The following is a 72,089-nucleotide window of genomic DNA, read 5'->3' as shown; positions in this document are numbered from 1 at the left end:
TCCCACTTCCTAAACCATTTTGACTGACAAAATTGACTGCGGAACTCGAAAGCTGACTAATAACATCACGAGCACGAGTCTCACTTTCAATTTGAATGTGAGTACGAAATTGTTCCACAGTCATTTTATCCATAGAATGTAGGATTTTCTTTCTATAGTCATTCCAAGAGGAAGGCAATTTCGAAAGAATAGCACCTATTTGAAGTGCATCAGGAATTTTAACTTCAAGATCACTTAGTTTTGATACTAAGATTTGCAGTTCATGAATCTGATCCATTATAGGCCTAGTATCAAATATTTTAAATTCAAAGTACTGCAGAGCCAGGAATTTGTCAATACCTCATTTTTCATTCTGGTATGCAGTTTGTAGAGCAGTCCAAATCTCTCTTGGCGACTTCAGATTGCAGTAAAGATCATAGAGTCGATCTGTCAAAGTATTCAGAATATGGCCGCGACACAACAGTTCATCATGTTCTCGTTTCTTCCTTTCTTCCTTGACTACGTCAGAATCTTCTGTTGTGGGCTCAGGCATCGGAGGCAAGGCAGAATCAAGAACATAGTAGATATTGAGAGCGGACAACAAGAATATCATCTTGTCTCTCCAACGGGTAAAGTTCGTTCCATCAAAGCGATCAAGTTTGATGAACTCCTTCGGATTCTCAACAACAGACATCAATTTCTCCATAGCAGAATAACTCTTTAAGATTGTTAGAAAATAACAATAAACAAAATTGGCTTTGAGGCGTGAAAATCGACTGTCCTTAAAGAGTTATCGTCTGTATTCTAATTTAGGGAAAATACAAAAAGATTTTCTTCAGGATACAACAAAGCCTGCAGTAACATTTGTGATTTTCTATATCCACTTCATTGGAATTTTTGTGTATTTATAGGCAACCAATAGACCCTTTCAGAAAAGATGTCTTGTTTCACAAACAGACACGACTATTTATTCGAATTTTGAATTTAAAATTCAAATAAATATTTAACTCTAGGATCTCGTGTCTGTTGAGTTAATCTCGTGCCTGTTGAGTCAGTCTCGTGCCTGTTGAGACAATCTCGTGCCTGTTGAGTCAGTCTCATGCCTGTTGAGACAATCTCGTGCCTGTTGAGTCAGTCTCGTGCCTGTTGAGTCAGTCTCGTACCTGTTGAGTCAGTCTCGTACCTGTTGAGACAAACTCGTGCCTGTTATGTGCTATTTCATAATGATCAGTTTCGAGACTAACATGCACGGTACGAGTAAGGTCGGTCCCGGGAGTGTTTCATATGACAGGAACGAAACTTCTTTCTTCCGATGTGGGAAGAATCCCACTTCCAACTTGCTAATAACAAACTATCTTACAATAGGTGATACGGAGACAATTTTATCGTGCTCCAAGGCTCCCTTTCAATAACGAAAAATGTTACTCCCTCCGTTTCAAATCAGTGAACCTATTTAATTGGGCACGAAGTTTTAAAAAAAAAAGAGATGACTTTTTAACTTGTGGTGTAAAATGAGACATATATATATATATATATATATATATATATATATGTATGGGTATAAATTATTGCATAAACGAAAATTATTTTCAAATATGAAAATGGATCATTCTTTTTGATACGGAATAAAAAAAATATTCGCATAATTGAAACGAAAGGAGTATTTTGCGTGCAACTTTCAATAACATAGAGGATTCTTGATCAAATAATACTAAAATTAGGTTTAAATTTTATGGCGTCTTTCCTCAATGTCACTCATTTTTTCTTCTTCGTCCCTTCGTTCTATTCACACCGGATCCACAAAAAAAGATGCTTAAAAGGAAAAAAAAAAAGAAAAAAAAATGAATTTAAAATATAAAATGTCACAAGATTTCAAGCTTGTGGCTCATCCTAAAATCACAACTTTAAATAGTTAGAAAAGAAGAGAAAATAAAGAAAGGGGAAACAAAAATTTGACCACTTTTTTTCGTTTATGTCACAAATCTTTATACAGCAAAATACGACATCTTCCATTCACTTAAAGGCATTCTTGTCACACCTTTTTTGTGTATATTATGCACTATAATTCATGACCTAATTGTTGCATTAATGAAACGTCAACTTGTAGACTTCAACATTTGTTGTGGCTGAAATACACACATAACATACTAACATACTATTTGTAGCTCGTGGCTGAAACTATTTATATCTGGTAGCCGTATATATATATATATATATATATATATATATATATATATAATACACACATATTTTTTTAATTATTATTTTAAAAACGATCATACAGTGTCATTTTTTCCGTCCTTTTCTACTTTCAAATCTGACAATTCAACTCAAAAGCCTGAAGACCATTCAATTCCCAGTAATATAAATTTGGTGTTGAAATGTGATATTGACAAATCAAATCAATCAACGTTTACTACTACCTTTTTTCTTTTTAAATTGTTATATGGAAAGTGAAAAAATACAATTGGATCGCAGTGGTTGAAAGTCTAGGTGGATTCAGGATCTGAATATAATGGTTTCGAGTTCGGAGTGATATACCATAACATCTTTTATTTATTAGGTTCGAAGTTTATTTTTGAAATTTAATGAATCTTTTAAATATATAAGGTTCGAGTTAACATTATTGAGTTCATATGAACCGATATATCTTTAACTACATTCCATGTTAAAAGATCGCTAAAATTAGTACCCATAATACTAATTATTGAGCAAGATACATTTTTAATATGGTATCAACATCAAACATATCCCTATTTTTTTTATTCGATGTTGACATCCTATATTATGTTATTCACGCTTTAGATTTTTAATCTTGGACGTGCAAAAAGGAGGAAAAATGTTAAGGGTCTCACGTTTAGTTGAAGGAATTAATAATTTAGGTTCAAGTTTCATCTTCTTTACAAACTATTAGGGGTGGCAAAATGGTTTAAAGAAAATAGTTATCCACCCATATTATCCATTAAAAAATGGGTTGGATAATGAACTATTTAAAAACGGGTAAAATATGGATAAGAACCATATTATTCATTTAGAAAATGGATAACCAATGGGTAACCAATGGATAACCAATGAGTGTAACTTTTATATTTGTAAAGCCTCAAATTGGGGGTTCCTCAAGTTAGGGAGACTAAGAATTCTCCAAAATGTAATCATATGCAAGAAGTCATGGATGATATGGTTACCCATATTATCCGTCGGTTAACCCATTTTTTATCCGTATTAAATATGAGTCGGGTCGGATAGTTTACCCATTTTTTCATTATCTATTTTCGACCCGAACCATATTCGATCCGACCCACCCGTTTGCCATTCCTACAAACTATCAATGACATCAAGATTGCAAACCTTACCTTATGTGGGAGAAGGGCATAGTTAGCCACTAATTAGAGCTGTATTTACTCTTAAGTCATTGTTTAAAATGTATTCACTTTTTAGCTAGTGTTTTAATAAGTTTTTACTCTCTCGGACGAAATACCCCTGTGCTAGATATGATGTCCTTAACTTCATGAGTGTTGTGTAAATATTAAGGACAAAGTGTCCTGAATTAGCACATTCCGTTAAACTTTAGGATATCATGTTCTTAACTTCATATGTGCAGTGTAAATGTTAAGGACACGGTGTTTTTAACTTCATGTGTACAATGTAAATATTAAGGACATAATGTCCTTAATTTCATGAGTGCTGTGTAAATATTAAGGACATGGTGTCCTTAACTTCATGAATATTGTGTAAATATTAAGGACAAAGTGTCCTATTTTTGCACCTTCTGTTGTTAAACTTTAGGACAACATGTTCTTAACTTCACGAGTGTTGTGTAAATATTAAGGACAAAATGTCCTTAATATTTATACAACACTCATGAAAAAGGATATACCCGTCTTTTCGTATTAATTTTAATAAAGCAATGACTATTTTTGTTCAGCATTAAAAATGCTAGATAAAAACTAAATACCACATTAAAAAATGACTATCTCACGGCATTTTTACACCCTATGTTTGGCAAAATAGGATAAAGGGACTTTCATGTAAGAATATCAATCCTTCTATGTCCAAATTAGCCAATAAAAAAGAAAGAAAAAAATCCAGTTAGGAGTACATCATGTCATTTAACAAGTTGATACTTGAAACCATAAAAGACTATACTAGGATCTTCAATTAATGTCCATTTGAACACTGTACTTTGATGTTTTTATCTGTTTTGCATCTATAGCCACTAGTTGGTTACTTTAGAATAGGGCCATTTGTGTTAGTTATGATGTTACACATAATAATGCTTGACTTTAAATGGCCATTTTATAATTTTGATTGTGACAACTCTTAGAAGTATGGACAATGGTATTGGTTGATGAGAGATTGATTTGTCATTTTCTACTTATTTGATCAAGACAAAAAAAATGCCTCGTCTAAATAAGGCTGAATTTAGTTATGCAATTTCTAATAATTTCAAAGGATTTTATTTCTTGGCACTACGAAGAAGTTTTCGAAATCGAAATATATAAATAAAAAAATCTCGAATAATATCTCCAAAATCTAATCAATTCAAAAGTGGACACGAAAAGATTCAAAATTAATTGGAGCATACAATTGCTTCAGCAGAAGCTACTATCGATATTAAGAGTATTTTTAATTTCTAAATTCTCTCCTTAAAATAAATTTCATTGGAAAAATTATTTGCTTTAACCGAAAATATTGTCTTGTTTTCCTGACGACTTTCTTAATCCCTTTGTCTTTTAAAAAAAGAAGAAATTTTATGGAAAATTTGGATGACAGCCTTTTTTGAGGTCCTTTTCTAAATTATGTTTCAATTTTTCATATTGAAAAGTTTACCCAGAGAACTAATTTCCTTTTTCAATTTTTTTTTGACTTAAAAATGTCCGGCTGGATTAACTATTTACTTTCTCTCTCTATATATATAGATCTACTTTTTCAACACGTTAAAACTTAACTTAATTAAGGGTTTTTTTCCTAGTACTACTATAATAAAGACTTTATTACCAATTTTCTCTAGGTTTAGTAGTTTTTTCCAAATACCCTACTTTCTTTTACAATTTTTATACAATTAGTATATTAACTTCCTAAGTCCGTACGTTTTTAATACTACCGTAACAAACGGGAGAAATTCAAAAATAGCCAAATTTACAACTGGTCGTTCATAAATAGCCCAATTTTAAAAGTAATCGAAATTTAGCCACTTTTCATGAAAGATAAATCTGAGCGAAAACACTGTTTAAAACTCGAAAAATACGCCACTATATTATGCTGGAGTTCCAACATAAGTATACTTGAACTCCAGCATATTATACTAGAGTTCCAGGATAAGTATGTTGGAACTCCAGCATAATATGATGGAGTTCCAGCATAAGTACACTAGAACTCCAGCATAATATACTGGAGTTCTAGCAAGTATACCGGTCCAACATAATATACTGGAGTTTCGAACACATGTGCTCCAGTCTCCAGTATATTATACTGAAACTAGCAATGTATACCGGTCCAGCATAATATGCTAGAGTTCATACACAAGTGCACCGAACTCCAGTATGTTATGCTGGACCGGTCTCCGTTGCAGCCAAATAGTGGCTATTTTTCATTGACTTGGTAAATGCTGGCTATTTTTGAATGACCAGTCCGAAAACTTGCTATACCGTGCTATTTTGGGTAAGTTTACGTACAATAGGCCCGTGTGGTCCGGCCCTTCCCCGGTCTCCGCGCATAACGGGAGTTTAGTGCACCGGGTTACTTTTTTTAATTATATGGGCCGAAATTTATATGTCTTTTTGTATTTGGCCCAATATATTGGATAGGAAGGCCTGGTAATTCTACCCACTGTAGAATTGAGCCCATACTTCAAACCCGAAATTCAACTGAGAATCCCACAAATCAAATTACGTTCGAATCTGAAAGGATTTTTGCATTTTGTCACAAAGCAGTGTCCGTCTTCTTGCTGCCCGCCAGTGATTTGAATTTCAGGTTTGACAAATTTGGAAAAACCATTAAGCTTTTTGATATTTTGTTATATCTTGTGATTTAGGAATTGTTTCACTGGCTATTAGGCAAATATTGGGTCGGGTTTTATTTATTTAGTTGTTAATCTGGAAAACTGCATTGGGTAGTAGAGAATTCTACTCCTAGCTTAGATGGATGAAAAGAAATCACTTAAATTTTTTGTCTTTTCTGCTATTTGAATCTTGTTTCTTATGGTATTTATAGTAAACTTTTATGATGTTAGTCACACACTTGGTGCCAGAGGCGGAACCACGATTTCAATCTTATGAATTTTGAATTTTAGAATGATAACTTCAAGTATTAATGACTCGGTTCTAAATTTTATATTCGTACATATTTAATGAATTCTAAACACCAAATACACTATTTGAGCAAAAGCTACTGGATTCGGCCGAATCCATAGCTTGGTTTGTGCCTCCACCCCTGCTTGGTGCTCTTATGGTATTTGTTGTAAATTTAAGTTTGTTAATTTGATAGGTAGTGTTCGTTTGGTTAATAGTATTGACATAATTAATCTCTGCGAAAAATCCCACATAAGATAATGCAGTATTTGGTTGGTTACAGAAGAAAAAAATAATTGATGCATAACAAATGCAGCCTTCGGTTGGTTGCATAAGAATAAATAATAACTGCATTTTGAATGCAGAATTTGGTTGGCGGTATTAAATAAATCTGCATTAAGTATAAGGGGTTTTACCTCATGATTTGGTAGATAAGTAATTCTTGTATAACAAACACTACATTATAATCTCCGCATAATTGGTATGTGAACCAAAAGACCCCTTAGCATACTGCCAACTCCCTTTTCTTGAGTTGGTGCTCTCAAGTTGATTATGTCTCTGGGTTTCAAAAGAGAGTTTGCGTTTTGAAATGAAATGTTACATGTTGCTCTGTTGCAGCTGCCTCTGGAGAGGTAAAACAATGGTTCTTTGATGCTATATTAGTTGCAAAATTTGATTCCCCTCTTAGATAGGAAAAAGCCAAATACTTTTAGGTGTTAGATCTGGTGGATATCTTATTGTAAAAGGGCAGCCTGGTGCACTAAGCTCCCACTATGTGCGGGGTTCGGGGAAGGGCCGGACAAGGACAAGGGTCTATTGTACGCAGCCTTATCCTGTATTTCTGCAAGAGGCTGTTTCCACAACTCGAGCCCGTGACCTTCTAGTTACATGGCATCAACTTTATTGTGGCTTAATCAAAAGAATGGTGAAGTTTATTTGCTTGGAATTATTCACTTGTTGCAAAAAATATGCACAAATCAAACGGCTTCTAAGCCATGCTAGTTTTACAAAGATTACCCACAAATACAGGTCTCATATATTAGAGAATAGTTTCTAGCTTCAGGGGTTTACTTTGGTGCTTAAAATTAATTAGTTTAATTCTATTTTCTCTTCAAAATGGCAGCTACTTCTTCCTTTTTATTGATGTTAAATTTACTGTTTAAAGTTTTAATGTCTTGCTTTAATCGTGTAGCCATTTTAGTTTGCGATGGTAATATAGGAACTGCACCATTTTTTCCTTATATAGATGTTCGATTTAATTTTTCTTTTGGGGTTTGCTTTATATTTGAGATGCATTTGACTCTCAACTTAAAATCAGAAATTCCAAAACTGAGGACTTTTAATATTATTACTATTTTCAAAATAAGACTGGTTACGCTAACGATGTATATGACTTAAACTCTTTAAAAACATAAACATCATGTACTTATTGGTATGGTAAAAATACTCCATCTCTTAACCATTCTTTTTGTCTCTCTATTTGTCCTTTTGCAGAGAAACCACTTTTGGTGCATTGCAAGAAGACACACAGGTATCCTTATCCGAAAGAGGCATGGTCGAAGGAGATGAGAAGGTTGGTATGCTCATGAAGTTGGAAAAGAAATCCAAGAAAAGGAAAAAAAGTGCTTGTTCCAATGGTTTAGGAGTGACAAAGGGTGATGTCGAAGCTGTTGCGTGTGATTTAAGTTTCAAGGAAGAGAATCTCTCTTTTATAAGGACCAGGAAAGAAAAGGATAAGGCAAAGATGGAAACTAAAGCACCCGTAGAAAGTGAAAATCGCGACGTCAAGAGAAAGAAAGAAAGAGGCTGCGGGAAATCCAGTAAAGACAGTTGCAAGGATGCTGTTAAAAATGTTGTGAAAAAGAAAAATAAGTGGAAGAATGAGCGAGAGACATTGACAATGCATGATGCGAGTTTTGACACCAAAGCAATTGCTCATGAAAGTGCGAGCGAAACACAGGAAACCATGGCGGTTGAGACGCTCAACGAGGGCTCTGATGTAAATGTTATAGACGAGGTGAAGAGTAAGAAAAGGAAAAAGGAAAAGAGGAAAAAAAAGGAAGGACAGATAGATGTCTTGGCTGGTGTCAGTCAAGATGATATTACAGCTACAGAAGGGGTAACAGATAGCAAAATAGATGAAGCTAATATCAGAAAGAGGAAAAAGACAAAGTTAGGACCCAATTCTAAAGATCTTACACATGAAAAGAGTAAAAAAAGAGTGAGATTTTCTGATCATGTACAGTTTTTCCCTCCTAACAGTGATCCAAGTGATGAGAAGCATGAAGATAAGGACGAAAAATTACTGTTTGGCAAACAATTCACACAAGAAGAAGATGAAATTGTCAAAGACGCTGTTTATAGATACATAGAGGTACATAACTTGGGCGAAGAAGGGTTGCAAAAGGTTATAAACTCTATATCTAATCCTGAAGTAAGGGGTTGCTGGAAAGAAATAGGGAAGGCTATACCGTACAGACCTTATAGAGCAGTTTATTCTCGTGCACAGCGTTTGTTTCGAAGGGGTGAGAAACGTAAATGGACTGAAGAGGAGTATGAGATGGTACGGAAGTTCCATGGAAAACATGGGCACAAGTGGACCGTCTTGGCTGATGAACTTGGGAAACATCCGGTTCATGTAGGGAATGCATGGCATAGGATAAAACTAGCCAATCGGAAGAAAGGAAATTGGGATCAGGAGGAAATTCAGACTTTGTTTGATTTGGTAAACGCGGATCTGCAACTGAAGCTCTGTGAAGAGAAGAAATCTAAGCATGGGATGTTACGGGATAATATTTGCTGGAATGCAATTAGTGACAATCTGTCCACCAGGATTTCTCAACATTGCTGCAATAAATGGTACAGACAATTAACTTCATCGATGGTGGCCACAGGTGAATGGGCAGACACTGATGACTATCGCCTAATTGATGCCCTTTTTGAACTGGATGCAAGTTGCATAGAGGACGTGGATTGGGACAATCTTCTTGACCACAGGGATGGAGAGTTGTGTCGAAAAAGATGGAAACAGATGGTTCGTCAAATAAGTCAACATGAAAACAAGTCATTTGCTGCACAAGTAGAAGTGTTAGCTAAGAGATACCGTCCTGATTTGGTTGGAGCAAGGGAGGCCTGGGATAGAAAACCACTTGTTCCATGAAGTGTCAGCACGGACGATTCTATAGAGAGAGATGCTCAAGGAACATGTATTCTAAGGCGGATCCAGGTTTTTAAATTGGTAGGTAGTATCCTGTACCCTTTATTTTCCAGTCAGTTTGGACATAGCGTCAATATATAATTTTTTAAAGATTATCCAATTGTAAATAGGTCAAATCGAAGGCATTGAGTGCAGGCGGTACCTACACTAAATGCGTCACTGGATGTACTAAATACGTCCTATTCCTATATTCTAATGCATCGTCATCAACTTGAGTATTAGTTTGACATATTTGGAATAAGTACTTATCTTATTTTAAGACTTGGGAGTAGTGTGGGGAAAAGTAATGATGCGTTGCTTTGGGCTGAGTTTTAGATAAAAAGAACTCCAAAAAGATTGATCTAGTGCAAAGGGGGCTTGTATGTCCAGGAAATATCGTAATAACTGCATTTGTTTGTTTCATTTTTATACAGGAAATGTATCTGGTCATTTCGCATGGCATGATGCAAAGATTATAGCGTTGCTAATTGGAGCGAAGGAACTAGCTCGTATAGCTATCAAACACTGATCTCAGAATGTCAACTCAAAAGCCCGAAGACCATTTCATTCCCTGTACATAACGTTGGTGATGAAACGTAATGTTGACAAATCAATCAATTATAAGATTCATTCTTGTAATGCTAGTCATTTGTAGGAGTCGAACTGTAGTCTCTTAATTACTAGGTTTTCTCCTGTATGTTAAGGTGGCCAGCTAAACTTGCTATGCTCTAGTCTTATGTTACTAGGTTTTCTCCTCTATGCTAAAGAGTCCAGCTAAACTTGCTCTGATTTAGTGTGTATTTGCTCCTGTTCGGGTTCACACAGAAAGCTAGCTTTTTTGAATGTGGAGGAGTGGAGCATTTTCTTGTTACTGTTTCAATGTTCAGATGGACGAATGTTGCTAGTAGAGTGCTTAATAAACCAACTGAAGATTGACTTAGAGCCGGAGAAGCTTTAAAGATAAATTCAAAGCTTACGACAGGCTGAATGAGAGCTTCGATCAAGAAGAAGAAAATTGTGTACTAGACCTATCCTCATGGGAGAACCAAGAATGGGATGGCTTTAGTTGTCTAATAGTAGATTCTATAGGAGGTTTATAATTGTCAGAGTACCATATGTTTGTAATTGTTTTTGGTTCTTTATCTTGTGCTTTGAAGTAGGGGTGGGCATAGCTTGCCCAAATCCGAAATCCAAACCGACATTCGAATTTTTTGGAATTTTTGTTTGGATTTTCAGATTACGAATTGGATTTTGGATTTAATTTTTAAATTTTTTGGATTTCGGATTGGATATTGGATTTGGTACTTCGGATTTTTGGATATCGAAAGTCCGAAATTTTTATACTTTATATTTAGTCCATTATCCATATGCCAATAGTAATAAGTTAAATACCCTACACATTAGATATTATCTCATATATTCAATATTAATTCCTAAGTTACTGTCATAGTATTTTCTATTTGGACATGATTTTACTATTGCTATTTCTTATTGGTCATATTGATGTCTCTGTTGTTTTTTTATAAATAAATTCATTATTTGAATACTTTATTTGGATGATTGCGGAAAGAATGAGGAACTTTTCAGGCAATTTAACATGAGTACTTCATTTGGATATTCATTTTTGTAAAAAGTAGAAACATTTCAACTTATACGTTCAAAACCAAAAATCCATAATATCCAAATCGATTAATCCGAATCCGAACATAAAAAATGATCCAATTTGAACTTATTTGGATTGGATTTTATTGTTATTTTTTCAATCCGAAAATCGAAAATCCAAACCGAAATTTTCATATCCAATCCGAACTGCCCGAACGCCCACCCCTACTTTTAAGGTCTTCAATTTGATGTGCAAAATTTTCAGATAACCAATTATAAAGTTTAAGTCAACATTAGTAACTTCAGTACATGTTTCTTGATGTTACTGAAATTGAAAAACAAATGCTCTTGTACAAAGTAAAAAACTAGATTTTTTCAATTCTAAAAGAGCAATACATATTCCTATGACTCCACATTGTAAATAGGCTGCCAATGTTTGAAAGCTACAAAAATTGAAATATCATTCATGACCAATTGGGGTAGAAAAAGATAAGGGATAGAACATAGAGTAAGCTTGGCATTGCATTCTGTCCAGAAGATATTGTTTCTAATAGATCCTCGGCCGAAGAAAAGATGAAAAGAATCACCAGAAACAAATAGTAACAACAAGGTATTAAGAAAAACCAAAACGAAAGATAGCAGTCAAACAATAGGTAGTAATAACAATTTAAATAGGCGAGTACTATTTGAAATTTAATTAAAAAATAATATTTAAAATTTGAAATTATGTTTGGAGATACGTTTCACTTTAAAAATTCTCCTAGTTTTGGAGGTCTTATGCGTACCAATTTCTCTTGGGACTGGTCCCACAAAAGAAAGTCAAAGTTAAGGATAATTCCATAAAAAAAAAAAAAAGTTTATCACCAACATATTTGGTGCACAACATATGTTCCTAGAGAAACTTCCACGAAAAAAGTACTTTTTTGGGCCAAAAATATTTTTAGCCAAAAATTGAGGTGTTTGGCCAAGTTTCTAAAAGTAAAAAAGTGCTTTTGAGGAGAAGCAGAATCAGTTTTGGAAAAGCAGAAAAAAGTAGCTCTCTCCAAAAGCACTTTTTTGAGAAGCACTTTTGAGAAAAATACACTTAAAAGCAATTTTTTAAAGCTTGACCAAACACTAATTGCTGCTTAGAAGTGCTTTTCAAACTAATTAACCAAACACAAACTGCTTCTCACCAAAAGTACTTTTGAGAAAAGCACTTTTGAAAAAAAACACTTCTCAAAATAAGCTAATTTTTGCAGCTTGGCCAAACGGCTATAAGTCGGTCACAAAAATTAGTCATGAAATTATAATTTAGTTTGCATACCACACGGATCCAATCTCTCTCTAATTTTCTTCTATAATTGCTTGCTTTATTATTGCAATTTCGTGAAAAATTGTGAAGTTGATGAATTGAAGTATTCAAGTCTTCAAGTCTTCAACGATATTCAATTTTCAAGAAGTTGTTCGTCAATTCGGTAAACTCGTTCCAACTCTTAAGTTTTAACATTATAGTTTTGTTTGTTTTATTCAGTATAATTATAATTAATATGGACTTTTCTTTGAAAAAAATATTTGGTGGTAAGGGAAAATCTAAAATTGGTGAATCTAGTCGCCAAGCTACTATTCTTCCCCCGGCTCTCCGACCCAAACACGTTACCCGTCCTCCTCCACCTATTATTCTTGATAGTGATAACCCTTGTTTTCAATTTTTCGATAGTCAATTTTGCCATGATGTTGCACCAGGTCAACAATTAAATGAATAAGTTATGAATGTTATTTATCCTAATCAAACGATCTTTGAAAATGATGAGGAAAATGATGATTTAGATGAAACGCAACCGGCTTTAGATGATACACCTACTAGCCCTGTTAATAATCCAACTGATGCCCCGCCTGACCCTCATGTAGTAACCCCTACTTAGGGGTGGCAAATGGGCGGGTTGGGCTGAATTTGGGCGGGTCAAGATGGGTTAGGTCAATAAATGGGGCATTGCCCAACCTAGCCCAAAGTGTATTTGGGTTAAGATGAGCTGGGTCAAGATGGGCTAAACAATGGGTCATAACCCAATCCGCCCAACTTGACTCATGTTTTAGAACCATGCTCATCTTGAATAAAAAAAAACCTTTTACCCTAAAATATGTGAGTTGACAAATATTTTATGGGTGAGGAAGGGGGGTTGGGGTGGGTGGATGGTGTCACACCTCCTTTTTCCGTCCCCGCAAGGGGTGAAGGAGTTTTTTCCAATTAAAGGACAATCGAAACGGGATTTATTTGTTTATTTCAGAGTCTCCACTTGGGAGATTTAAGGTGTCCCAAGTCACCAATTTAATCCCGGATCGAGGAAAAGAATGACTCCATATTACAGTCCGCGAACCAGAAATCCGGATAAGGAATTCTGTTAACCCGGGAGAAGGTGTTAGGCATTCCCAAGTTCCGTGGTTCTAGCACGATCGCTTAACTGTCATATTAGGCTTGTTTATTTGATTTTATACAATTATGAGCTCATGTGCAAATTTTAACTCTTTACCGCTTTTATTATATTTTTAAAGGAATGTGAACATCGTTTAAAAAACATGTCTTTGGATTGCGTCACATAAAATGCACCCGCAATCCGGAACATATTTTATTCAATGTTTTGGGATTTAGATTTGGGTCGCATGAAATGCACACCCGAGTTTAAGAAGGTAAGATTATTAAAATGCGCCTAAAGAGTCTAACACGTTATTATCTTTGGGGAAGGCAGTGAAATTCACTAAACAGTCCATCCCGAATTCTAAATATTCAATTAAACATTTATTGAGGGCCCCACAATTGGTGCGTTTTATTGGGCGAGGCTCATCTCATTTATTTTTAAAGGACAATCCTAAAATGCCTACATTTTTCTCTATTAAATTTGTCTCTACAAAATGAAAGAGAAAATGTCTTAATTTATTTACATGCTTGAGTTATTATAGTTGGGTTTCGAATATGATTCATAAAATCTGAAAATGATGCAAACAGGACAGTCCGTTGCCAATGCGAGCCCAGACCCAACGTGTATGGCATAAACTAGACGTGGGTCATCTTATTCACATGTTACTACCTAATTACATTATACTAGGCATGTTCACAGTTTGTCAAATTAAAAAAAAAACTTAGCAATCTAATTTTAATTCTAAACCATTTACATGCTGAAATTAACCAATAGTATTTAACTAAACAACATTCCTACAAGTTCCAAAATGGTCTATTCGCTTGATGAACTGACGTACTTTTTGAGACATGGTAATCATCTAACAATAACGAATTAACTAGACGAAGTTACTACACCATTTATTTACTTTTAGGCAATATATAGATAGTTCGTCCGTTAAGCTATCGTCAGATGTTTATATATTAAACAACTACATGATTCTGATTAGAGTAAGCTAAATAATTTATATATACAAATAAAATTTAGAATATAATTAAAATAAATTCAGAACTTTCAACTCTTCATTTCGTATTCATGCTTCATGTTTCAGTTTACACTAACCAACGTGTCAGTTGTCTACCTGATATTGGAAGCAAAAGAAAAGGGAGATCGACAGAAATTCAGTAGCATGCAACAACAGCAACACCCAGCAACGAGAAACCAGTGACAGATTTTAAAATCAAGATAAAAATCTAGAAACACTGACAATAATTAACGGACAGAAGCCAAGGGAATCTTTTCAGATTTGAAAGACTAATTTATGTTCAACCCTTAATTTCTGAAACCGTATATCAGAATATTTAAATGGTATATCAGGTGTATATTACTCACTCTTTTAATTTCCAGAATGTTTTTATTGGTATTTTTGGAAGTCTTAATATTTTCGGAATTTTCTCTCTCTTAAAATTCAGCTCCCTTTTTTTCTCTCTCTATTCTTTTTTCTGTTCCCCCTTCTCTGTCCCTTTTCCCAAAATCTGATCAAGTCTCTCTATTTATCTCTCATCCCAAACCCTTTAATCAATTAATCAAATAATAAAACTACCACTTTCTCTTACCAAACCCACTACTACATAACAAATACAATTATTATTTATTTAAACAACTTTTCTTGAGCCTCGCAATCCCACTATGTCTTGTTCCCCATTTTTTATTAAACAAGTACATTATTCCCCACCATTATGTGTTGTCCCCCCATTATTGATTATTTTAATATTATTTTAATCTTAATGGACAGAGCACTCAAAATAAATAATTGTTCAGAATTTTAATTTTAAAAATACCCCTCTGACCTTACTGAAATTACCATTTTGACCCTGAAAACATTGTAATTTACCAATCTACCCAGTCAGCTATAACAAGTTCAACTAATCAATTCTAACCAAAATATAGCAGCTATAACCAATTCCTAATCAGATTTTATGAACAAACCCAAACTATATGATGAACAACAAAGAAACAACTGAAATTGTTTTGATTGAACAATCTTTTTAAATAACAAATCTATTTTCAGATTCACCAACAATAACTAACAAATATATTCAAAGCATGAGCTCAAATTCAAATTAAACTTAAACAAAAATAAACAGATTCAAATCACTAAACTCAAATAATCAATTGATCTTCAAATTAAATCCAACAAAATTACAACAAAGATACATGATTCAAACTAAATTAAAAACCAAAACATAAACTCACATTAAATCACTGGATTAAAACAAACTTCAAAATAAAAAAATGAACACGAATTAAATCTAAATTAAACAATAAAGAACGGATTCAAGCGATTTAAACTAACACTCTTCTATATTAAAACTAAATCCTTTTGAATTAATAAAACAAACTGAAAAATAATTAATTGAATCTTCAACTTAAATCTAACAACATTATAATTAAACTAATCAATTTCTTCCTAAAAATAAACAAGAAAAATGAATGAAACAAACTGAAGAAAGATTTAAAAAAAACGATGAACATGAAATTAATATCAAACATATTTGATTTCAAATCCGAAAAATATCAAACAAATTACGGACAGAAACGAAACTTAAACCAACTAACTGGATCGGAACGACGAAGAACTTGAATGAAAACAAATCTGTCCGGAAGCGATTATCGCACCAAAACAATTCGACGCCGAAGACGACCACGAACGGACCATCAAAGAAGATGGTCGTTTGGTATCTGTCGAAGCTGGACGAAGCAGAATCATCGAGCAGCAGCAACTCGCCAGCAGCCATGGCAGAAGGAAAAGAAGCAGCAGCATCGGATTCCAGTAAAGAAGGAAGAAGCAGAAGAAGCAGCAGCGTGCGACGGGGGGGCTGGACGCGGAGCAGCTGCTCGACGAGCTTGAAGACGCAGCCATGGCAGCGAGGTTCTCGTCCATGGCTGGACGTAGCAGGAGTAGTCAGTGGTGAGGGCTGTTTGGAGTGAACGTTTGAGGACAATGAAGAAGAAGAAATAGCAGCCATGGACGGGCTGCTGCGTGTGTGTGTGTGTGTTTTGTTGTGTATGTGTGTGTGTGTGTGTTGTGTGTTGCGTGAGTGTGTGTGTGTGTGTGAGGGGGTGGTTGTGAGGGGGTGGTCGTGGGGATGAGGGGGAAGGGCAGCAGCCATGGGAAGCCATGGGAGGGGAACTTGGGGTGTTTTTTGGAGAAGAAGAAGATGATGAGGGGGGGATGGTTAGGGTTTTTAGGCTAGGGAAATGAAAAATGAGAAAATGAAGAAAAGGGGTTGGGCGGATAGTTTAGTTATGGGGCGGACCGGGTCGACCCATGTTGAAATGGACCGGGTCATGGGAAAGGTTGGGTATTTTTTGGGCCTGTGGTTTGAAATTTGGAGAAGAGGCCCAATTCCGATTTTCTTTATATTTTTTGCTCTATTTTCTTATACTTTCTAATTAATAAAACTAAAATTCTAAATTAAGTTATAAACTAAATTAACTTATCAACAATACTAACTAATTCCTAGCAACATTTATCATACATAATTAAACACCCATTAAAACAAAATTGCACAATTTGACATTGAATGCTAAAAATGCAAACGATGCATATTTTTTGTAATTTTCATTCTGGTAAAACAAACTTAATTATTCCTAATTGTAGGATTAAATCCTAAATGCAAAATGTGATATATTTTTTTGTGTTTTTTATTAATTTTAACAAATAAACATGCGTGGACAAAAATACCAATAATTATCCAAAAATGCCATGAAAATTCAAAAATTGCACACCAAGGAAAATCGTTTTATTTTGAATTTTTTTGAGTAATTCTTTCATAGGGCAAAAATCACGTGCTTACAGCTGCCCCTCTTTGCCCGAAGACATGAAGGGTTTTCGTGCAAAGACAAAGTGAGCGATTTTTGCCCATCCGAGTACTCCGTATGAAGCATTTTTTGAAAAAGATTTAACCGAACCTTTGCTTAAAAGGTTTCCTACATATCCCTGGCTAGAAGGGAATCAGGTTAATGTAGTTCGGGAATTTTTGGTAGCTGGGACTTCCATGGGACTGCAATGTTACTGCTGTTGCCTGCTACTTTTACTTGTTTGCTGACCTCCTTATTACACCATGCTTAAAAGAAAAATCAAGAAGTTAGGCTAGACTACGGATTACAAGATCTCATCTATCTTCCATTTGTTCTTGATGCCTTGCTTTCTTGTCGGCTTGCGTCGATTCCGGTGCTTCTTTCTTCCGAGAACTGACGGGGCTGACACCGACCTTTAGCTACTTTGAATACCAATTCTCACTGTCTGGTTCGGTCCGCTGGGGATATGGCTTTCTTCATTAAGCTTTGTTATGCTGGGCATAATTCAATGTTCACAGGCCGCTTCTTTCAAGATGCGTCTTTTCTTCCTTTTGACTCATGCGCTTGAGTTTGCGCTGGGATTTCTTGTTGCAACCTTCCGCTTTCCGGTGCTGGGGATTTTTATTGTTTCCCGCTGGGGATTCCTGTTGGATTCTTCTGCTTTACTGACTTGCAATGTATTCCTCTATTATATGTGTGGGCTCCCAACTTCAACCAACAACTTTGAAAATAAATTCGCCATTCTTCTTTTCAGGCGGGCTCCTAACTTCATCAACAACTTTGAAAAATAAAACGCCTTTCCTTTCTTCAGGCGGGCTCCTGACCTCAACAACAACTTTGAAAAATAAAGCGCCTTTCCTTTCTTCAGGCGGGCTCCTGACTTCAACAACAACTTTGAAAATAAAATGCCATTCCTTTCTTTAGGCTGGCGAGATTTCTAAAATAAAACGCCTTTCCTCTCTTTAGACGGGCTCCTGACTTCAACAACAACTTTTGAAAATAAAATGCCATTCCTTTCTTTAGGCTGGCGAGATTTCAACAACTTTTAAAAATAAAACGCCTTTCCTTTCTTCAGGTGGGCACCTGACCTCAACAACAACTTCGAAAATAAAATGTCATTCCTCTCTTCAGGCGGGCTCCTGACTTCAACAACAACTTTGAAAATAAAATGTCATTCCTTTCTTTAGGCTGGCGAGATTTCAAAAATAAAACGTCTTTCCTCTCTTCAGGCGGGCTCCTGACTTCAACAACAACTTTGAAAATAAAATGCCATTCCTTTCTTTTGGCTGGCGAGATTTCAACAACTTTTAAAAATAAAACGCCTTTCCTTTCTTCAAGCGGGCTCCTGACCTCAACAACAACTTCGAAAATAAAATGTCATTCCACTCTTCAGGCGGGCTCCTGACTTCAACAACTTTGAAAATAAAATGCCATTGCTTTCTTTAGGATGACGAGATTTCAACAACTTTGAAAATAAAATACCATTGTACAGGTGGGCTCCTGACCTCAACAACAACTTTGAAAATAAAATGTCATTCCTTTCTTCAGGCGGGCTCCTGACTTCAACAACAATTTCTTAAATTTTAAAACCTCCATTCTCCAGGCGGGCTCCTGACTTCAACAACTTTGAAAATAAAATGTCATTCCTTTCTTTAGGCTGACGAGATTTCAACAACTTTGAAAATAAAATGCCATTGTACAGGTGGGCTCCTGACTTCAACAACAACTTTGAAAATAAAATGTCATTCCTTTCTTCAGGCGGGCTCCTGACTTCAACAACAACTTTGAAAATAAAATGCCTTTGGCAATGATTTATGAAACATATATTTTGGCAATGTTCTTACAAGCAGGACCACTCGGGTCAAAATAAATCAAAACGTCCTTTGGAGAAAGGATTAAATTCAATATCCTATTTGAGGGCGGACGAACCCAAAATATCCTATTTGAGGCCGGACGAACCCAAAATATCATATTTGAGGGCGGACGAACCCAATTTCTTCAACTTAAATGAAAAGACTGAAATATATTCCTCTGTTATATGGGAGGGCTCCCAACTTCAAAACTTGAAATTTAAATCGCCATTCTGTTCTTCAGGGGGGATCCTGACCTCAACAACTTTCTTAAATATTAACACCTCCATTCTCCAGGCGGGCTTCTGACTTTAACAATTTCTTAAATTTTAACACCTCCATTCTCCAGGCGGGCTCCTGACTTCAACTCTAATACTTTAAAATAAATCAAGCTCCTTTCGAGCTTTAGAGAAAGATTCATCAAACTAAGATTTGATATCTCAGGAGAAAATTTCATCGGACTAGGACTTTTATCCTAGGAGGAAAATGTAAAGATCAAAGGTTTGAGAAACTTACCTTGGTAATTTCTTCTTTTCTTTTCTTTTTCCTTTGCGCTGCTTTGTTCCAGTTTCAACTCTCAAGCAAAGAAAATTTTATCAGTTTTTTTTTTTAAAAAAAATGGTGGCCGATTTGTGGCCTTGCTGGGGATGATTTTCTCCTTTAAAAGCTCGTGTTGTCTTTCCCCGAGATTGCTGGGGATAACACTGCTGGGGAATTATTTTCTTGCCTGTTGGGGAATAATATTACTGGGGAGTCTCCTTTCTTCCCCCTTTTCTCCAAAGCTACTTCCTTCAAAACTTTTCTCTTCAACATTGCTGGGGATAAAATGTTATCAGCCGGGAATAACGCTGTTGAGGATAACACTGCTGGGAGATTTTGATTCCTTCAAAACTAGTGCTTTATTCTTCTGAAGGCTGCTGGGAATGATACTGGCCTTTTGCTTTTTCCGAGCACAAGTTTCATCCTTTTGTTCTGTCCGATGGGGAACAACTTCCTTTATTAAAACTTGTTATGCTGGGGGTAAAACTGGTTCAAAGACCACTTCCCTTGAGACTGGTGCTATCTTTATTCTTCCCCGAATGGGTATCTGACTTCCAGAAAATTTTCTGCCCTAGTTTGACAATCTCCCTTATGGCATGCCTTTCCGCCATCAATGTCATTTCCTTTTAAGATTCGACTGTGGTGGTTGGTTGTGATACTCCTACTGGGGATGGCTTTTCCCTTTCTCCTTCCCTGCTCTGCGTTCCAAAAACTTGTTGGGGATGATATTATTTGCTGGGAATGATCCCTTTCTGCTGGGGATATCCCTCTTCTTTTGTGGCATAGTTCGGAAACTGTCATTTCCCCGACCTTTAGTCTCGTATGAATTTCCCAAATCATGCCTATTGCTCTTCTTGATTTGTCCACGGGCCTTGGCCTTGAGGTTTATAACCTTTGATTTCGGCAAGGATATCCCTCTTGACACTCGTCAATCCTTCTGTCAATTCCCTTTTGCTGGGGATATCTTTCTTGACACTGGCCTCGCGCTTGTTCCTTGCTGACTATACCACTTGGATGTACTAGTCAGATCTCATCTTGCATAATTGGAAAGCTGATGGCATATTTTGAAGTCATTTCTCACTTGTTCTGACCAAACAGACTCTATTGGGGAATTTTCTATGAAAGGAGAAAGATAAAAAGGAACAGAATAAAAGACAAAGGAAAAAGATGACTCTTTAACAAGAGAAACTGTAAATAAAAACCTATCAAACGCAGATACCGACTTTAATGGTCATGACATGCACATGTGGTCTATCATCCGCCGTCAATCGTCTTTCAAGATCTTCATTTGGCGATTTTCCATCTGATTCTCAATCTTATTCGACTTGTAGTGCCCGAAGGGTTTTCACTTTCAAGCCTCTCTCATTTCATTTTTCTCTCAGCTTTCATCGCCTTATGGTGTCCGTGAAGATTTCACCGATAAGACTCTCTCATTTGTATCACTTTCCAGCTGGGGATTTGTAGTATTGCCGATACGACTCTCTCTGCTGGGGATTAGAGTCCTTTCTGCTGTGGATTAGAGTGTTATGTTCACCGGTAAGACTCTCATTTGTCTGACTTGGCATCTTTTGAAGACTGATCAGAAGGTCTTTCTTTGGACCGTAATGTGGGTTTTTGGATAGGCTAGAAAGAAAGGGTATTAAAGGCTCAAAAACAAATCAATTTGAGGTTCAAAATTACAACCTTCAGAACCATATTTGTTTACAACAAGCGCAACCCTTGCCCCAGTTTCTTGCTTGGGGATTTTTTAATTTTTATTACACTATGACCGAGCCGTGAGGCGCCTACGTATCCTCTTTGAGGAATCAGGTCGAACGTAGTTCACAATTCCTCCGTTTTCTTCTGACTTTTTTTTTTGTTATCATTTTTTTTTCTCTTTTTTTGTTTGTTGTTTTTGTTTTTTCTTTCTCTTTTTCTCTTCTTATCTTTTTACGTTTGTGTTTCCACTCTTTGCTACTGATTCCGAACGAGGGGTATGAAAGGAAATAAATAAGGCCTTCGTCATTCCAGTCTTCAAAACACACCAAGCATAAACAACACCATTAAATATTCGCCACATCTTCTGATTGTGCCGGACTTGATAACCATATGCATACATTTGCTTTTTTCTTTTGTCATTTTTAAAGCACCGTTGGGCAATACTCTCACTTGATTTTATGATTTTTCTTTATGTTTTATTTGCCCCAATTCCACATGACTTGAGCTCCGAATAATCTCAAACCGTCTTTATTCCTTTTAAATGTTCCGATCACCTCCCAATGGTTTTATGATTATCTTTTAAGATCAGGCCCAAACTGTGTGCGCACGTCATGTCACCAGAATCAGCGCTGAACAAAATGACAAAAGAACTAAACAAAAGACGACTGGAAATAATAAAAGACCGGATTTTGCATTAGACTAACGGTAAAATGGCTTGAATAACAAGACAAACAAAACAAACCAGAATACAATCTCGAAACAAATCTGGACAAAACTAAACAAACCGCTATGATAAAAAATGGAAAGATAGGAAGGTTTGACACAAGGCAATATCCGAATTACAACCCTAAGAATAATCTGGAGAACAGAAATGCCAACAAAATAAGCCACCAAAAGCTTCTCTCTTGCTAACCAAGGAACAGAGTGTCCTACCAATAATCGAACCTGGCATCTTAGCCACTGAGCTTCGCATCAATATTGCCAAGACCATTACCAACTTTAATATCATCAATCTCAGTCAACAAGTTCCCAATAGGATTCGAGTGCTCCATGTCACTGTCATCGATCACAATCCTCCCTTTTTGGATCATTCTTTCTACTTCCCTTTTCAAATTACGACAGCTCTCAATGTTGTGCCCTCTGACATTGGAGTGGTATGCGTATCGTGCAGCAGGATCAGATCTTTTTGCACGTGAATATGGAGTATATGCGGGGAGCGGCTCAATCAAGCCAGCATGCCTTAGCCTTTCAAACAGACTTGCATAAGATACTCCGATAGGGGTGAGAGCCTTTCCTCGTTTCAGCAACCTCTCGTTCCTAAATGCTTGATTGAGCCGGAAACCTGATCCAGGGGGCTTCCGGTAGGCTTGTGAGGGTGGATAGGCCTTTTGTGGAGCTGGGTATTTGGAAAGTGAAGCATGTCTTTGGGAGTCTCGTGGAGAGAAGTAGTGTTGAGGAGGGGAGTAGCGTTGACGAGTGATGGAGCTACTCGGGTAGCTGGGAAAGATACTATAAGTGGGTTGGGAGGGAGAGTATGGGGGATCATCCGTTATGGTGTTGGGTGCTTGGGTAAGGACAGAGTTCAAGAAGCTTGGCGGTGGCGGGGGTGGTGCTTTCCCAGTCATCCATGCCTGATATATGTCTGCCACATGCTGTCTCAGCATTTTCACTTCTTCTACCAACCCGTTGTTCCGTTCGACCAGTTGTTGTCGGTCATCAGTACCGACCCACTTGGTTTTGCGGTTCTGTGTCATTGTCCTTTGACTTTGCTTTGCAGGGAGGAGTCACCACAACCAACCACTTTTTTATATATGAACACAGCAAAGTGAAGCCATCACATTAGTGTTAGGGCATTTGACAGGTAATCATATATCATAGATACAATGCCCCTAAGCAGTTAGACCGTTCTTTCACACATTCACTTCAGTTACGTGCATCGTTCCGGCTTCTTGTAATTGTGCCCCTTTGAAAATCTCCCATACTTTCCTTTATTTACTTATTTTTTTACTTTTTTTTCGTTTTTTTTTTCTTTCAATGGTGGTCGAATCTTATGGAGATTGCCTACGTATCATGACCCCGCATGAATCAGACCTTGCGTAGTTCGGACCAATAAAAGATAAATAATAATAAAACATTTTTTTTTGGAATTTTCAATTTTCATATTAAAACAAACTTGATTACAAAGTTTAAAAACTGACCATACTAACAGACTTTGACAAAAGACAACAAACGGCCTCGAAAAATCAAATAGCCTGCATACTCTAATCAAAGAATTACAAACTCAAAAACAAACGGCCAGTTCCTTTCCCCGTTTGACAAATGCAACCAAACGGTTATTTTTACAAATGTGGCTCCTTTCCGATTTCATATGAATTTTGAGGCCGGTAAGGATTATTTTACAACCTTTCATAAACTTGTTCGTTCTTTTACGAAAATAGCCCATCGACAATCGAAAGATACTCTAAGGCTATCTCGGCAAGAACGGTTTAAGACATCACCAAAACCGGGCCGGATTATTTTAATTAAAAACCAAACGGTATTCACTTGACCACTGGCTTATTTTTTCTTGTTTTTCAAATAATAAAAGACATGGTTTTGCAAACACGACCTTTCATCACTTCGGAGACGAAGATTTTAAGGTTGTGCGGGATAACTGGTCGCAACCCAAAAGAATGACCAAAGATGGTCGTTTATGCAAAATCAGCCTTCCGGCGTCCCTTTCGAGAACATTCGGCTATTTTTGACAAAACAGCGTGACCCAAATTTTTTATGACTTTTTTCTTGTTTTTTTTTTAAAATTAGAATAAAAGACACGGTATTGCAAACACGACCTTTCAGCGCCTCTAGGACGAAGATTTTTAAGGCTGTATGGGTCAACTGGACCAAATCTAAAAAAAAATGACCCAAAGGTGGTTGTTTATGCAAAGTTAGCCTTCCGGTGTTCCTTTCGGGAACATTCAGCTATGTTTTGACAAAACAGTGTCACCTGACTTCTTTATGATGAAATTAAAATTTGATATTTTTTTTGGCTATTTTAGCAAAAGGGGAGGTTGGACCCGATTAGGGCTGCCTACGTATCTCACATCCGGTGAGAATCAAACCAGCGTAGTTCGCCCAATTAATTGAACTATTTTAAAAAAAAAATCATTCATTTTTCATGGCAAGACAAACTATTTTCCTTTTCTATTTTTTGAAAACAAGACAGAACAACGACTCTTTTTTTTCTATTTTTCCTTTGCTTTTAGTAAAACAAATTAATACAATATTTTTTTTATTTTCTCAAAATTTCGGCAGAGTTCGACGGTATTTGGGCATTGTGTTTTTCAAAAATAAACAATTAACTCCCTAACCGCTATTTTTTTTTATTTTCAATTTCACAATATTCTTAATATTCAAAAACCGGTCAGCATGCGGGCGCGAGACAAATAAATGCACGGAAAACAAATAGGATGCATCAGGATGGTCTTTTCATATCAGGTTGCTAGTCCTAGACGGACCCAACCCTTGTGTTGAGTCCCCTAAGTCAAATGCAACGTGATGCAAATAAGCGTTCCTACTAGGGATCCGGCATGAAGTCACGTTATTCTATGTTCAAAACCTGGGTCGGTGTTCTAGACAGTGTACCCGAGCGGACAACTCGAGTTGAGGAAGGAGCTCCTTTCCGGGAACCAAAAGGCCAGCCGACTTAGAAACTTTCCGAGCCTCTTTTATTTCAGGGTATGACACTAACAGAATAGGGAGTCTCAACCAGTAAGCACATCCCCGGAGGTAAGAAGAGAAGGTTTCGACACAGTTTATATGTACAGTTCAAATAATATCAAAGTAGTAAAAAGCATCATTTTGCATATTAAGCACATATCATATGAGAATATCAGATAATAAAGCCAAAATACAACAATTTATCAAGCTTGAATTTCTAACACTGAACCGGTGGTTCTGGGTGAAAATTTTGTCCCCAGCAGAGTCGCCAGAGCTGTCACACCTCCTTTTTCCGTCCCCGCAAGGGGTGAAGGAGTTTTTTCCAATTAAAGGACAATCGAAACGGGATTTGTTTGTTTATTTCAGAGTCACCACTTGGGAGATTTAGGGTGTCCCAAGTCACTAATTTAATCCCGAATCGAGGAAAAGAATGACTTCATATTACAGTCCGCGAACCAGAAATCTGGATAAGGAATTCTGTTAACCCGGGAGAAGGTGTTAGGCATTCCCAAGTTACGTGGTTCTAGCACGGTCGCTCAACTGTCATATTAGGCTTGTTTATCTGATTTTATACAATTATGAGCTCATGTGCAAATTTTAACTCTTTACCATTTTTATTATATTTTAAAAGGAATGTGAACATCGTTTAAAAACATGTCTTTGGATTGCGTCACATGAAATGAACCCGCAATGTTTTGGGATTTGGATTTGGGTCGCATGAAATGCACACCCGAGTTTAAGAAGGTAAGATTATTAAAATGCGCCTAAAGAGTCTAACGCGTTATTATCTTTGGGGAAGGTATTGAAATTCACTAAACAGTCCATCCCGAATTCTAAATATTCAATTAAACATTTATTGAGGGACCCGCAATTGGTGCGTTTTATTGGGCGAGGCTCATCTCATTTATTTTTAAAGGACAATCCTAAAATGCCTACATTTTTCTCTATTAAATTTGTCTCTACAAAATGAAAGAGAAAATGTCTTAATTTATTTACATGCTTGAGTTATTATAGTTGGGTTTCGAATATGATTCATAAAATCTGAAAATGATGCAAACAGGACAGTCCGTTGCCAATGCGAGCCCAGACCCAACGTGTATGGCATAAACTAGACCTGGGCCATCTTATTCACATGTTACTACCTAATTACATTATACTAGGCATGTTCACAGTTTGTCAAATTAAAAAAAACTTAGCAATCTAATTTTAATTCTAAACCATTTACATGCTGAAATTAACCAATAGTATTTAACTAAACAACATTCCTACAAGTTCCAAAATGGTCTATTCGCTTGATGAACTGACGTACTTTTTGAGACATGGTAATCATCTAACAATAACGAATTAACTAGACGAAGTTACTACACCATTTATTTACTTTTAGGCAATATATAGATAGTTCGTCCGTTAAGCTATCGTCAGATGTTTATATATTAAACAACTACATGATTCTGATTAGAGTAAGCTAAATAATTTATATATACAAATAAAATTTAGAATATAATTAAAATAAATTCAGAACTTTCAACTCTTCATTTCGTATTCATGCTTCATGTTTCAGTTTACACTAACCAACGTGTCAGTTGTCTACCTGATATTGGAAGCAAAAGAAAAGGGAGATCGGCAGAAATTCAGTAGCATGCAACAACAGCAACACCCAGCAACGAGAAACCAGTGACAGATTTTAAAATCAAGATAAAAATCCAGAAACACTGACAATAATCAACGGACAGAAGCCAAGGGAATCTTTTCAGATTTGAAAGACTAATTTATGTTCAACCCTTAATTTCTGAAACCGTATATCAGAATATTTAAATGGTATATCAGGTGTATATTACTCACTCTTTTAATTTCCAGAATATTTTTATTGGTATTTTTGGAAGTCTTAATATTTTCGGAATTTTCTCTCTCTTAAAATTCAGCTCCCTTTTTTTCTCTCTCTATTCTTTTTTCTGTTCCCCCTTCTCTGTCCCTTTTCCCAAAATCCGATCAAGTCTCTCTATTTATCTCTCATCCCAAACCCTTTAATCAATTAATCAAATAATAAAACTACCACTTTCTCTTACCAAATCCACTACTACATAACAAATACAATTATTATTTATTTAAACAACTTTTCTTGAGCCTCGCAATCCCACTATGTCTTGTTCCTCATTTTTTATTAAACAAGTACATTATTCCCCACCATTATGTCTTGTCCCCCCATTATTGATTATTTTAATATTATTTTAATCTTAATGGACAGAGCACCCAAAATAAATAATTGTTCAGAATTTTAATTTCAAAAATACCCCTCTGACCTTACTGAAATTACCATTTTGACCCTGAAAACATTGTAATTTACCAATCTACCCAGTCAGCTATAACAAGTTCAACTAATCAATTCTAACCAAAATATAGCAGCTATAACCAATTCCTAATCAGATTTTATGAACAAACTCAAACTATATGATGAACAACAAAGAAACAACTGAAATTGTTTTGATTGAACAATCTTTTTAAATAACAAATCTATTTTCAGATTCACCAACAATAACTAACAAATATATTCAAAGCATGAGCTCAAATTCAAATTAAACTTAAACAAAAATAAACAGATTCAAATCACTAAACTCAAATAATCAATTGATCTTCAAATTAAATCCAACAAAATTACAACAAAGATACATGATTCAAACTAAATTAAAAACCAAAACATAAACTCACATTAAATCACTGGATTAAAACGAACTTCAAAATAAAAAAATGAACACGAATTAAATCTAAATTAAACAACAAAGAACGGATTCAAGCGATTTAAACTAACACTCTTCTATATTAAAACTAAATCCTCTTAAATTAATAAAACAAACTGAAAAATAATTAATTGAATCTTCAACTTAAATCTAACAACATTATAATTAAACTAATCAATTTCTTCCTAAAAATAAACAAGAAAAATGAATGAAACAAACTGAAGAAAGATTTTAAAAAAACGATGAACATGAAATTAATATCAAACATATTTGATTTCAAATCCGAAAAATATCAAACAAATTACGGACAGAAACGAAACTTAAACCAACTAACTGGATCGGAACGACGAAGAACTTGAATGAAAACAAATCTGTCCGGAAGCGATTATCGCACCAAAACAATTCGACGCCGAAGACGACCACGAACGGACCATCGAAGAAGATGGTCGTTTGGTATCCGTCGAAGCTGGACGAAGCAGAATCATCGAGCAACAGCAACTCGCCAGCAGCCATGGCAGAAGGAAGAAAAGCAACAACATCAGATTCCTGTGAAGAAGGAAGAAGCAGAAGAAGCATCAGCGACGGAGGAGAAGTAGCAGCGTGCGACGGGGGGGGGGGGGAGGGGGAGGGGGCTGGACGCGAAGAAGCTGCTCGACGAGCTTGAAGACGCAGCCATGGCAGCGAGGATCTCGTCCATGGCTGGACGTAGCAGGAGTAGTCAGTGGTGAGGGCTGTTTGGAGTGAGCTTTGAGGACAATGAAGAAGCAACCAGCAGCGGCGAAGAAGATGATGGTGGAGTGAACGACGTGAAGACGTCGAAGAAGAAGAAGACGCAGCAGTGTGTGTGTTTCGTTGTGTGTGTATGTGTGTGTGTGTGCGAGGGTGTATGCGTGAGTGTGTGTGTGTGTTGCTGTGTGTTGCTGTGCGGCAGCCATGGGAAGCCATGGGAGGGGAACTTGGGGTGTTTTTTGGAGAAGAAGAAGATGATGAGGGGGGGATGGTTAGGGTTTTTAGGCTAGGGAAATGAAAAATGAGAAAATGAAGAAATGGGGTTGGGCGGATAGTTTAGTTATGGGGCGGACCGGGTCGACCCGTGTTGAAATGGACCGGATCATGGGGAAGGTTGAGTATTTTTTGGGCCTGTGGTTTGAAATTTGGAGAAGAGGCCCAATTACGATTTTCTTTATATTTTTTGCTCTATTTCCTTATACTTTCTAATTAATAAAACTAAAATTCTAAATTAAGTTATAAACTAAATTAACTTATCAACAATACTAACTAATTCCTAGCAACATTTATCATACATAATTAATCACCCATTAAAACAAAATTGCACAATTTGACATTGAATGCTAAAAATGCAAACGATGCATATTTTTTGTAATTTTCATTCTGCTAAAACAAACTTAATTACTCCTAATTGTAGAATTAAATCCGAAATGCAAAATGTGACATATTTTTTTGTATTTTTTTTATTAATTTTAACAAATAAACATGCGTGGACAAAAATACCATTAATTATCCAAAAATGCCACGAAAATTCAAAAATTGCACACCAAGGAAAATCGTTTTATTTTGAATTTTTGGGGGTAATTCTTTCATAGGGCAAAAATCACGTACTTAGAGATGGTGCAGAAAAAACGAAAAAATATAAAACAGAAAACAGAACATTGAAGTTATAAAAAAAAGTAAAAAAATAAAAAAAAAAAAGGGTTTTGCGTGAGGCGGGGGTGGGGTGGGGTGGATGGTGCAGAAAAATAAAAAAAATGAAAAATTGAAAATACAAAAAAAAGGAAATTTTTTTGAGAGGGTTTGCGCCGGGGGGGGGGGGGGGGGGGGGAGGTGGCGCAGAAAAACAAAAATCAGAAAATTAAAAATACAAAAAAAAAGTAAATTTTTTTGGGGGTTTTGCGGGGGGGGGGGGGGGGTGGGTGGGTGGATGGGGGTGGTGTAGAAAAACAAAAGAACAAAAAAAAAACAAAAAAACAAAATGGGGCAACTAAGTAAATTTCTAGATAAGTTGGGTTGAGATCCTTTATTTTGGGTTAGTTTCATGGGTTGTATTTGGGCTGTTAAATGGGTCAGAATGAGCTATAAAAAATAATGGGTTAATTTGGGCTCAACCCAAATTGACCCATGAGCTAAAATATTTGTAGCCCAACCCATTATTCTCTGGGTTAGTTGGGCGGGTTAGATGGGTTTGGGCTCAAATTGCCACCCCTACCCCTACTTTTAAGAGAAAACCTTCTAAACGGCCCGAAACATCTCTTGTTTGGCACTTTTTTACTCAACTAAGAGAACAAAAATAAGGCTAAGTGTAAAACTTGTGGGTCTTTGATGGCTCATAAATATATTGGAGACCGTAGCGGTACAGGTAGTTTGACTAGATATATATTGAAACACCCTAAAGATAAAGCTAGATATTTACAAATGAAAGTTGCGCAAGAGGGGACAGTGTAGATACTACGGTTAACCCTAGTACAGGTTCAAATCTAGTTCAACCGGAAATTAACACTGTTACCGGTGACATTTTATATTATGATCCAAATAAAGATCGTGAAGAATTGGCAAAAATGGTTACTGTTATGTGCTTACCCTATAGTTTTCCTTCTAACTCTCATTTTGTGCATTATATTAGAAGAATTTTTAATCCTACTTATAAAGGATGACCTCGCGCAACCGTAAAGAGCGATATTTATAAATATAAACATGAATATGAACAATATTTGCGCTATTTATTTACTCATATAGATTGTCGCATTGCTATTACTACTGATATTGGTAGAAGTGGTAATGACTGTGATTATCTAACTGTTACAAGTCATTGGATAGATGAGGAGTGGATAATGCAAAAGCGCATTATTGCTTATAGAATAATTAATTCACGCCACACAGGTAAGTTTATTGCTAACACAGTTGCAGATATTTGTAGATATTTTTGCATTAGAGATAAAATTATGTCGGTTTTAATGGATAATGCTTCTAGTAACACTAACGCTATAGGCTTGCTTACAACTACACTAAATCCTGCATTTAGTAATATTTTTCATGTTAGATGTATTTGTCATATTTACCATTTAATCGTCGGTGCTGGTATGAAAGTTTTAAATGTATAAATTGAAAAAGTTAAAATGACTCTTAATTGGCTTTTTTATTCAAACCGTAGAAGTAGACTTAAAGACTATTTTAAAAAATATGATGAATTTGGCCTTAGAGAAAAAAAGGTTCCTAAACCTTATCCGACTAGATGGAATTACATGTATGAAAGTTTAGTTGTTGCATATGAATATAGAAACCCAATAAGCGCAACATATAATGCTCGTGTAGGTGATGATGATGGTGATGATGATGAGCACCTTACAATTCAAGATTGGACTAATGTTAAAATGCTTGTAGACTTTTTAGAACAATTTCATGTTGCTACAAATGAATTATCTGGGCAATATTATTCTACTATTTTTAACTGTTTAGTTTATATTGCAGCACTTGCAGATTTATTTACTCAATTTTCAGAGGGTGGGGTAATTTATCAACAAGCTATTATTTCTATGAAAGCTAAGTTTAAAAAAAAATTCCCTATCCCCCTATTTTTGGTGTTGCTGCAGTGTTAAATCCTACAATGAAATTAGGAGGTCCTCACTTTTGGTACTCAAAAATTTATAACGCTTTATCACTTTCAGCTGAAGAATTTGCTACACTTGGAGATACAAAAGCCTCAATTAAAATAAATGCTCAAACAATTTATAATGCTTATTAACTTGCCTTAGATCATGCTAGACCAAATGTTCCAACTCCTACTTCGTCTAGTTCGTAATCATCTAAAAGAACTGCGGGCCTAAAAGCCCTTAGTTCTTGGACGGAGTTCCGGGGTTCTCAAGGTGATAATATTGGTGATAGTTCACAACTAAATGAGCTTCAAGTTTATTTGTCGCAGGGACTTGAATAAGAGAATCCCGACGGTTCCTTCGATGTTTTAGAATGGTGGAAGGACAAACAAAAACACTATCCGGTTCTTTCAAGGATGACTCGAGATATTTTAAGTGTTCAAGCTTCAACAGTGGCATATGAGAGCGCTTTCAGTCAAGCGAGACTTCAAATCGGTGATCATAGAGCGTCTATGAGAGAGAGCTTGGAAAATCAGTACTCTTCAAAGATTGGATCCGTTCGGAAAGAAGAAATTTTGGACTTGCAGAATCACAACCGGAGATAGACGAAGCTTATGAAGAAATGTTAGTGGAACTTGCGCAGGATGCTGCTTCGCCCGGAAGTGGTGATGAACAAGCTTCTTTTCCACCACCACCAACGAAAATTCCTCCGGACCTTGAAGGATTTATGAGATTTGTTAGAGATAATACATAGACTAATATGTAACTTGTATTTTGGCACATCTTCCTTAGTTTTTTTTCCCTTTTAATGGTGGTATTAGTACCTTGTTGTGCTCATTTCATTAGGGGGAGGAAGACTAAGAAAGATATTGCCATTTTTTGTTAATGTCGTAATAATAAAAATTATAAGACATTTCCTTGAATATTTCTTTGCAATTTATTTTGTGTTTAAATTTGATATAGTATATATATATATATTATATATCTAATACATATAAGCTATATATAAGGCACTATATATATATATATATATATATATATATACACACACACTTCACTTAGTATATATAATAGACTATACTATACACTTAATTAGTATATATAATACACTTAGTATATATAATAGTTTTATATATGTATATATATGTGTATATATATATATATATAAAATATTTTTAAAAATATTATATATTATAGATATAGATATAGTATATATAATATATATAAGCTATATATTATATAAGGCAATATATAATTATATATACATACTATATATATTTATATAGCTATATATAAGCAATTTATATTAGTATATACATATATAGTTTACAAGAAATTGCCTTAGATAATTTTTTTTTAAAAAAAAAATAGTCCGGAAAAAAGCCCTTTTAGGCCCGCGGGCCCGGCCCATTTAGCCCGGAACCATGTGGGCTTAGGACCGCAGTAGGCCGGTTCCACTCATTTGCCCTGTTAGGCCTGGGACAGCCTAAGCCCACCCGCCTAAGCCCAGGCCCATTTGGCCCGGCCGGTTTGGCCTATTTAGGCCCGGGCCCGGACCATAATACAACCTTAAACGAGTGTGTCCAAGGTAAAATAATCAATTATTGTTCGGAGGTAGTAATAAATATTGAAATGATGTTACATTTTCATATGAAATAATAATGCTAGTATTCTCTCAATTTCAGTTTAAGAAATACATCGACATTTTTATGACTATTTAGAGCATGTAATTAAGGTTTAAATGAGAAATTTTAGAGTTAAGGTTTAAGTGAGAAGCTGATTAGGGTTTAAGTGAGAAGCTGATTAGGGCTCGAATTCCGTCCACAAGGCAGTGGCTACCCTGTTGGAGCTCTCGCACTTGCCCTATACATCCCTGATCGCCATTGATTTGAACCTTCAGGTTTGACAAATTTGACTACAACATTTAGCTGTCCAAGTTTTTTTTGTCGAAATGTTGATTTTTGGGTATTGTTTCTTTTCCTATTATGCAAATGTTGGAGGTCTTATGCGTACCAATTTCTCTTCAATCTTACATTTTTTTTGCAAAGATTTCATAAACTTTGAAACGAACTAGGTTTTTCAAAAAAATAAAAAATCATTCTTTGCCAGGATTGTGTCAAACTAACGCACCTAAGCTTGGTGAATTTAAGATGGTCTTACCGTTAGCTAACTCCCCACCTATGTTGCTCGGACTCTGGTGTGGGTATCCAATAGGGGTGCGGATCTAGGAGGTCGGATTCTTCGTCACATAAATTTTAGGATCCGGAGGTATGGACCCGAATGCGGATGCGGGTACTGGGATGCAGCAAATAAATGTATATTATAACATATAAAGTACATATTTTGATTAATTAAAGCTACTACACTAAAACTAATAAAATTTAATTCCTTATAAACACCTAGTAATATGTTATCCATAAGATATCTCGTGTAATAGCTAAGCATTCTCATACTTTATATAACTAAACTTATATGACATAAACCTAAAAATCAAACTAAATGGCCAATCAATCTATACTTCTCAGTCATTGATGTAGTCAGTGCAAGACCAAATCCAGTGTGGATCTCACACCCACAAATATGTCGTGTCGACACGGGTGTGCCAGGGATTTTGAAGAGTCCGCACAACATAGCTCCCAACCCCTTTTCTTGAGTTTGTGTCCACAAAATGTTCAAAGATATAGGATTTTAGGCTTCTTGAAGTTGACTGGTTACTTTTTCTTGGGTTTAGAAAGAGAGTTTGAGTTTTGAAATTGTAGCATATTCTTCTGGTGAGGAAAAAAGATAGACTTTTTAATGCTATATAAGTTACAAAGTTTGATTCCCATCGTGAAAGGAAGAAAAATCAGTTATCTTAGTTGTTAGATCTGATGGATATCGTCTTGGGGAGTGGTCAATACAGAGGCGGGTGTAGTGCTTTAGTTACAGGTTCATCCGAAGCCAATAACTTTTGCTCAGGCTCTTTATATGTATTAAAAAAAATTCACCATGTAAGTATAAATAATAGAATGCTGAAGTCTATTTGTTTGGACTTTATCTGCCTTTAAGGAAGCTAAACTTATAGAAATTTAGCAAGATTTTGATTGTTCTGGTTTATCAGAAAGATATTCTTTGAGACACAGGTGACTTCTTCCCATCTGCCTAAACGTTGGCCGGCAAAGTTACCCGATGGAATAGTCGAGGTGTGAGCAAGTTGGCCGGACACCACCGTCACCAGAAAAAAAAAGATGGATATGTTCTTTCTACCACATATATTGAGGTTTCAAGGGTCTATGGAATTATGCACTCATACTGTTCCTTTTCTTTTTGGTGATAAGTACAGTCAGACTGTTCCTCTTGAATTGTTTTTTGGAACTCTTTCTGTTTTAAAGGTTTTTTTGAGACAGCCAGAGAGAATAGCAGTTATAAGTTTTGGTAGTTTGATAAAAATTTAGTCACAAATATAGGTTTCATATTAGAGACTAATTTCTAGCATGAAGGGTTTTAGTTTGGTGCTTAAAATTGATTAGATAATTCTATTTGCACTTAAAGGTGGGATATATTTCCTTGTTCTTCGGAGTTTTAGCGCCATGCTTTAATTGAATAGACATTCTTATTGTGATGGTAATATGGGAGCCGAAACAGTTTTTCGTTTTTACAGATGTTAGATTTAATATTTTGTTTTGGTGTTAGTGTCTGAAATAAAATTGACTCTTCTGTGCAACTTGATACTTAAAATCAGAAACTCTGAAATTGAGGACTTCGGTCTTGAAGTAAGTAGTTTATTGAGTGTTACTTTTTACTTTCAAGTGAATTGGATAGTACGAAACAAAACTAAACCAAAATTTAAGTATTTTAAGTGGGTTATGGTAATCTCATCAGGGGGTAGCAGTATGCTCGGTCTCCTAACCATGCTTTTTCTCTCTTTCTCCTTCTGCAGAGAAATCGGTTTTGGTGCATTGCAAGAAGCGTATGCTCATGAAGTTGGAGAAGAAATCCAAGAAATGAAAAAAGAGTGCTAGCACCACTGGTTTAGGGGTGACAAAGGGTGATGTTAAAGCTGTTGAGCGTGATTTAATTTTCAACGAAGAGAAGCTCTCTTTTGTAGGGACCAGGAGAGAAAGGGATAAGGAAAAGATGGGAACTAAAGCACCCGGAGAAAGCAAAGATCGTGACATCAAGAGAAAGAAAGAAAGAGGTGGTGGAAAACAGCCTGGGAAGTCCAGTATAGACAGGTGCGAGGATGCTGTTGAAAATATTGTGAAGAAGAAAAATACATTCAAGAATGAGCGGGAGAAAATGCATGATGCACTTGTAGATACCAAAACAATTGCTCATAAAAGTGATAGTGAGACACAGCATAGTGAGGTGAAGAGGAAGAGAAGGAAGGAAAAGAGGAAAAAAGAGGATGGACAGGTAGATATTGTGACTGGAGTCAATCAAGGCGATGTTTCAACCATAGTAGAGATAGAAGATAACAAAACAGATGATGCTAATATCAGAAAGAGGAAAAAGAAAAAATTAGGAAACAATTTTAAAGATCTTTCACATGAAAGGAGTGAAAAAAGAGTGAGATTTTCAGGCGATGTTCGGGTTTTCCCTCCATCCGTTGATCCAAGTGATGAGAAGCATGAAATTAACGAAGAAAAATTACTGCACGGCAAATGGTTCACAAAAGAAGAAGATGAAATTGTCAAAGACGCTGTTTATAAATACATCGAGGTACATAACTTGGGCAAAGAAGGATTGCAAAAGGTTTTGAACTCTATATCTCATCCTGAAGTAAGGGGCTGCTGGAAAAAAATAGGGAGTGCTATACCGTACAGGCCTTATGGTGCAGTTTATCAGCGTGCACAACGTTTATTTCGAAGTGGTGAGAAGCGTAAATATACTGAAGAAGAGTATGAGATGATGCGAAAGTACCATGGAGAACATGGAACCAAGTGGAAGGTCTTGGCCGATGAACTTGGGAAACATTGGATTCATGTGGGAAATGCATGGAATAGGATAAAACTGGCCAATCAGAAGAAAGGAATTTGGGCTCAGGAGGAAATCCAGACTTTGTTTGATTTGGTAAACGCTGATCTGCTACTGAAACTCTGTGAAGAGAAGAAATCTAAGCGTGGGATGTTACGGGATAATATTAGCTGGAGTAAAATTAGTGACAAATTGTCCACCAGGAGTGGTGTACGTTGCTGCAATAAATGGTACAGACAATTAACATCATCGATGGTGGCCGCATGTGAATGGGCAGACACTGATGACTATCGCCTAATTGATGCCCTTTTTGAACTGGATCCGAGCTGCATAGAGGATGTGGATTGGGACAATCTTCTTGACCACAGGGATGGAGAGTTATGTCGAAAGAGATGGAAACAGATGGTTCGTCAAATAAGTCAACATGAAAACAAGTCATTTGCTGCACAGGTAGAAGTGTTAGCTAAGAGATACCGTCCTGATTTGGTTGGAGCAAGAGAGGCCTGGGATAGAAAACCACTTGTTCCATGAAGTGTCAGCACGGACGTTTCTATAGAGAGAGATGCTCAAGGAACATGTATTCTAAGGCGGATCCAGGTTTTTAAATTGGTAGGTAGTATCCTGTACCCTTTATTTTCCAGTCAGTTTGGACATAGCGTCAATATATAATTTTTTAAAGATTATCCAATTGTATATAGGTCAAATTGAAGGCATTGAGTGCAGACAATACGTACACTAAATACGTCACTGGATGTACTAAATACATCCTACTCCTATATTCGAATGCATCTTCATCAACTTGAGTGTTACTTATGGCATATTTGGAATATATACTTATCTTATTTTAAGACTTAGGAGTCTGGTGGGGAAAAATAAGTAGCTGTTGCTTTAGACTGAGTTTTAGATAAGAAGACTCCAAAAAGACTCATCTAGTGCAAAAGGGGGCTATATATGTGTGTGTCCAGGAAATATCGTAATAACTGCCTTTGTTTGTTTCATTTTTAATACAGGAAATATATCTGGTTATTTGCCATGGCATGATGCAAAGAATCATAATGTTGCTAAGTGGAAGGAAGGGGCAGGATCGTATCGCTACCAAACGCTGATCTCACAATGTCAATCCAAAAGCCTGAAGACCATTTCATTCCCTGTACGTAAAGTTGGTGATGAAACGCAATGTTGATAAATCCATCAAGTAAAATATTCAATCTCGTAATTCTAGTTATGGTAGGAACTGTAGTTTTAATTACTAGGTTTTCTCCTGTATGTTAAAGAGGCCGGTTGTGTCTGCCAACGCTAACTGTTATGAACGTGGAGTAGGGCATTTTCTCGTTACTGTTCCAATGTTCAGATGAAGGGAGCCTTGGCGTAACTGGTAAAGTTGTTGCCACGTGACAAGGAGGTCAAGGTATCAAGCCGCGGAAACAGCCTCTTGCAGAAATGTAGGGTAAGGTTGCGTATAATAGACCCTTGTGGTCCGGCCCTTCTCTGACCCCATGCATAGCGGGAGCTTAGTGCATCGTGTTGCTCTTTTTTTTTTTTTTTTTGTTCCAATGTTCTAGGTGGATGAATACTACTAGGAGAATGCAGAATAAACTAGTTGAAGATGGAAGTGTGAACATTGTGAGCCTAGAGCCCGAGAAGCTATAAAGATAAGTTCAAAGCTCGCGAAGGGCTTAATGAGAGATAAAGCTTCGATCAAGAAGTAAATTGCATACTAGATCTTCCCTTATGGGAAAACCAAGCAAGGCATGAAACTTTGGCTTTTGTTGTCTAAGCGATTATATAGGATGTCATGATAGTCAGAGGCAGAGTCAGGATTTGTAACTTTTGGGTTCATTATTCTAATTCTTTTAAGTTACTGGTTCTAAATTAATAAATTGTGTATAATTCAATAATTTAAAGACAAATATATAGTTTGGACAAAAGTTACTGGGTTTAATTGAACCTGTATCCGAAGGGCTAGCTCCGCCCCTGATGATAGGTCACATTTTAAATAATGTAGTTGCATTCGGTATGTTTTCATCCCTTCATTCAAACGTCTATTTAAGCATTTGGATATATTTGGTTGAAGTTGAAAAAAAATACTCGTAATATTTGCAGTTGAGGTGAATAGGAATATTTAAAAGATGAAGTTGTGTTTGAACATGAAATATAGTTGAAGAAAAAAGTTGAAAATTTGTGATTGAAGACCATCGTTCACTTGAAATACTTTTCAATTTTTTTTTTTTTTAAATTTTTTACCAGTACTGCGAATAGTAAAGTCCGTTCTATTGATAACCAAACCAATATTTACAATTATTTTACAATCAAATGAGGTAGGAAAAAAGTAATGGAACACAAGTTAAGGTTTGCATTCTATAATAAGGGTATTCAAAAAAAAAAATAGAAAAAAACTTAGATAGTGACTGAATACAACTAAGTACTAACTATATAGGAAATTCAACATATATATAGAATTATTTTATTTTATTTTTGAGACTGAATTGAAGACCCCTTCACACACTTAGGTGCCGTGTGCATAAAAAACACTTTTTTTAAAAAAAAAAAATCACTTTTTTCCTAAATTAGTGTTAGGCTATGAAATTGATGAATTTTAGAATTTTTCGAAAATTTGAAAAGCTTCAGAAAATTATTTTTTAAAATTTTCATTTCAAAGCACTCACAAAAGTTCAAAAACAAACTAAATTATATTCATGTCCAAATACAATTCTAATTCATAAATATCATTTTCACTTGATTTTTCTTTAACTTTTTCCGGAAGTTTACAATTCTTATGTCCAAACGACCACTTAGCTCCGCCACTAATGTCTAGTTTATGTTACTATCTTTTTAGTTGGCCAAATACATAAACAGATCATTAAATTTGGCCCAATTTTTCATTTTGGCACTTTAACTTAGTCTTGTTCCATTTTGGCCCTTAAACCTTATTTTTTTTGTTCCACTTTAACACAAAAACTTTTATCCCAGGTAAAAATACAACGCGTGCAAATACCCAGCTGCTATCCCCACCTCCACCCCCACCCCCACCCCACTGCCCCCCCCCCTCCGGAATTCTTTTACTTTTTTTCTAATTTCAAATTATTATTTTTTTCATTTTTTCTGCCTACTATATATTTTCAATAATAACTATGGGTTCAACTGAACCCATAACTTTCGACGCGGAGTAAAATTTCGTATGTAAAAATTCATTAAAATTGCAAAAATAATAGATATGAACCCATAACTTTAAATATATAATGGGTTCAATGTTAAAAACATTAAATTGAATCCATAGGATATAAATCCTGGATCCGCCTCTGCGTTGGGAGTATGAAATTTGGCTTAATAAACGACTCTCATGCGCCTACAAGGGTGAGTCAAATCACACATGGAATCTAGTCAGCTTTTGTGTTAAAGTGGAACAAAAGAAATGGGGTTGGAGGGCCAAAATGGAACAAGACTGAGTTAAAAGTGCCTTAATGGCCTATCTATATATTTGGCATTTTTAGTGGGAGATATTCAAAAATAGCCAGATTTACAACAGGTCGTTCAAAAATAGCCCAGTTTCAAAAGTAATCGAAATTTAGCCACTTTTCATGTAAAGATAAATCTGAGCGAAAACACTGTTCAAACCCGAAAAATACGCCAGTATATTATGCTGGAGTTCTAACATAAGTATACTTGAACTCCAACATATTATACTAGAGTTCCAGGATAAGTATGCTGGAACTCCAGCATAATATGATGGAGTTCCAGCATAAGTACACTAGAACTCCAGCGTAATATACTGGAGTTCCAACAAGTATACCGGTCCAGCATAATATACTGGAGTTTGGAGCACCGATGCTCCAGTCTCCAGTATATTATACTGGAGCCATCAAAGTATACCGGTCCAGCATAATATGCTGGGGTTCATACACAGGTGCACCGAACTCCAGTATATTATGTTGGACCAGTCTCTGTTGCAGCAAAATAGTGGCTATTTTTCATTGACTTAGTAAACGCTGGCTATTTTTGAATGACCAGTCCGAAAACTGGCTATACCTTGCTATTTTTACTTTTTAGTTTGTTCTAAAAAAGAATAGGGAAATTTTCGTTCCTATACCATATAGGAAACTATATTACCAAATATGTTCACAGTTTGCATATTACCCTTCATGTTAATAGTATTTCTACATAATATATACAATGCATTAAATAAGGAATCATTGTAGCTGTAAGATCCCTTATTTAGGCGCGCTAAAAAGGGGAATCAAATATTTTTCAGATCTTCCACAACGCAAATCACGCACAGTAATAACTATCGTCTACTTTGTTACAAAATTTCCGTACTCCGTTTTTGCGATAAACTCTGTTTCAACATTTTCTTTGATTTCACAAATCAAAATCGACAAAATCTTCTACAATTCTTCTGCAACAAAAACAATTATGGCGAAAATACCAATTATGCTACAACTGAATGGGAATTGGGATAGCTTTGGGAGATTTAGAGAATTCGAGGTCGATGGCATTGTAGTCGATGATGATGTGAATTATAGTCTATTGATTTCTACAATAGCACAACAATTAATGATTGATACATCAAAAAAAATTATAGAAATCAAATACATTGTCAACGAGCATTGTCCTCCAATGGAAGTTAGGAACGATATGGGTGTTCGTGTATACATGGAGACGAAAAAGAAAATAAAAACTTAGGATCATATCCGCTATGTATAACTTTTCGCGATTTCAATATGGAATTGAGTATCACTAATGAGAACACAGCTGCAGGTGTGTAACTACATTTTTTTCTATGAACTACATTTTATCTACAAATAAACTACATATACATATCAGTATGGATTTCTGTAATATCTATAAAATTTCTACATTTATTCTACAATAAAACTACAAAAAATTTGAAAAATTAATATGAAATACTAAATTTCAACCTTTCTACAAATTATCTATAAATTTTCTACAAACTGGTCATAACAATATTTATATTTATTTTCATGCAGGTTCATCTGGAATACTATAGTTACTTGATATGCCAACATCTCCCGTTATAGAGGAATATGAAAGTATAATAATAACAGATAATACACCAAGTTCTATTGAAGTAGGACAAGTATACCAAGACAAGGAAACAATTGCAACTGCAATGAAACACTATTCTGTCATGCACAAGTTCTAATTCAGGGTTAAAAGATCTAGTGAATAGTCAAAGATTATTATTTTTTTAATTTTGTAGTTTATTTGTAATTTTTTGCTTCTTCAATTTTCCTTGTGATAATGTTTAAAAGAATTATAGTTGAATTGTAGTTATGTTGTATATAGATTATATAATGTGATCGTTTAAGCTAAAACAATTTTTTTAAATCTAAATTTTAACCCATTGTTAAAAATGTATTTATTTTGTAGCTACTGGCTGATATGTGTTGGTGAAAACTGTACATGGAACATTAAGGCAACTAGCATAAATGATTCTGCAATGTTCAAGGTCAGAAATTTCGACAGCCAGCACACATGCTCTTTAATGGACAACACGTTCACACAATGCAAACCTACTGCCATGGTAGTTGGTAGCATGGTTATTCCAAAATATTCTGATCCTAAGACAATTTACACCCCAAAAGACATTCAATTTGACATGTCTGAACACGACGTGAATCTAACCTACATGAAAGCTTGGAGAGTAAAGAAAAGGCCTTACAGTTTTTGAGAAGTCATCCTGCTGACTCCTACAACAAATTGCCTAGTTATTTGTATATTCTAGAGAAGACTTATCTGGGGTCTGTAGTAAAATTGAAGAAGACAGACGATGACTGCTTCTTGTATGTATTTGTTGCGATTTGTACGTCAATCAGTGGCTGGGAATATTGTAGACCAGTTGTAGTAGTTGATGTGACCTTTTTAAAGTTAGCATACATGGGAATAATGCTAACAGCCAGTACAATGGATGCATAAGGTACTAAAGTTTTGTTTGTAGAAATATTCTAGCTTGTATGTTTTTGTAGTACTTGCAGATTAATTATAGATATATTGTAGAATAATTGTAGTTTGTATATATATGTCTTCTTCTGCATTTTTACTACAACTAATTAATTACTTCTTGCTACATAATGTAGATACCATATTACCATTGGCATATGCTGTTGTTGATTCAGAGAATGAAGCATTATGGAAGTGGTTTTTTGAGCAATTCAAGCTCACGTATGGTGAAAGACCAAATATGTGTGTTCTTTCGGATCAGAATGAGAGTATCTTGAAGGCAACATCTATTGTTTATCCCAGCATGCCACATTATTCTTGCATGTGGCATATTTGGACAAATATACGGGCAAAGTTCAAGAAGGGGCATCTTAAGCTAAGTGAATTATACTTTGCCACGGCGCGGTCATACACACTTGATGAATTTAATGAAAGGATGTCAAAGATTGAGGAGATTGACCCCCGTGTTAAAGCATACTTATACGATATTGGCTATCATAGATGGTCTCGAGTACATGCTACGGTGAACAGAACTTGGACTATGATATCAAACATTGCAGAGTCGTTGAATGCTGTAACAAAATATGCAAGAGAGCTGCCGATAGTAGAACTATTAGAGTATATGAGCACCCTTCTTGAACGTAGGACGAAAGAAAAGTTATTGAAAGCAAAGGGTATATTCACACACCTTGGATACAAATTCAACAAAGAGTTGGATGACAACAGAACATTGCCGCACAAGCTTAGAGTAAGATCTGATTATTTATTGGATCAAATTCATAAACAACACAATATAGATTTTTTGTAGATATTTTGTATATATCTTGATTTTAACCGTATATGAATTATTTTTTGTTTGTAATGTACTCGCAGGTGAGGGCTTCAACAGACTACATCCGTACAATAATAGATGGTGTGAGGCGCTGTATTGTGTGTCTTGAAAACAAGAAATGTAGTTGTTGTCACGACCCATTTCCTGAACAAGCCGGGACTGGCACTCGATCACTAAACATGACCGAGCGAACCATCTCTACATATCAAATCTATTATAACTCCAAACTTTATATGCATCAAGACAATACTCTAACCAACTACTTTTGATTAATTTAAACATTTAAATAAATCAACTCCAAAACTTTATTCATAGTAACCAATGAAATACTGCTAAGTTATTATAAAAAAATCTGAATCTTAACCCAACGACAATGTCTATGAAGCCTCTACTGATAAACTGATGCACTGCTCAGGACATGAGATTTCCTGGCCAGTTCTCTAAGTAACAAAGAAATAACTAAATAAAGATGACTCTAAGTAGCCTGATAGATGTTATTGTAAGAAAATTCTATAAGTGGCAAGTGATCATCCCAATTACCTCCAAAATCTATAACACATGCACGCAACATATCTTTGAGTGTCTGAATGGTCCTTTCTGCATGGCCATCGGTTTGTGGATGGAAAGCGGTGCTCAAATTGACCTTGGTACCTAATCTTTTCTGAAATGCCCGCCAAAAATGCGCTGTGAACTGAGGGCCTCTGTTAGATATGATTGAAACTAGAGTACCATGCAATCAGACTATTTCTTTGATGTACAACTATGTGTATTGCTCTGCGGAATCTGTCATCTTTACTGGTAGGAAATGTGCGGACTTTGTCAATCGGTCTACAATAACCCAAATTGAGTCATGCTTACGGTATGTGCGAGGTAGACCTACTACGAAATCCATATTAATCATCTCCCACTTCCACTGTGGTATCTCTATATCTTGAGCTAGGCCACCAGTCTTTTGATGCTCGGCTTTGACTTGCTGGCAATTCAAACATTTAGCCACATGATCTGCTACTTGTTTCTTCATGCCTTTCCACCAATACAACTCTTTCAAATCTAGATACATTTTGGTAGCACCTGGGTGAATAGAGTATCTCGAACTATGAGCTTCCTCCATTATGGCCTTCCTAAGACCATCTACATCAGGCACACATAACCGATCATTCAACTTCAAAACTCCGTCACTTCCTAAAGTGAAAGCAGTGATTTCTTTTCTTCTGACTCCTTCTTTTAATTTCACTAAGTACAGATCTTCGTCTTGCTTAGCCTTAACATGCACAACAAGAGAGGATTGTGCTAAGGCATAAGTAGTTATATCTCATTCTTCGGTCCCATCCAATATAATTCCATCATTTGCTAGTTTTTGAATTTCTCGACCCAAAGATTGCCTTTGTACTGCAAGATGGGCCAAGATACCCATTAACTTCCTACTAAGTGCATCTGCTACCATATTAGCTTTGCCCGGGTGATAAAGGATATTGATGTCATAATCTTTCAACAGCTCGAGCCACCTTCTCTGTCTCAAATTTAGTTCTTTTTACTTGAAAATGTACTGGAGGCTTTTGTGATTTGTAAACACTTCAGAATGCTCGCCATAAAAGTAGTGTCGCCATATTTTTAATGCAAACACCAGTGCTGCAAGCTCCAAGTCGTGTGTGGAGTAGTTCTTTTCATGATTCTTTAACTGCCTGGAAGCATAAGCAATAACTTTTCCATTTTGCATAAGAACACAACCAAGGCCCACTCTGGAGGCATCACAATACACTGTGAACCCACCCGAACCTGTCAGCAAGGTTAACACAGGTGCAGTGGCCAACCTCTTATTTAACTCTTGAAAACTCTGCTCACAAGCGTCTGACCATTGGAACTTAACTGCTTTCTGAGTCAACTTAGGTAATGGAGCTGCAAGTGAGGAAAACCCCTCCACAAACCTTCTATAGTATCCAGCTAACCCAAGAAACTCCTGATTTCGGTTGGCGTTGTCGGCCTAGGCCAGTTCTTGACTGCTTCGTCTTTTGACGGTCTACTGTTATTCCTTCACTAGATACCACGTGGCCTAAGAATTCCACTAACTACAACTAGAACTCACATTTTGAAAACTTGGCATAAAACTCATTCTCCTTCAAGGTCTGCAAGGCTATTCTGAAGTGTTCTGTATGATCTTCCTTGCTCTTAGAGACCACCAAAATATCGTCTATAAACACAATAATAAAAGTATTCAGGAATGGCTTGAAAACTCTGTTCATGAGGTCTATGAATGCAGCTGGAGCATTTATCAACCCGAAGGACATCACTAGAAATTCATAGTGCCCGTAGCGAGTTCTAAAGGCTGTTTTAGATATATCCTCTTTTCTGATTCTCAACTGATGGTACCCCGACCTTTAGTCTATTTTTGAAAAGTACTTTACACTCTGAAGTTAATCAAATAAATCATCGATTCTTGGTAGTGGGTACTTGTTCTTAATGGTAACTTTATTCAACTTCCGATAGTCGACACACATTCTGAGAGACCCATCGTTCTTCTTGACAAACAGGACCGGGGCACACCACGGTGAAACACTCAGTCTGATGAAGCCCTTGTCAAGAAGGTCTTTCAATTGTTCTCTCAACTCATTAAGTTCTGCTGGAGCCATCCTATAAGGAGGTATAGATATGGGCTGAGTGTCTGGCATGAGATCAATGCCGAAGTCTATGATTCTTTCGGGAGAAAGTCCGGGAAGGTCATTTGGGAAAACTACTGGAAATTCTCTAACAACTGGCACTGACTGAAGAGCTGGTGGTTCTGATTCTGGATTAATGATATAAGCCAAATAGGCGAGACACCCCTTACAGATCATTTGTTGTGCATTAAGGTAAGAAATAAACTTACCTACAAGCGATGCTGAACTACCCTTCCACTCTAAGACTTCTTCATTTGGAAATTGGAACCTGACTATCTTGGCATGACAATCTAACATGGCATAGCAGGAAGACAACTAATCCATACCCATGATCACATCAAAATTCACCATTTCTAACTCTATGATATCGGTTTTGGTGTTGCGACCTTGGACTGAAATTATACAACCATTATAGACTCTGGTGACTCTCATTGACTTGCCAACTGGAGTAAACACTAGGAATAGCTCACTAAGTTGTTCAGGTTCTAGTCCGAGGTTAATTGCAAAGTATGGAATCACATATGAAAACATTGATCCTGGATCCATTATGGCATAAGCATTATGTGAGCAGACTAAAAGTATACCTGTAATAACTTCTGCAGATGCCTCTACACTCTGACGATCAAGTGTAGCAAACAAATGGGGTTGTCCCCCTCCCTGAGTAACTCGATCTACACCTTTGCCTGCCCCTTGCCCGATCTGATTATGAGAACCACAAGCCTGAGGTGGAACTAGAAGGACGAGTTGATCCACCACTAAAATTACGTCGCAATTTTGGGCAGTTGGCCTTTATATGACAAATTCTCCACAATGATAGCAACCATGAAACCCGAGCTTGCACTGACCTGAATGTTGCCGCTTACATGTTCCACAAAGACCTTGTTGGTGTGAATGTTTCTCAGCATAACTCTGGCTATGTGAGGATGGTGTCCTAAAATTCTGATTCTGGCAAGACTGATTTCCATAACTCTGAGTATGTCTGAAGGAAGACCCACCACCTGACTGATGACTAGACTAAGCTGGTGCTAATGACTCCTTATTAGAGGAATCCCTTCCACCTCCGCTGGATGTGCCATTAAACCTGCCCGCTATCCGGGCTTTCTTGTTATGCTCTTTTTCTTCTCTCCTTTATTGTCTGTCTTTTTCTAAGTGCTTGGAAAATCACACAACAGAGGAGAAGGCTGTTATCCCTACTACTGCAGCTGATGTCATATCCTTAATGTGGTAAGCTAAACCGCCAACAAACCTGCGAATCTTTGCTTTTTCTGTCTTAACCATGTGAGGAGCATGCTTAGCTAGCCTTATGAATTCCTTGTAGTACTCTTGCACACTTTTATTCCCTTGCTTGAGCTGTTCGAACTCTGTTGCCTTAGCTTCCCTATCCTCCCCTAGGATAAAGTTAGCCATGAAGGCCTCTTCAAATTCTTCCCAAGTAGACGGACCATCATCTTCATCTCCCACAACATCGAATCTTCATCAACTATAGAACCATGGAACACTGGAGGACTCAACTTTAAAAATTCATTCACTCTTGATGACTCAGAATTGTTCTGTCTATTTGATTGAGGTGGAATCTCATCTCTTCTCTCGTTCTGGTTAGCCATGAAGGCTTTAAACATCTCTATAGCACTGTTGACAACATCAAACATCTAACCCACCTTGGGAGATATAGTTGCCTGAGCCGGAGCTGCTGTTGGGGGCGGCACTGGATCCTGAGGTACTGGATCATCATGATCCACCCCTTCTTCTTATTCAACCCAGGGTACTTGGACTCCCTTTATAGATTTCCCCTCCTTTTCTGAGTCGAAGCCTCCTTAGTTCTACCTTGAGCCACAATAGTAGCAATAATTTCTTGAGCAACATCCTGAATGTCGGTGTCAGAGTTGCGAGTATGAGCCATTTCTGCGAGTTTTGGAGAAACGAATAAATTAGATAATTTCTTAGAGGTAGACTGTACTGCACGATCTGAAGTATGAAAAAAAAGAAGAGACTTTTCCTAAATGGTTGTAGCCTCCTGTTTATAAGTATGACACGCTTCATACACATAAACAAAACTCTACTAACACGGCTTCATAGACCCCTAGGACTCCATAAACCTGAGGCTCTGATACCAAGTTTATCACGACCCATTTCCTGAACAAGCCGGGATCGGCACTCGATCACTAAACATGACCGAGCGAACCATCTCTGCTTATCAAATCTATTATAACTCCAAACTTTATATGCATCAAGGCAATACTCTAACCAACTACTTTTGATTAATTTAAACATTTAAATAAATCAACTCCAAAACTTTATTCATAGTAACTAATAAAATACTGCTAAGTTATTATCAAAAACATCTGAATCTTAACCCAACGGCTATGTCTATGAAGCCTCTACTGATAAACTGACGCACTGCTCAAGACATGAGATTTTCTGGCCAGTTCTCTAAGTAACAAAGAAATAACTAAATAAAAATGACTCTAAGGAATACTCCACGAACAAAAGCGGAGCTCACCAATAGCACTGGAAGAGAAGGAAGTCCTAACCAGTAGCCTGCTCGCCTACGAAACCAGTTCCTACGTTGTACCGCAAACCAACGTAAGTTTCCAAAAGAGAACGTCAGTACCATCCATTGTACTCAGTGAGTCTCAACAACAGGGGCGAAAATTTAATAACATATACATTACGAGCAAATATTCTAAATGCATGTAAAACATAAAGCTTATAAGAATAATTCTAAAATAATTGCATAATAGCAGTTTATGAATATTCTAAAAGAATTTTTTTTCCTTTTCTTTCTTATAAAAAAAACTTCACTTTATACTTTGGGAGTTCCAACTATCTTGACTTAATTCTGTTTCAGTCACCATGTGATCGGCATGGGTTCGATCCCATCTTGATCGAATATGCCCAATCCACGAGGTGTCACTCGCTTCATGGTTCTCAGCGCTCATGTATCATACCTTAGCATGGCTAAGTAAATTCTCAGCAACGAGACCCTCGACTCGTGTGCTCCCTACTTTGGCACAAGTAGTTTTAGGAAGTCAACGCCTCGTCAGGACCCTCGGCCTGGACGATGACCCCTTCTCAAAATAGAGGATACTCCCAAAAATCTTTTCTTTCTAAAACTTCTTCTTGTGACTTTTAAAGTCTAAATCTTTCATATATACTTATTCTGGAATCCTTAAATGCAAGGTATGACATAAGAATAAAATAAACATTCAAAAGTATTTATAGAGAATCTTGGTCCTTCATGAATTTTCAACATGAAAATGGCATATAAGAATAACTTAACAATCTGAAATTTATGCACATATATCAAAATAAGCATCTAAACTTTAGCTAGAAAATAATTCTAAGCTAATAGGTATTTACTACTCCAATTAAGTATATATTAACTCTTTTATGCAATTCTTCGAACACCTTGTATGTATGTTTTTGTGAGTTAAACCATTTTAGTAAAGAGTTATATCAACTCACCTCAAAACTTCTCGAGCCAATACGTAGGCCCCAGTCCAATTGACACCAGTCAAACAATCGATTCTACAAAATCAGTGCATTTTAATCAATTTTAAAGTTTCACACCTAAATATGAAATTTATTATTGATATAGAGGAAGAAGGGAACTAACTATTCTATTCTTACATATTACTATTGTAGAGTAATTGAGAATAGAGAATTTATATACCTGAGAAAAAAAAATGAGTTATGGAGAACCCTAGAATTTTTCGAGCAATTTCTGGCTGCCTCTGTTCCTACCCGTGCGTCTGTGTTTCTGTGTTCTGCACCTCTTTTTTTGCTTTGCTTGTTCGAAATAGGCTTCTTGCCTTTGTGAATGAGAAGTACACTCATTATCATTCCAAGGTTTTAAGCCTTTTGTTTTATTATTATTTTTTTCCTTTTTTTTCTTTTTTTTTGACTTAACTAGTAATTAATGATACCCGCTTTTGATAATTAATAATATTAAAATTATTAATATTTTCCTTATTGTATATCCAATTATTTAAGTGTGTATATATATATATATATATATATATATATATATATATATATATATATATATATATATATTTCACTATAAGCAAGATAAAAATAATAGTAATAATAATAATTTAGTTTTATAATTAGCGTATCTTGAAACGTTTATAAATTTGAGGAGTGTTACAGTTGTGGGCAATTCCAGCTTGATTAACTACCTTGTCCACATGCTTTGGCTGCTTTAAGATAGAGGGATGAGTCTTTTGAAGAATATTGTTCTCCTTATTACACAAGGGCGAACCTCTTGCGTACTTATGAAATACCAGTAAATCCGTTGCCTGATGAAAGCAAATGGAATGTGCCACAACATGTAACTGAAGAAGTAGTAAATCCACCTAAAGGAGGGAAAAGGCAGTCAGGAAGACCTCAAAAATAAAGATACAAAACATATGATGAAATAAATTCAAAGAAGTACATGGTTTTATGCGGCAACTGCGGAGGAGAAGGGCATAACAAAAGATCTTGCAAGAATGCACCAATTTTTTTTTTTATGTAGTTAACAGAATATTTCATAAAATTTGTTGGTTAGTTCTGGATAACAGATTTTGATGTGTACTCGTTGGTGTTTTTTAAGATCATAATGTAGTTAGTTAGGATTTTTCTATATTGAAATAATACTTTCATAGATTTATTTGTTTATGAATATTTTCTATATAGATAATCTAGAATTTTTTTACTATATATGGAATCCTTTACATAGTTGTTAGTGTGTTTTTGCAATTTATCTACAATAAAACTACAAAAAAAATATATTATCTGGAATTTACAGAGTATATACATTATAAATTTGTAGGAAAGTAGTTAACAAATTTAAATATTGTAGATGAAGTATTGTTTACATTCGATAAATGAATATAAAAGAAAAAAACACACTGTTTAAATAATCTACAAATTATCTACAAATACAACTACAAAAAAACTACAATATCTGTAGCTGACATAATATATAGATTAAAGTTCAGGTAGAAAGAAGCTTTATGGTGAAAATAATGTAGATCAGAATAACTGTATAAAATTTCACTTGGAAAAGATTTAAAAGCTAAAAAAAATGAAGATCAAGTACTGTAAAGATTCAACAAGTGAATATAAACCTAACAGAATGTTTCTATTTGAACTACAATATATGATAAGAAAAAAGAAACAAAGGCTACTATAATTGTAGCACAAGTCTACTACAATTAAAACATAATAAATTGTTCAAAAACTTGTCTACCGTCTTTCCTATAAACTAGCATCAACTACACAATTGCGCTACATGTTCTATTCAAAACATTACAACTACTTCTTCTTCCTCTAGACTCGTGTTTTCTCATTCAAAGCTGGTGCACCTTTCCTCCTTGCCAATTTTCCTGTCACCCCACTATCACTAATTGCCCCAAGCTCCCTTTCTAGCATATTCCCAAAGTAGCGCTCCATAGCGTCTACGGTGTTGGTCAATATCAGAAAGGTCTTCTAGCGGAATTGATAATTCTCCAATACTAACATACTCTGCAAAGGCAGCAACAAATACACCACAATCGCTGCAAAAGATAAAAAAAGTCAATATTTACCAAACCTTCAGAAAAAAGGGTTAAATGTATAAAAAGAAAGAAGATTTTTGTTATAGTGATCTTTCTTTTTGTTGTGGTATCTCTCTGATGATCCACTGAATGTTAAGAGGGTCGGTAACAGGTTTCTCAATGTATGCTTTTGTATTCTTGAAGTTGATGTCTTTACGTTTCCCATAAAATTCGGTGCATGACAAATACAAAGGAATAATAATAGAAACTTGTTGACACAAGATTCAACAATAGGGTGATTGTGTGAAGATACCATGGAATCATATGCATAATAACACCTTTCTGCAATGTCAAAAACAACCAACACCTAGTGGAATTTTTCTACAATGTTGACGGCCATGGTGACATAATCAACTTCATCCCATGCAACATTTGCGAGTAGTCTATACCCCAATATATATTCTGTTACAACGTCCTGGGGTTTGACAACAGAAAACTTCTTTTTTTGAGGAGAATTTTTGAACTTTTCATAAATCTGGTCAATCCTAGTCTTGAACATACAATGTGTTGTAGTAAATCTGGTCTTGTTGTAGGGGCCATACTTGCCTCTTTTTCTCAAGTAATACATTATAACATTAATGTGCTGCAACAAAAACAGATTGCATTTATTCTACAAGTTATCTCAAAATATTCTACCCAAAAACTACAAATAACTACAATTCATATACAATCAGAATACAAAGCATCTATTCATTCAGAATATAAAATATCTACAATTTATCTACATAAAATCTACAATCAAATACATTGAATCTTAGCGAGTCATTAAGGACTTGTCTTGGGTGTGCCAGGGAAAAGAACCACTCCTTCTTATCAACCTTTTCAACTCCAAGATCCAACCATGGCTTAATTTGGTTGTCCTTTATAGAATACGGAGCCTTCCTCCTATATAAACAAATAGAAATTAAAATAGAATTGTTGAATGAAGTGGATGTGTAAAAGTTGAATACTGGAATAAAAGTGTCAAATTGTGCAACCTAACCTCTTTGGACCTGTGTCGGTATCGTAGTATAACCACTTGTGGAATTGATCCAACAACTCAGGGTCTACATTTTGACCAATAGCCCTAGTAAACGGGTGCTTGAAGTAAAATATTTGAGATCCAACCGAGGTGCTGCCACCAGAACTGTATAAAGGGAGAAATGGTGATCGGTCATGCTTTCTCGGCTGCCTTGTTTTACCTTGATACACGAGTGTTGTTTCATCTTGTATAGGCTCGCCAAACTTAACCAACTGGGAGAAGTTATCAGGCAGCTTGAAATCATCAAGCGTAACCTCCTTCTCACCTCCGAATTCTTCTGAATCACCTACATTCACATACTCTGCCTATTCACCTACATTGTCATCTCCGGATTCTGCTATTCTATTTGAGCTGCTACTGTCACTCCGTGAATTGGAGATTGTGCATGCATATCTTCCCTCTCTGTAACACCATGTATATATAACTTAATGGAATGGTAAAAATATTGAAACAAAAAGAAAATATCTCTCAAAACAATTTAATACCTGCATTCTCTTCATCAACAGCCCCTTCAAAATGTGTATATAAGTCAACACGTGCTGGGTGATTTTCTTCACCATGTGCACTTTCAACATGTTCTGTTTTTTTCATTTAAAATGTTAAATAATACTGGATAGTATTGGCTTGACAATTTATGAAGATATGAAGGTGTGTCATAATATCTACATAAATTTGTATAACTGTGTAAATAAGCTATGTAATGTAGACAAATTGTAGTTATGTTGTAGATAATTTATAGTTATTTTGTAGATATTTTGTATCTAATTGTAGATATACTGGAGATATATTGTAGATACCTATTTTACTAGGGCTGACCTGCACTGGTTCACCACTATTGAACTGAAATTGCTGATTGTTCTTGTCTTTTGGTTGGTCAGTATTTTTTGTTGAACTCCCAGCAAACTGTAAGTTTTATATTAGTTAGGATATATATTTAGAGGTGACATAAATAGTTTTGTTAATATGATTAAGATTCAAATGTTACCTTTGCATCAACTTGATCATTTGGATTGTTTATCACCTGCAAAACAGTCTTGACTGAATCCTTTATTAGGTCTCGAAGGCTACCTAATTCTTCAAATACATCTTTCCTAAAATCTTCAAGCTTTTCATCGACCTACATAATTAAAAAAATACATAGTTAACTTCAGAAATATGTATTAAAAACAGATACACTATTATATATAAATCACAATGCTTTTTAGGACTACATGTTACCTTCTCAACACCTCTTTTTAACTTTTTTATTTTACGAAGAATAGTCTCCTTTTCCTCTTTTCCAATTGATTCTTTGGGTTCCAATGGAGGAGAATCAACATTTGGATTCTCAGAAACATGTTCAACCTCTTCAATTGTGTACTCAATTTTATTCAGGCAAAGACATCACTGAAAGCTCTTCAGGTGATTCATTTATGTTGGTGAACTGAATGGTGAAAAAAGTAAATTAGCTTGTTTAAGGCAGAGTATGTATACAAATTGTAGATATTTTGTAGATAAATTGTATTATCATAAATAAATACCATTTACCTTCATCCATTCAGGCTTGATCATTTTGTCTTCAATTGCAGCTAACCAAATCTGACCCTTATTAGCTGACCAGTTTAGTATGCGAGGGATTGAATTAGAAATCTTTGTAGCTATATCAATGTTGACGGAGGAGCAACACTCATACAACCATACTTTCATGGCTAGTGGAAATCCTGGGGAATCCTCGAATGAGATAAGAATGAACGAAAGGATTTAGCCTGTGCCTAACTGATTCAATCAACTGTTTGTAAGAGTGAATACCCCATGAAACTGACTCGTACTTACCGGATTCCACCAAATAAAAATCTAAAATGATCTATCAACCCAATATGGTATCTCTTTGAAGGACAAATGAAGAATTCTATGAGATATAGAATAAATAACTTTACTGCATCCTCATCATTGACCCAGCTTTTGTTAGTTACTATTTGTTTTAGGTATGTCGTCTCAACTTTTACCTTTATTTGTAAAGTAACTGCTCATTATCTTACTGACATAACTAGGAGTGTAACCAAAGTCTGTCACCTCAGTATGACATCTAAGATCAGTTATTACTGCAAACTCTCTCAATCAAAATTTAACCTCTCACCTTTTAACTCGGCTAAAAAATAGGAAGCAACGAGTGATTTCAATTCATATTTCATAAGAAGATGAATAGCTTGATTTTGTACGCATGAATTGGAAAATGATAGTAAATAACCAAAGCATGTCTTCTTGAACAGCTTCAAACCATTTAGAGACAAAAGCGCTTTAATTTGGCTAGGAATGCCAGGGTCACATAATGTCTGGAATCTAAGCACCCCATAATCAACATTATGGGATGCAAAAAAATGTCCATTCTGCAAAATTCAACAAATGTAATCTTACATTAATACAGTAATTAAAAAGCACTGATACATTTGTATTTTTCTACAAAATAACTTCAAAAATATACAATATAACAACAATGTTAAACAGATCAACAAATCTACAATTAATCTTCAAAATTAAGACAAATAATCTCACATAATTTCAGTGCTTAAAAATATAGATACATTTGCAATTTATATACAACATTTCTACAAAAATCTACAAAGCAAAAAAAACATAGATTATGTAGATTTTTAACAACTAAAATAGGCGAAATAAGTAGTGAAGAAATTACTAAATTCTTACCTTCACCAATGAGTATTTTCGAACATTTTTAGGAGTCTTAACACTAGGGGCTTTTTTTTGAATTTTTCTTCTTTTTAGGAGTTTTTGAACTAGGAGCTACCTTAGCTTTCTTTCCAGGTTTACTGGTAGGCACATTGTAACGACCCGACCGGTCATTTTGAGCATTTGCACTTTGCTCACCAGTTCTCGGGCATGACTTGCTCCGTGTGGTGTATTATGACTTATGTAAATCGTTGGTGTTGGGTTTTAGGTTAATCAGAATTTAATTTGGAAGAACAGTCTCAATTGAAAGCTTAAAATTTGAAAGGTTTGACCAATATTTGACTTGTTTGTATATGATCTCGGATCGAAATTTTTATGATTTGGTTAGCTTCGTATGGTAATTTTGGATTTAGGATCGTGCCCGAATTTTTTTTGGAAGTTTGTAGTTTAATTAGGCTTGAAATGGTGAAAATGAGAAGCCAAAGTTTGGAAATTTGACCGAGGGATTGACTTTTTGATATCGAGATCAAAATCTAACTCAAGAAGTTGGAATAGCTCCATTATGTCATTTATGAATTGTGTGCAAAATTTGGGGTCAATCGGACCTGATTTGATAGGTTTCGGCGTTGTTTGTGGAATTTGAAATTTCTAAGTTCTTAAGCTTGAATCCGAAGTTGATTTGGTGTTTTGATGTTGTTTTGAGTGATTCGAAAGCTCGACAAGGTGTTAATGATGTTATGGGAGGTGTTGGTATGTTTGGGTTGAGGTTTGAAGGCCTCGGGTGTGTTTCGGGTGAGTATTGAGCGAGTCCGGACATTTCTGAACTTAGAAAATGGATGGGGTGCTGGGCGCGGAAAATGTTCCTCGGTCCGAGGTCATGAAGACCCGCATGTCGTCGGTCCAACTTCGGAAGCTCATATCTTTTGATCTATAAGGGATTTTGAGATGATTCAAAAACGAAAGTTGTAGCCCTTCGTGTCAAGTTTCTAAAAAGATAAAGATATTGCAATGTGGACATCTGTAACAAAAGTTATGGCCAAAATACTAAAGCCTATCACTGCAGAGGAAAGCTGTGCGACATCGGTCGTTTTTGTGCGGACCGCGGTCGGTTTTGTGCGGCCCGCGGAGGTTAAAATCTGAGGGGTACTCTATAAATACGAGGTTTTGGGTTTTATTTGATATTTTGACCTAAAGACCTCAGATTTTGGCGATTTTTCGAAGGTTTTTCAAGAAATTCATTGGGGTAAGTGATTTTAACTCAGATTTGGCTAGAATACATGAGTCTATCACTGAATTCATCATTTAATTCGTGATTTGGGATGGAATTTGGATAGAAAATTGTGAAACCTTTCAAAAATATAAAATGATGATTTGAAGGACCAAATGATATCGGAATTGGATAATTTTGGTATGGTTAGACTCGTGAGGGTATGAGGATTCTGAAAATATAAATTTTACCCGATTCCGAGACGTGGTCCCGGGGCTCGAGTTGTGCTAATTTCGGAATTTTTGATATTTTTCGAATGTTTTTGCTTGGGCTTTGTTCCCTTGGCATATTGTGACGTATTCGTTCTGATTTTGGATAGATTCGACGCGCGTGGAGGCCAATTCGAGGAGAATAGGCATCGCGAGCTAGAGAATTAGCCGGTTCGAGGTGAGTAATGGTTGTAAATAATGTCCTGAGGGTTTGAAACCCCGGTTTGCACATCGTAGTGCTATATTGAGGCAAGATACGCTCTGGATGATGAGCGTGGGGTCTTTTACTACTAGGAATTGTGACTTGGTCCATCCTGATTGGTGATTTTACCGCGTATTTGACTGAAATTCATTTGTTATCATCATGATTTGGGCTGATTGCTATATTTGCACTTCGTGCCAACTATTTGAACCATTCGAGGATTTTTATCACTGTTTCCCTCACTGCTTGACTTATTATTTGAACTCAGTCCTGTTGATATCTACTGTTTTACAAACTCAGCCACTTTTACTCAGATTTGAAACTTAAATGATATTTCTATATCATGTTTTGGGCTGAGAACTACTGTTTTAGTAATGCCCAAGGGGCTTGTGATGATTTTTGGACTGAGTGAGGTCGAGGACCATATGTGAGGATATGTTGAGTGATATGAGGCCGAGGGCCTGAGATACTTTATATGCCACGAGGTGGCTTGAGTGATGTGAGGCCGACTGCCGAGTGATGTGAGGCTGAGTGCCGAGTGATGATGCCACGAAGTGGCTTGATATAGCGCTTGGGCCGTAAGGGGGCCCTCCAAAGTCTGCACACCCACAGTGAGTGCGGACACCCATTATGATCTGAGAGTGAGCCCGCAGGGCTAATACTATTCTGAGTGATTGATACTGAGCCCGAGGGGTTGATACTATACTGAGAGTGAGCCGAGGGGCTGATACTGTTCTGAGCGATTGATACTGTGCCCGAGGGGCGGATTTCTACTTGTTATTTACCTGTAAAATTACCTGTTTTACTTGTTTAAAAAAAGTGATATCATTTGATTTCTTCACTGATTACTGCTTTAAGTGATTTTACTGCTTGATATGGAATTGCTTTGTGCCTTTACATGTTTTCATACTTTCATCCATTATTTATAATTATTACTCACTGAGTCGGAGTACTCACATTACTCCCTGCACCATGTGTGCAGATTCAGGCATCGCAGAGTCCACTCCTGAGTGCTGATTCTCCTAGTCCAGGCAGTGATTCGGAGACTATGAGGTAGCTGTTGGTGTTCGCAGCCCCCTGCCTCCCTTATCTTATCATTTTCATATTTTTAGAACTATTGTATCGGATTTAGTGTTCAGTAGACTTGTATCCGGATTTCTTAGTTGCTCATGACTTGTGACACCCTGGTTTGGGTTGTGTCAGGATGGTTTCTACTGTTGTTATCATTAATTCCGCAAATTATGGTTATTATATCATGTTTTAGAACTACTTATGGTATTTAACTGTTTAAAAGAGGTGGTCTGTTTTGGTCTGGCTGGCCTTGTCTTCACGAGAGGCGCCATCACGATCGGATTTAGGGAATTGGGTCATGACAAGTTGGTATTAGAGCCTAGGTTACATAGGTCTCACGAGTCACGAGCAGGTTTAGTAGAGTCTCGCGGATCGGTACAGAGACGTCTGTATTTATCCTCGAGAGGCTGCAAAACCTTTAGGAAAAACTTCACACTCTTGAATTCTTATCGTGCGTCCTTGATTCAGCTTGGAAAGTAACTTTTGAAATTCCTTCCACGTGTTCGTATGCACGCATGAGCGCTCAGTATCAGATGTGCATCAATGGCTTGTGATTCCCTAAACGAAGGGTGAGATATGATCTCGGTGAGTTGATGTTGGGCCAATCTGGAGGACTTAAGGCCGGATTTTTGCCTATAGCTTGAGCACCGAGATGCTCTTTGTGTGAGCAAGTGCTTTTGAATTTATATGTTCGGTATTTTCCCTGTTAGTGGAAGTGACGGCTGGATGGCTATGTAATAAGAATGTTAGTGCTGCGAGATGTATTCGTATGATTTTGCAGTGATGAGAAAGGTCTGCTGGAGGATAGAAGAACTATTAGGTGCTTGATTTCCGTCTTGATTCGAGTTATAGCCCGAGTTATGGGCGTGTGAAAAATCTTTTCATGTCTCCTAGTTGGGAGTGGAGTAGATTTCATGTTACGGTATGAGTTTAGACTCAGGAAGATTTAGTGAGTGTGTGATGGTTATGATGGTGGAAGGTATACATAAATTTTAGTTTAAGGCAAAACAGGTGGGTTATCTCCTGCGAAGTGTTCTGGAGTTGTGCGATATTTATGTTGTCTGTTAGAAGATCCCATTTACAAGTGAAATATATGTGCAAATTTAATTTGGGTCTCTTAAGAGAGTGGGTTTAATTGTTACGAGAGTAAATGCGAGATTTGTAAAAGATATGAAGTACTAGATGGTCTGTGTGCCACGAGCGTATGAAGGGTTGAGTTTAATCTCACTATGGTACTATGACAGCAATAAAGTGTATGCGTTATGAGTTATGGTGCGTGTTTTGAGCTATGGCTTTGAGCCAAGTGGGGGAATCCGCTATTGAATAGTTGATTGCACGGTTATGTACTCTAATAGTTCCAGTTCGAGGCGTATTTGTAAATCAGTTGTGGCTTAAGTAAAGGAAATTTCAATAAAGGCTATGTTATGCTTTATGGGTGTACGAGAATCGGGGAATGACTTGAGTTGTGGTTGGTAAGGAATGCTCGGTGCATAGGGCAGGAAGTTGCTTGGTTATATTGGAATGAGGTCACATTCTGTAGTGTCGGAGTGTAAATGAAGCACATGTTGTTCGGTTCGTTTAATCAATCTAACTTTGGTTTAAGTAGAGTGGATGCCTCTAGAGAATGGTCCTATTGTGTTCAAAATTTTACATGCAATAATTGGAGGCTTTCAAGTTGTACTTATGGATAGAAACTGAATTTTTAAGTGGAAGATGGCAAGACTTGTGGTATTTTCTATGTTAATTATGGGATTCCATATATCAGTATAGGGAAGGTGAATGTAATGGCTTCAGATTCGCAGTAAGTCCTTTCAGAGTTGGTATCTTGAATATGGTGCTTTGGGGAAACATTAAAAAGAGTATTCAGCGGGTGATGAGCCTTAGGCTGTGTGGTATTATGCTTGGGTCTCATGTGGTAAGTTTGGGTTGAGGAAATGTGATGTTATAGCGAGAAGGAGTATCAAGTGAAGGTAAATCAGAAGGGAGCTCGGATAGATGGGATAGCTTGGTAGTAGGCCATATCGGTATGGTAAAGATATGAATAGTTCTTTGGGTGTTTACAAGGTAATGAGTTTCCATATGTGTTTCGTGGCAATGCTCTTAGGTTTTGGATGGCTTGTGTATCTTGGTTGAGTTAAAATAAGTCAGTATTGGTGGTTTGGTTTTATGGAAAGAGGGATTTGTAGAGTTCTTAATAATTTCTACCACGATAGAGATGTATAATTTCTGCTGGCATAAGGAGCATGGAATGTATAGTGAACTAGAAGGGATCAAATGGAAATTTTTTGGCTAGTTAAGGATATAGTTGATTGTGGCTCGGAAAGGGATTTTGAAGTTCTCATATTTATCATAGGATGGCATATTATATGTGGTATGTTGTGTAGGGAAGAGATTGGCATATATAAGGTCGCAATTCAGTTTTGAAAGGAAGGTCATAAATTCTTAGACAACACATGTAGTTTCAGATGACTAGGTAAATGATATTACTAAATGGTGTGTCTTGATAACGGTATGCACTTCAGAAAGAGGTAAATGTGATTGAGTTAATAATACACCATAGGTATTGCAGTTGTGGACTGTGAGAAAATAGCTAAGGTTGGTCAGAGGGTAGTATGTGCTATGATTCAGTCGTTGTGAACCTTCAGAGGATTATTTATCTGTTGTGTGTGACTAGACTTGATGTGTGGTTCATTGGTAGACCTATATGGATGTGTGTGTTCTGTATCACGACGGTTTGGTTGACTTCGAGTTGCCAATGGTGAGAGATGTGTTGATTCGGTTGTTATTGAGTTATTAGTAATCACAGGGATCTATGAGTTATCTTTCCATGTTGCAAGGCATTAAGGTTTGTTGGTTATAGGCACATGTGGTGCAGCGTTATTGGGCCCTCTTAGTGGAATTCGAGCGGGTAGAGTATCGGGTATTGCTCGGCGGGTAGCGTATCGGTTGTGTCCCTTCGGGTATGTGTAACGTTATATCAATTGCTTCGCGGTGGTTATGATGATTGCTTTGGTTTTAGCCATCATATTGCGCACCATTGTCGATTTTGAGAAGAGTGACTTAAGGTGTTTTCCCGTGGATCAATGTTTGGATGAGGTCGCGCGTTGGAGCGAAGCTATGGGGAGGTATGATCCTATGGGTTAGATTTGTGTGTTCTGTTTTTATGATGTGATACGGGTTCTCGGCATTGTGTGTGGTGGTACTAGTGAGCTTGCAGTACAACTCTTTCATTTGAGTCATTTTTCAGGAATTGAGTAGGTTCAGATTGTGGCTTATTGGTGCACGGATTGCACAAATTGTGGCTTTAGTCTATATTGAGGTGTCAATGTCACAAGAGTAGTTGTGTTAGATTAGATGAGACTGTCGGGGTATTTAATTACTGCAAACGGATTTGATTTCAGTATGTTGAAAGGATAATATCGAGCTTCAGCTCAAAAATTTGCTGTGGTATTTGCCAAAGGAGGAGTGACTTCTTGAATGGTTGTTCTGGGAAATGGTTATGGCTTACCACATGTTTTAGTGATCATTGGCAGTATATGAAAGTATTGGGGTGAGACTTTAGTTGATAAGAGTTTTTCTATCGGTATTCGTTTGTTGTGTGCAGCTGTTATAATTAGAAGTTATCACTACGAGTGTTTGAGTCATGTGGTATATCAAGTGATTGCACCTGAGATTGCAAGTATGGGTGATTACAGCTGGTTCAGGCTTATTCTGAACATAAATGTGAGATTCTGATCTTGTGAATGATTTTAGAAGTGGAAATATGGTTCTAAGGCTTATGGGTTAGATTGGGTTGTGAAATTTCAGTTATTGTGTGTTATCGGACCTATGTGAGATAGGGTGATGTGGGATCACCCCCCGGTATATGCATGGTAAGGTTATTCAGCGATTGGTTAGCTTTTGGAACAACTCTGAGCACGTTCGCGAACGAACGTATGTTTAAGTGGGGGAGGATGTAACGACCCGACCGGTCGTTTTGAGCTTTTGCACTTTACTCGCCAGTTCTCGGGCATGACTTGCCTCGTTGGTGTATTATGACTTATGTAAATCGTTGGTGTTGGGTTTTAGGTTAATCAGAATTTAATTTGGAAGAACAGTCTTAGTTGAAAGCTTAAAATTTGAAAGTTTTGACCAATATTTGACTTGTTTGTATATGATCTTGGATCGGAATTTTTATGATTTGGTTAGCTTCGTATGGTAATTTTGGATTTAGGATCGTGCCCGGATTTTTTTTTGGAAGTTTGTAGTTTAATTAGGCTTGAAATGGCGAAAATGAGAAGCCGAAGTTTGGAAATTTGACCGAGGAATTGACTTTTTGATATCGAGATCAAAATCCGACTCAAGAAGTTGGAATAGCTCCATTATATCATTTATGACTTGTGTGCAAAATTTGGGGTCAATCGGACCTGATTTGATAGGTTTCGGCGTTGTTTGTGGAATTTGAAATTTCTAAGTTCTTAAGCTTGAATTCGAAGTTGATTTGGTGTTTTGATGTTCTTTTTTGAGTGATTCGAAAGCTCGACAAGGTGTTAATGATGTTATGGGAGGTGTTGGTATGTTTGGGTTGAGGTTTGAGGGCCTCAGGTGTGTTTCGGGTGAGTTTTAAGAGAGTCCGGACATTCCTGTACTTAGAAAATGGATGGGGGCAGAAGTTTTGGTGCTGAGCGCGGAAAATGGTCCGCGATCCGCGATCATGAAGATTCGCAGGTCGTCGGTCCAACTTCAGAAGTTCATATCTTTCGATTTACAAGGAATTATGAGATGATTCAAAAACAAAAGTTGTAGCCCTTCGTGTCTAGTTTCTAGAAAGGGAAAGATATTGTAATTTGGACATTTGTAGCAAAAGTTATGACCAAAATACTAAAGCCTGTCACTGTAGAGGAAAGTTGTGCGACCGCGGTCATTTTTGTGCGGACCACACTGGTTTGTGCGGACCGCGGTCGGTTTTGTGTGGCCCGCGGAGGTTGAAATCTAAGGGGTACTCTATAAATACGAGGTTTTGGGTTTTATTTGATATTTTGACCTAGAAAGCTCGAATTTTGGCGATTTTTCGAAGGTTTTTCAAGAAATTCATCGGGGTAAGTGATTTTAACTTAGATTTGCCTAGAATACATGAATCTATCACTATATTCATCATTTATTTCGTGATTTGGGATGGAATTCGGGAAGAAAATTGTGAAACCTTTCAAAAATGTAGAATGATGATTTGAAGGACCAAATGATATCGGAATTGGATAATTTTGTTATGGTTAGACTCGTGAGGGTATGGGAATTCTGAAAATGTAAATTTATCCGATTTTGAGACGTGGGCCCAGGGCTCGGGTTTTGCTAATTTCGGGATTTCTGATATTTTTCGAATGTTTTCGCTTGGGCTTTGTTCCCTTGGCATATTGTGACGTATTCGTTCTGATTTTGGATAGATTCGACGCGCGTGGAGGCCAATTTGAGGGGCAAAGGCGTCGCGAGCTAGAGAATTAGCCGGTTCGAGGTGAGTAATGGTTGTAAATGATGTCCTGAGTGTTTGAAACCCCAGTTTGCACATCGTAGTGCTATATTGCGGCAAGATATGCTCTGGATGATGAGCGTGGAGTCTTTTACTACTGGGGATTGTGACTTGGTTCGTCCTGATTGGTGATTTTACCGCGTATTTGACTTAAACTCATTTGTTATCATTATGATTTAGGGTGATTGCCATATTTGGGCTTCATGCCAACTATTTGAACCCTTCGGGGATTTTTATCACTGTTTCCCTCACTGCTTGACTTATTATTTGAACTCAGTCTTGTTGATATCTACTGTTTTACAAACTCAGCCACTTTTACTCAGATTTGAAACTTAAATGATATTTCTACATCATGTTTTGGGCTGAGAACTACTATTTTACTAATGCCCAAGGGGCTTGTGATGATTTTTGGACTGAGTGAGGCCGATGACCATATGTGAGGATATGCTGAGTGATATGAGGCCGAGAGCCTGAGATACTTTATATGTCATGAGGTGGCTTGAGTGATGTGAGGCCGAGTGCCGAGTGATGATGCCACGAGATGGATTGATATAGCGCTTGGGCCGTAAGGGGCCCCTCCGGAGTTTGCACATCCATAGTGAGCGTGGGTACCCATTATGATCTGAGAGTGAGCCCGAGGGGCTGATATTGTTCTAAGTGATTGATACTGAGCCCGAGGGGCTGATACTGTACTGAGAGTGAGCCCGAGGGGCTGATACTGTTCTGAGCAATTGATACTATGCCCGAAAGGCGGATTTCTACTTGTTATTTACCTTTTAAATTACCTGTTTAAAAAAAGGGATATCATTTGATTTCTTCACTGATTACTGCTTTAAGTGATTTTACTGCTTGATATGGAATTGCTTTGTGCCTTTACGTGTTTTCATACTTTTAGCCATTATTTATAATTATTACTCACTGAGTCGGAGTACTCACATTACTCCCTGCACCATGTGTGCAGATTCAGGCATCACAGAGTCCGCTCCTAAGTGTTGATTCTCCCAGTCCAGGCAGTGATTTGGAGACTACGAGGTAGTTGTTGGCGTTCGCAGTCCCGTGCCTCCCTTATCTTATCATTTTCATGTTTTTAGAACTATTGTATCGGATTTAGTGTTCAGTAGACTTGTATCCGGATTTCTTAGTTGCTCATGACTTGTGACACCCCGGTTTGGGCTGTATCGGGATGGTTTCTACTGTTGTTATCGTTAATTCTGCAAATTATGGTTATTATATCACGTTTTAGAACTACTTATGGTATTTAACTGTTTAAAAGAGGTGGTCTGTTTTGGTCTGACTGGCCTTGTCTTCACGAGAGGCGCCATCACGATCGAATTCGAGGAATTGGGTCGTGACACACATCTTCTACAAAATCATCATCGGACACTATCTCTTTTTGTTTCCTATCCGCTTGTTTGATTGGCCTCGAAGATTCTCCAACATCGAAATCATGTTTTTGTTTAGTTCTAGCTTTAGCCCTGATTTGACGCGGAGAAACACTATGTTTCATATCTACAATTGCATGTGCAGATTTCTCTTGTTTTTTTGGGTGAATGTGGTGATAATACACCCAAATCGAAAGAAGGTACATTAGATTCTAGATTTTCTTTAGGGTTGTGTTTTGAAGATTTGTTCTTCTTCATTGAGAAAATTTGAAGCTGAAGGTAAATGTGTATGAACTTTGAAGATTTGACTTCAATTTTGACTGGTTTTGTACGAGAAAAACCTTGATTTTGGACGTTAATGGTAGATGGTTACCTTTGTTTTTCTGGTTTTAGCAGAAGGAATAATGGTTTGAATCGTATGTGTGTCGTGGGGGTATATGGAGGAATATACGGTACCATTAATTTAGGAGTAATATAAGGTATAATTAATGTATAGTTAAAACAACTTATGGTATAGAATTGGTAATTAGGTATACTAAATGTAATTATATCAAACCTTAAACATTGAGGGTATAGTTTCCTATATGGTATTTTTTCATTTGAATATACTTTCAGTATGCACAAAGAATGTTTCTTTCTCCCTTAAACTACCTGCTAATCAAATACCTCAAATATAAAATGAATCAAACACAATTATTTATGGCCTAAAGGGAATCAAGAGAGAAAACTGAATTAGGGCTCGAATTCCGTCCACAAGCTCTCGCACTTGGCCTGTTTCTCATTGCTGCCCGCCATTGCCTTTGAACATTCAGGTTTCACAAATTTGACTTCAACATTTTAAGCTTTTGAATTTTTTTTTTTTGAAGCCGGTGATTTTTAGTTTTTTTTTTTCACTTGCTATTATCCGAATGTTAAGGTGTCCTTTGGAGGAAGTTCTTGCAAAAAATTGATAGATTTTTCGCATAACATTTCATAAACTTAAAAAAAAAACAAAGTTTTAAAAAAACAACTAGAAATTTGCTCTTTGCAAGAAGTGGTGTTGAACAAATGCCTCCTAAGTTTGGTGAAGTTTTAGGCTTCACGAAGTTGATTGGTTACTGTTTCTGGGTATATAAGGTGAGTATTTTTTCTTTCTTTAAATGTGAGTTTGAGTCTTGAAATGTAACATAATATTGCTGTTTGTTGCAGCTTGTTCTGGTAAGGAAAAAAGATGGTCTTTCTAATGCTATGTTGTTCAGTGGAGAAGCGAGGAATTTACCCAAGAGTATTCAAATCTGAAAGAAGTGAACCCGACAAAGGATGTTCAATATGTATTATATACCTCTAAAACGTAATATTTTACACATATACACAGTTTAATTTTTCGACGAAGGATGACAAGCTGACCACTCTTATAACCATGTGGCTTCGCCACTGATGTTGTTTACAAAGTTTGATGCCCATCTTTAGAAGGGAAAAAGAAATCAAATATATTAGGTGTTAGATCTGATGGGTATCTAATTGTGGGGTGGTTAATAGGGTGGTGAAGTTTATTTGCTTTAAATTTTCTGTCTTTAAGAAAGCTAAGCTTGTAGGATTTTAGCAAGATTTTGATTGTGTTGGACATCAGATTGATATGAATTGAGGTTTTCAAGGGTCAATGGGAAATAAGCACTCATACCATCAACCCCCCCCCCCCCTCCCCCTATTTTTTGGTTAAGTAAAGCCACATCGTTCCTGTGCAATAAGAGAATGTCGTCTGAGATGGTCCACGTGTTACATTGGCCTCCAGATGCACCGGCTTCTAGATGTGAAAACATGATGATTGAAGTTAAACGAGGAAGAGATAGACTTAAAATCACATGTAGAGGATAACATGATAGAATGGCGCTTGCCACGTGTTACATAGGCTTCTAGATGCACCAGTTCTTAGAAGTGAATACACGATGATTGAACAAGCTAAATGAGGAAATAGACCTAAAATCACATGAAAAGAAGTTGACTCAAAAGATTTAGAAATCTCGAAATCCAAGCAAATCTAGAAAAAGATGGAAAACAGTGGAAGTTGAAAATTCATATAGGTGATACTATCTAAATTATTAGTGCTTACTAGAAGACTCTTCATATATTAGTGATATAACCACTAGAGAATCCCTAGTGTTATATAATCCTCAGGTCCGGAGTATTGAAATGTTATGGACCCAAACAAAGCATTTAAGATATTGATGAATTTGCACAATAGACTCAACTAGCTTAAAATTGAGGCACAATAGTAGTAGTAATAGTTGTCGTAGCTCACACTGTTCCTCTTAGCTTGATATTTCACTCTCTTTCTGTTTTGATGGGTCTGAAGAAAGCCAGAGGGAGTAGCAGTATTAACTCTTGCTAGTTTCATAGAAAGTTAGGCACAAATACAGCAGGTCTCATTTGAGAGACTGATTTTGAGCAGGAAGGGTTTGCCTTCGTCCTTAGAATTGATTAGGTATTTTTATTTTGCTCTTCAAGATGGGATATAGTTTTTTAATCTTTGGAGTTTTAGTGCCATGCTTTAACCGAGTAGCCTTTTAATTTGCGATGGTAATATGGGAGCTGTAACAGTCTTTCATTTATACAGATGTTAGATCAAACATTTCTTTTAGGCTTTGCTTTATGTTCGGAATCTAATTGACTCTTCTACGCGACTTGAAACTTTAAAATTGGAAATCCAGAAACTGGAGACTACAGAGTTCAGTCATTCAGCTGCTTGTTGGTTAATGTGGGTAATCTTGTAAAAGCTATTTCTTGAAATAAGTCGGTAATATAAAAATAAAGTAAAGAAAATACAAGTAGATAGGTCATAGTTTTTACATGGCTTCTGGTAATCTCATCAGGGGGTTGCGGTGTACTCAATCTCTTAACCGTTCTTTCTCTATCTCTTTCTCCTTTTGCAGAGAAGCCAATTTTGGTGCATTGCAAGAAGACGCACACGTGACATTGTCCAAAAGAGGCATGGTCCTAGGAGATGAGAAGGTTGGTGTGCACATGATGTTGGAGAAGCAATCCAATAAAAGGAAAAAAAATGCTGCCCCTAATGGTTGTGAAGTGAAAAAAGGTGATGTTAAAGCTGTTGAGCGTGATCTATGTTTCAAGGAAGAGAAGCTCTCTTCTGTAGGGACCAGGAAAGAAATGGATAAGGAAAAGATGGGAACTAAAGCACCCGGAGAAAGTGAAGATCGTGACATCAAGAGAAAGAAAGAAAAAGGTGACAGAAAACAGCCCGGGAAGTTCAGTAAAGATAGGAGCGAAGATGCTGTCAAAAATATTGTGAAGAAGAAAAATATATCAAAGAATGAGCAGGATACAATGCATGATGTACTTGTAGACACCAAAACAATTGCTCATAAAAGTGGAAGTGATACACATGACAGTGAAGTGGTTGAGACACTCAGCGAGGGCTCTGGTGGAAATGGTATAGCCGAGGAGAAGAGGAAGAAAAGGAAAAAGGAAAAGAGGAAAAAAGAGGATGGACGGGTAGATATTGTGACTGGAGTCAATCAAGGTGATGTTTCAACCATAGAAGAGATAGAAGATAGCAAAATAGATGATGCTAACATCAGAAAGAGGAAAAAGACAAGGACACAATTGTAAAGATCTTTCACATGAAAAGAGTGATAAAAGAGTGAGATTTACAGGTGAGGTACAGGTTTTCCCTCCATCCAGTTATCCAAGTGATGAGAAGCATGAAATTAATAAAGAAAAATTACTGTACGGCAAATGGTTCACAAAAGAAGAAGATGAAATTGTCAAAGACGCTGTTTATAGATACATCGAGGTACATAACTTGGGCGGAGACGGGTTGCCAAAAGTGTTGGACTCTAAATCTATCCCTGAATTAAGGGGCTGCTGGAAAAAGATATGGAAGGCTATACCATACAGGCCTTATATAGCAGTTTATAAACGTGCACAACGTTTGTTTAGAATGGGTGAGAAGGGTAAATGGACTGAAGAAAAGTATGAGATGGTACGAAAGTTCTATGGAGAACATGGGCCCAAGTGGAAGATCTTGGCTGATGAACTTGGGAAAGATAGGGTACATGTGGGAAATGCATGGCATAGGATAAAACTGGACAATCTCAAAAAAGGAAATTGGGCTCAGGAGGAGATCCAGACTTTGTTTGATTTGCTAAACGCTAATCTGCAACTGAAGCTTTTTGAAGAGAAGAAATCTAAGCATGGGATGTTACGGGATAATATTTGCTGGAGTGAAATTAGTGACAAATTGTCCACCAGGATTGCTCTAAATTGCTGCAACAAATGGTACAGACAATTAACATCACCGATGGTGGCTGCAGGTGAATGGGCAGATACTGATGACTATCGCCTAATTGATGCCCTTTTTGAACTGGATGCAAGCTGCATAGAGGACGTGGATTGGGACAATCTTCTTGACCACAGAAGTGGAGAGTTGTGTCGAAAAAGATGGAACCAAATGGTTCGTCAGCTAAGTCAACATGAAAATAAGTCATTTGCCGTACAAGTAGAAGTTCTAGCTAAGAGATACCGCCCGGATTTGGTTGGAGCGAGGGAGGCTTGGGATAGAAAACCAGTTGGCCCATGATATGCCCATCATTCAGCACGGACATTCACATTTCTGTAGAGTAGATGCTCAAGGAACATGTATTCTGAGGCAGGTCAAGGTATCAGTAGGTGCGATATTCTGTACCCTTTACTTAGCAATCAGTTTGAAGCTAGCTTAGACATATTTTTTTAAAAATTATTCAACTTTATATAGGTCAAATCGACTACATCGAGTGCAGGCAGTCTGTACAGATCAGTCACTGAATGAACTGTTGTTGTCTACAAACTTCTGCCGCTCTTTTTTCCTCTTTTTTGTTTGTTGTTGTCAAGAAAAGGTCTATCAACTGAGCTGCAAAGTGAATCACTTTCCTTTGATTAGCTGTACATGAGATACGGTCTTATAATCAAGATTGATAAATGACTTGTACTCCTGGTTTTATATGACCCTCTTTCCTTTTAAGTTTGTTTTAGAAAAACGTTACCTTTACTATATTTGAAAATCCTTTATTTTAACTTCTCATTTTTCCCTTAATGAATGTGCCTATAGTCATTAAAAAATCATCGTTGTTTAAGAGTACAAGTTTTAAGGTTACTTTAGGTATGTGCCAAAAGTCTTTCTTTTTTAAACTCCGTATTGTCATATAAATAAATAAAATAGAGGGAGTACTTTGTTAGGATTTGATATCTATAACGCTATTCATTCCCAATGATAGAACGAGGCTACTACAACCTGATCCACTTGATCATCGCAATTCTTATTCTTAAGGAGGCAAAAAATGTGATGTATCGTGATAACAAAACACTATGAGTTCAAATGATATCTTCATAAACTTGAGTATATTTGTGACATATTTGGAGTATATACTTATCCTGCTATAAACAAATGTCACACTACATGGGTAAAAGAATAAAGACTTGGGAGTTGCAGTGGCAAAAGATAGATAGACGTTGGCATTGAACTGAGTTTTACAGCTTGTTTGGATGGTTGTTACTCATTGTATCGTATTGTATTGTTATCTCAAAATAATGTTTGTTTTGATTGTTTAATTAAAATTGGTTGTATTGTATTATTAAATTCATTGTTCCGGAACAATGAAAAGTCCTATTTTTTGAAACAACCGATTTGGTATGGTGGGATTGTTTCCTATTTTTCTTTCCTATTATGCCCTATCTTATTACTCCATGGTTCTACTTTGTCTTCGTCCCTTTTTTTTTTCTAGAACTTCCGCCGCTTTCAATTCCTACGTAAAATTGCTAATTTTGTTAGAATTTGTATGAATTTAACTGCGTAATCTATTTATAAGACATATTTGGTGATAAATTAGTAGAAAGAGATTTTCTTAAATTATATTTATGCGTAATTATTGATAAATTTAATATTTAAACAATTGAGGGTATTTTAGTAAACTTATCTGTTACAGACTTATAATACAGTACGATTCAGTCAAACCAAACAGTAAAATATTATTTAACAGCAGCAAACAATACGATCTATCCAAACGTTGTATTTATAAAAACGATACAATACAATACAATATAACACAATACGTTATAAAACGATGGGTAACAACCATCCAAACAAGTTATTAAATTAAAAGGAACTCCAAAAAGACTGGTTTAGAGCCGGGGGGGGGGGGGGGGGATTGACTTCGAAAAGGATTGGGAGCATTGTTTGAGTTGTTGCGTTAGGACAATACAACTACGAGAACCAGTCGTCCTAACGCGAACAAGCGCCACTCAACTGCGTAAATTAAGTCCGTCATAGAAGTTCAAGGAAGTAAGCTTGAATTGATTCTTGAATTATTGCAAGTCTTCTGAGGATATTCATTTCAGTGTGTGTGTGGGGGTGGGGGGTGGGGAGGTGGGGTATATATCTTAAGTTCTTAACCACTGTATATTTGTTTGCTTCGTCTTTTTACGAATAACAAATATCCATTTCGCTCATTTGGACCGGTTTATGCTCTTGGAGGTAGTGCTGTATTCTGGCCCGGGCCTTCGTGGGCCAAACGGGCCGGGCTTTGTGGGTCTGGGCTTCGTGGGCCTGGGCTCTGGCGGTCCCGGGCCTCGTGGGCTCAATGGGTGGAACCGGCCCGTGACGGGCCTAAGCCCACATGGTCCTGTGCTTAACGGGCCGAGCTCGTGGGCTTCGCGGACCTAGCGGGTTTTTTATTTTTATTTTTTTTAAGGCAATTTCTTGTAGTATCATGGATATATTAAATATATATATGTAGTATATATGTAGATCTAATTATTAAAGTGCTTGACGAAAAAGAAAATAACAAAACAATAGTAAAACACTAAATTGTCATGCATAATATATTGTCTTGTAGTATATATATTGTATCTTATGTATATATATTCTCTTATATATTTTCTTGTAGTATATATATTGTATCTTATGTATATATATTCTCTTATATATTTTCTTGTAGTATATATATTGTATCTTATGTATATATATTCGCATAATATATTTTCTTGTAGTATATATATTGTATCTTATGTATATATATTCTCTTATATATTTTCTTGTAGTATATATATTGTATCTTATGTATATATATTCGCATAATATATTTTCTTGTAGTATATATATTGTATCTTATGTATATATATTCGCATAATATATTGTCTTGTAGTATATATATTGTATCTTATGTATATATATTCTCTAATAAATTTTCTTGTAGTATATATATTGTATCTTATGTATATATATTCGCATAATATATTTTCTTGTAGTATATATATATTGTATCTTATGTATATATATTCGCATAATATATTGTCTTGTAGTATATATATTGTATCTTATGTAT

The 72,089-nt window shown here is 36.4% G+C and overlaps 3 protein-coding genes and 1 pseudogene across 4 annotated transcripts; all 4 read left to right on the top strand.

Moving 5' to 3' along the window:
• The first annotated feature begins 5,820 nt into the window (after positions 1 to 5,820).
• LOC107805828 (uncharacterized) lies at positions 5,821 to 10,654 on the top strand. 2 transcript variants are annotated; one of them, XM_075253289.1, is made up of 3 exons: positions 5,821 to 5,952; positions 7,764 to 9,511; positions 9,900 to 10,654. In XM_075253289.1, exon 2 carries the CDS (start codon positions 7,822 to 7,824, stop codon positions 9,427 to 9,429), a length of 1,608 nt encoding a protein of 535 aa, XP_075109390.1. In that variant the 5' UTR covers positions 5,821 to 5,952; positions 7,764 to 7,821; the 3' UTR covers positions 9,430 to 9,511; positions 9,900 to 10,654. The 2 variants fall into 2 exon arrangements, with proteins under 2 accessions (XP_075109390.1, XP_016485400.1); XM_016629914.2 differs by having other exon boundaries at positions 5,829 to 5,952; positions 7,764 to 9,507.
• Positions 10,655 to 33,194: 22,540 nt separating this feature from the next.
• On the top strand, positions 33,195 to 37,196 carry LOC107776679 (uncharacterized). The gene is made up of 2 exons (XM_016596587.2): positions 33,195 to 33,333; positions 35,353 to 37,196. The coding sequence occupies exon 2, from the start codon at positions 35,550 to 35,552 to the stop codon at positions 36,918 to 36,920; it is 1,371 nt and encodes a 456-aa protein (XP_016452073.1). The 5' UTR covers positions 33,195 to 33,333; positions 35,353 to 35,549; the 3' UTR covers positions 36,921 to 37,196.
• A 4,564-nt stretch (positions 37,197 to 41,760) lies between these two features.
• On the top strand, positions 41,761 to 43,155 carry LOC142180674 (uncharacterized). Its single transcript, XM_075252720.1, has 2 exons — positions 41,761 to 42,070; positions 42,485 to 43,155. The coding sequence occupies exons 1-2, from the start codon at positions 41,761 to 41,763 to the stop codon at positions 43,153 to 43,155; spliced, it is 981 nt and encodes a 326-aa protein (XP_075108821.1).
• Positions 43,156 to 65,345: 22,190 nt separating this feature from the next.
• On the top strand, positions 65,346 to 69,555 carry LOC107776680 (uncharacterized; annotated as a pseudogene).
• The last annotated feature ends 2,534 nt before the right edge of the window (positions 69,556 to 72,089 follow it).

This window comes from Nicotiana tabacum, chromosome 5, assembly GCF_000715075.1.
Source record: "Nicotiana tabacum cultivar K326 chromosome 5, ASM71507v2, whole genome shotgun sequence".
NCBI classification, from domain to species: domain Eukaryota; kingdom Viridiplantae; phylum Streptophyta; class Magnoliopsida; order Solanales; family Solanaceae; genus Nicotiana; species Nicotiana tabacum.
The sequence above is the reverse complement of the archived record's forward strand: the minus strand, read 5'-3'. Positions and strand labels throughout refer to the sequence as shown.

What these genes read in the sequence shown, in the direction of transcription:
- LOC142180674 (XM_075252720.1), top strand. Translation starts at nt 41,761, where the DNA reads ATGTATTTATTTTGTAGCTACTGGCTGATATGTGTTGGTGAAAACTGT. An exon ending in AGTAAAGAAAAGGCCTTACA is followed by an intron (nt 42,071 to 42,484) that starts GTTTTTGAGAAG and finishes TACATAATGTAG; the next exon opens with ATACCATATTACCATTGGCA.
- LOC107805828 (XM_075253289.1), top strand. Translation starts at nt 7,822, where the DNA reads ATGGTCGAAGGAGATGAGAAGGTTGGTATGCTCATGAAGTTGGAAAAG.
- LOC107776679 (XM_016596587.2), top strand. Translation starts at nt 35,550, where the DNA reads ATGGGAACTAAAGCACCCGGAGAAAGCAAAGATCGTGACATCAAGAGA.